The sequence below is a fragment of the Carex rostrata genome, chromosome 19 (assembly GCF_964058835.1).
Source record: "Carex rostrata chromosome 19, lpCarRost1.2, whole genome shotgun sequence".
Taxonomy (NCBI): Eukaryota; Viridiplantae; Streptophyta; class Magnoliopsida; order Poales; family Cyperaceae; genus Carex; species Carex rostrata.
Window position 1 is genome coordinate 4,712,957 of NC_135936.1, and position 67,894 is coordinate 4,780,850.

The 67,894-nt window shown below is 34.9% G+C and overlaps 5 protein-coding genes and 2 long non-coding RNA genes across 12 annotated transcripts in view; 2 read left to right on the forward strand and 5 right to left on the reverse strand.

Moving 5' to 3' along the window:
* Positions 1 to 3,091, forward strand: part of LOC144571561 (O-fucosyltransferase family protein) — a 5,921-nt gene extending 2,830 nt beyond the window's left edge. For all 5 annotated transcript variants that reach the window (XM_078320899.1, XM_078320898.1, XM_078320897.1 and 2 more), the window contains 4 exons: positions 1 to 100; positions 829 to 1,163; positions 1,694 to 1,934; positions 2,741 to 3,091. The exon at positions 1 to 100 is cut by the window's left edge and continues 44 nt beyond it. In XM_078320899.1, coding sequence (XP_078177025.1) covers positions 1 to 100; positions 829 to 1,163; positions 1,694 to 1,934; positions 2,741 to 3,049 — 985 coding nt within the window. In that variant the 3' untranslated portion in view covers positions 3,050 to 3,091. The remainder of the gene's footprint in view (positions 101 to 828; positions 1,164 to 1,693; positions 1,935 to 2,740) is intronic.
* LOC144571564 (uncharacterized) lies at positions 1,348 to 1,782 on the reverse strand. The gene is made up of 2 exons (XR_013517532.1): positions 1,654 to 1,782; positions 1,348 to 1,602 (listed from the first exon to the last, which is right to left on the reverse strand). It is a non-coding gene; the product is annotated as an uncharacterized LOC144571564 (long non-coding RNA).
* On the reverse strand, positions 3,078 to 3,436 carry LOC144571563 (uncharacterized). Its single transcript, XR_013517531.1, has 2 exons — positions 3,219 to 3,436; positions 3,078 to 3,188 (listed from the first exon to the last, which is right to left on the reverse strand). It is a non-coding gene; the product is annotated as an uncharacterized LOC144571563 (long non-coding RNA).
* Positions 3,437 to 15,397: 11,961 nt separating this feature from the next.
* LOC144571779 (Mitochondrial substrate carrier family protein) lies at positions 15,398 to 19,786 on the forward strand. Its single transcript, XM_078321156.1, has 6 exons — positions 15,398 to 15,773; positions 15,891 to 15,974; positions 16,476 to 16,537; positions 17,589 to 17,950; positions 18,383 to 18,597; positions 19,424 to 19,786. The coding sequence occupies exons 1-6, from the start codon at positions 15,645 to 15,647 to the stop codon at positions 19,478 to 19,480; spliced, it is 909 nt and encodes a 302-aa protein (XP_078177282.1). The 5' UTR covers positions 15,398 to 15,644; the 3' UTR covers positions 19,481 to 19,786.
* A 9,553-nt stretch (positions 19,787 to 29,339) lies between these two features.
* MEE62 (Leucine-rich repeat protein kinase family protein) lies at positions 29,340 to 32,971 on the reverse strand. Its single transcript, XM_078321025.1, has 2 exons — positions 31,636 to 32,971; positions 29,340 to 30,482 (listed from the first exon to the last, which is right to left on the reverse strand). Exons 1-2 carry the CDS (start codon positions 32,849 to 32,851, stop codon positions 29,863 to 29,865), a joined length of 1,836 nt encoding a protein of 611 aa, XP_078177151.1. The 5' UTR covers positions 32,852 to 32,971; the 3' UTR covers positions 29,340 to 29,862.
* A 6,296-nt stretch (positions 32,972 to 39,267) lies between these two features.
* LOC144571823 (CBL-interacting serine/threonine-protein kinase 12-like) lies at positions 39,268 to 41,855 on the reverse strand. 2 transcript variants are annotated; one of them, XM_078321205.1, is made up of 3 exons: positions 41,327 to 41,855; positions 40,091 to 40,478; positions 39,268 to 39,823 (listed from the first exon to the last, which is right to left on the reverse strand). In XM_078321205.1, exons 1-3 carry the CDS (start codon positions 41,780 to 41,782, stop codon positions 39,477 to 39,479), a joined length of 1,191 nt encoding a protein of 396 aa, XP_078177331.1. In that variant the 5' UTR covers positions 41,783 to 41,855; the 3' UTR covers positions 39,268 to 39,476. The 2 variants fall into 2 exon arrangements, with proteins under 2 accessions (XP_078177331.1, XP_078177330.1); XM_078321204.1 differs by having other exon boundaries at positions 39,268 to 40,478.
* Positions 41,856 to 42,497: 642 nt separating this feature from the next.
* On the reverse strand, positions 42,498 to 58,472 carry LOC144571954 (uncharacterized). Its single transcript, XM_078321349.1, has 6 exons — positions 58,411 to 58,472; positions 51,892 to 53,168; positions 51,310 to 51,468; positions 50,570 to 50,907; positions 49,924 to 50,359; positions 42,498 to 42,568 (listed from the first exon to the last, which is right to left on the reverse strand). Exons 1-6 carry the CDS (start codon positions 58,470 to 58,472, stop codon positions 42,498 to 42,500), a joined length of 2,343 nt encoding a protein of 780 aa, XP_078177475.1.
* Positions 58,473 to 67,894: the final 9,422 nt, after the last annotated feature.

Here is a 67,894-nt window from a genome sequence, read left to right on the forward strand (position 1 = left end):
CATAGATTTTATACTTCCCATACTTCAAAAAAATGGCATAGTTCATTTTCTTGGATTTGGCAATCGACTGGGCTTTGACCCTTTACCTCCTCATCTTCAGGTGAGAATCCAATGGCTTTTACTTGTGTGCAACATACCTAATCTTTATTGTTGTATTTCTATACTATGTTTGTGTATAATTTTCATTGGAGGGCTTGTTATAAGTACTATTATAAAATACTAACCTTTAGTTTGGCCATAATTTAGGACTAATAAATGTCTTTAAGTGGAAGTAGCTGTAACCAAAAAGGATGCTGCCAACCCCTTCCTACCTATCCACCTCCCTTAATGGTGTATTTTTTTAATTGTATAATAAACTAAACGTGTTTCCTATCTGCTTTAAAATAATGAGCAGCTTGTTTTATGATTTACTAAAAGTTGCTTTAAAATGGTTGGGCAGAGTTTTATATGAAGAAGAGAACAACCAAAAAGTAGCTCATTTGTGTAATTATACCACAACACTCCTCAATTGGTTTAAAGCACTATATCTAACAAACAGAAACAACTATGCCAAATAACATCCTAGTACTGGTTTTTACCTGTCATAAAACTAACCTATTTCATACCAAGCTGGCCCATTTGAAGCTTTTATGCTGTATGCTGATGTTTAAACCTGAACTACTCAAAATAAATGCAAACCAAAAAAAAAAAAAGTGAAAGATGATGAATCAAATGGTAAGATATTGGGATTATAGACCAAAATGCCAAATTGCTTCTTTATTTATTGTAGTAGAAGACATCATATATTCAATTTTGGAAAGTTATACTTCTCTCCTTTTCTAATAACAGAGACTAAGGTGCAAGTGTAATTTTCATGCATTGAAATTTGTGCCAAAAATCCAAAAACTTGGCTCATTGTTGGTGCAACGCATCCGCAAGTACGAGTCAAAGTTAACAGAAATTGACAAACAATTATTTGGGAAATACATGCCAACTTATGAACCTGCAATTAGAAATAGGAGTTCAACAAGGCCGGTTAAGTATCTAGTTCTGCACATGCGGTTTGAGGTGGATATGGTGGCATATTCTCTTTGCAATTTTGGAGGTGGACAGAGAGAGAAGCGGGAGTTGCAAATGTACCGGGAAGAGCACTTTCCAACTCTTATTGCGCGAACTCAGAACATGTAAGTCAAATTGCAATTATGTGTTGTTTGCTTGAAGGGCCATGGCATGGAATCAATTGAAGATCTCTTTGGTGTTTATTTTGGTTAGAAACTTATTTTGTGGCTCAATTAAGCATTTACAAAAGATAGTAGTAATAAACATGGCCCTACAACTGTTGAATACAAGGAAAGCCCATTGCATTCCTTGGTAATTTACATCAGCAATAACTACAGCATTTCTAATGTTTATCAACCATATTTTGAACATATTATGGAAATTGTTAAATTTTAATGTGTTTATAATGGCATTAAAGGATAATAACCAAGGGATAATTGTCAAATTTCACCAATCATGCAACCTACTTGGCAAATGTTGGTAATGTAGGGGAGCAAGCATCCAATTTATAAAGGTTTTTTGTAAAATTTTAAACAAAGAAGAAAAGGAACTATATCCTGTTATCTTCTTGTTCTGTTTCTCTGATTTCTCACTTTCCGGTTTCTCTTTTTTTACTTCTTCCTTTTCCCTTTTCTTTTGGCTGGAAATACCACAGCTCTATTTCCTCAGAAGAGCTACGCATTTCCGGGAAGTGCCCCCTAACACCTGAAGAGGCTGCACTGATGCTGTCGTCTTTAGGATATAAAAGTGAGACGTACATCTACCTAGCCGGTTCCCATATTTATGGTGGCTTATCTAGGTTGCAACCTTTCATGCAATTGTTCCCAAATGTAGTCACTAAAGAAGATCTTCTCTCTCCTGAAGAACTCGAGCCTTTCAAAAATTTCTCCTCACAGGTACTGAAGTAATCAGATTTCTGTGTGTTTGTGTCGGTAGATGGGTTCATGTACAGTATCAGGTTCAGGGGCACATTTTGGGGGGGGGGGGGGGGGGGGGGGGGGGCTGGTTGGGGCCACAGCCGTTCTATTGAGTTTGACACTGAAAGGTTAAAAAATAAGTGTTTCTTAGTAGATATAAAAATTTAATAATTTATAGAGTAGAACTAGGGTGCTCTTAAGCTCACCAAAGTTTTGGTGAGCTTAACTCTAAAACTCATCAAATCGATTTCAAATGACAAATCCGAACCGTTGAAACTCGCCTACCTTACGTGTGATGCATCTACATGTGAAATTTTTAAACATTCAAATTAATTTAGTATAAAGTCAAGCGGTCAAAATTAGAAGGTTAATAAATTAATTTTAGTGCATTCATTTTTTGAACGTTTTTTGACCGCTTGACTTTATACTAAATTAATTCGAATGTTTAAAAATTTCACATGTAGATGCATCACATGTAAGGTAGGCGTGTTTCAACGGTTCGGTTTTGTCATTTGAAATCGATTTGATGAGTTTTAGAGTTAAGCTCACCAAAACTTTGGTAAGCTTAAGAGCACCCTAGTTCTACTCTAATTTATATATTTTTGTGTTCATAATGACCATTGGTCTACAGCTGTAGGCATATGCACAATTATTGTCATTTTACAGAGGTTTAAATGATACTATGACATTTTATTGGTAATATACTAATATGCCTAATAAACTATAAAACAAATGAATGAACTATTTCAATTGATCTTTAATTGGTCGGTGGGCACTTATTTCAGCTAGCAGCTCTAGACTTCATTGCATGTGCATCTTCTGATGTGTTTGCTATGACCGACTCTGGAAGTCAGTTGTCATCTCTGGTAACGGGCTACAGGATTTATCATGGCCAGGGTCAAGCCCCAACCCTTAGACCCAATAAGAAGAGATTTGCAAGGATTCTGACAGATCATGCTGCCATTGATTGGGGTGAATTCCAGAGAAGAGTAAGAAATATGATTGAAGAGAACCAACGGGTGACCCCACGTGGCAGAGGCAGAAGTGTGTATAGGTTGCCTAGAACACCTGGTTGCATGTGCAAGGGTAGTTAGCACTTTAGCATACATCTTTGTTTATATAAAAAAAAAAAAATACTTATAGGGTCCATTTTCTTTTTATAGGAAATCAGGTTACTATGTAGATTCATTGGGGTAAATTATAGCAAAGGACGAGAATTATAGTATTATACTGCTACTGCCAAATTGATTGTTGCATTCAAACAAAAAAAAAAATTGATTGTTGCAATTTGCAAGGTTTTATAATTTTCTTAATAGGAAATGTTGCAACTTAAGGTAAATCATAACATTTTATCACATGTACAATATATATATATTCTTTTTTTTTTCTTTTTCTTTCGCCTTGAAATATGATATTTAAATGGTTGAAACCGGAAAACAGTTTGTTTTGAAAAGAATGAGAATTAGTATATCAGAACCAAAATTACAAAATCGAAAAATAAGTTTGACTAAATTTTTTAGTCATACTCCCAGTCCCTGGTGTTTTTACGTACTTTTTAGTTATATATCCATTTTGACTTGAAATGCCTCACTTTGAAAGACCAGTGGAAAATTTAAGACCGATTATCGAACTTCCAATCTTCGAATTTTGTCGATATTCAAATTTCATCAATATTTTCTTCTCAACTAATTCTGAAATAGTCTCTTTCCAGACAAAAAAAAATTCTTTTAGGAACGTTTTGTTAGAGTTGAAACAAATTTCGTGATCATCAAATGTTATCACCTCCGGCACAAGAAACTTCTAGCGTAAATCTGAACTATCCTGTACTTGATATAGATCAGAGTTGTAAATAACGATATGCACTTATCAACAGACAGAATACTGTTAAACAATTAGTTAGAAATAATTGAAAATAATTGACTGATTAGTTAAAGAACTTTGTGACGGTTTGATCGCCGCTGTCAATGACTAATCAGCCAGATCTAAACGGACGTTTTTACACCACTGATCAAGATACATGTTGCACTTTTCTTAAAAAAATCTATAAAAATCATCGCATGTGAGAGAATAATTTGGTAATCGGGTGGGTTGTAGACTTTTAGTAGTGTTCGTCTCCAATCGTCTCCCTTTGATACTAGATCATTTTACTTTTGTTTACTGAAATATTCAACTGTTCGATAACGAAATTCATAAATAAATTACTTCTGTTGTTCAAAAACGTCTGGAAATCGTTGACGACTACTTGATTTGACTTTGATTTCAACATTTTTCTAAACTGCTTGTCTTGTCTTGTCTTGTCTTTTTCTCGTGAGGTACGCATAAGACTATGTAATTTTGTTTTTGTTTTTTAGAATCATTGGTACCAATTGTTAGAAATTTTATTTTAGAAAACTCAAAATTAATATAAATAAAAATTTATTTTAATACTAATGTTTTAACTGAATGTACATTTTTTATAACAATTTGGAATTGGATGGCTGAGTGTAACAACTTTACGTTTGATATTATGACTATCGAAGAATTGTAGTTTATTGATGCTTTAATTCATTTTAAAGATTGGTATTTGATCGAACTTGTGAGAGGGTAATACTTGGGGTCATGTGGTTAACAAGGAATAAGCTTTGTTTTTAGGGAATTCATACTTCTCTTAGATCTATAGGATGTGCAAGTTATTTCTTTAGCACAATTTTAGGTGAAATCCGAAGGAAGGGGTACTCTTCTTATATTATAATTAGTTTTACCTACTGATGTGTTGCAATTACCTGTTCTCCTTGATAATTTTCTATTGCAGGAGGAGAGAGTAGCTGGAACAAGTGGTTTAGAACGTCAGTTTAATGACGATAATTTTCAATAGGAGAACATAGTAGAAATAAGTGGGTTAGAGCCAAGAAGTTCAGTAGCTGCTAATAGGCTAGTTGTTAGTGGTGTTTAGGTTGTTTCTTTTGAAGGTTGTTTGATGTTATGTAGTTTTTTGATAGATATTCATAGGAAAACGAGATGGTTGTTCATATGCTTGTATACTGTTGGGTTTTACTGGTATCAGTTTGGTACCAAATTTTCTAACTTTGTAGGTTTTGTTCGAGTACTGAAATCGGTTTTGTTAAGTCACTTTTATCCAAAAAAAAATGTTTTAACTGAATTATGGAACTAATTAATAATTATGAGTTAGATATCAAGCTGTCCGTGGTCTCATTGATGCAATTTTTAAATCTGTGTCATTTACTCATTTTAATCAATTGAATTAATTAACAATAATTTGCACCAGCTTGTGGAAGCAATGAAATTCAATTTTCGTTTTGCGTTTTTATACGTGCATGTGATTACCATCCATTCATATATGTGACCGTTTCATTTTCATTCAAAATTTTACCGTTCAATTTCTTCCAATAATAAAAGAAACGGTAATACAATGAATATTATTTTAAATAGTCATGAATGTATAAAGTGTTTGATATCTATATTATTTGCTTATAAATAGCACATGATATTTGAAGAAAATCATTCAACAATTCACATGCTCTCTTGCTATTTCTCTTAGCTCTATAATTCAAAAAAATCAACTTTTATCAAATATTTTTTTATAGCAAAAATATTATTTCACTATCATTGTTAAAAAAAGTTACATCAATCTCTATCACGGTTGTGCCCGCAGGCAGAGAAATATAAGCATAAGTTGTGTCACACCCCGAGACAACCCGTCACGTAATGACACGTAAGGCGTGTGCACATCACATACATTATCAATAATAAATACTCATGCAATATTTAAAAGTCAAACAAAGTCTTCTAACACCACAAATAGTTCAAGTACATGAAACACATTCAACATGAGATCAAGACAAATATGGCCAGCAAACCGATAATTTCCATGTTAGTCAATGTATCAACTTCTAAAGAGAGAATTTAAAGTTTAACTAAAGAAATTAAAAAGATACTTGAGCCGTCAGGTCGTTGACTTCTTGATCAGTGTATCTCCTATTCGTACTCCTCGTCGGCTTCATAATTTTCTGGAACCCACATAAAAGTGGAACGGGTGAGAGATCGAACAGTCTCTCAGTACGGGATTTAGTTCAAGTCTCGGAGTTTGTCAAATTTACTTATTATTATAAATAGGATATAAATATTATATCCTCACATGTTATGCAATATTTAAAACACACACACACTTCTTTAAATATCTTTCAAGTTTTCTGTTAATCCATTTATTTGCCAATCCAGTGGGAAATTCATCCAACACTGAAAGACCGCCACTCCGCTAGGAAATCCATCCAACAACGGAAGACTTCTCACTAGACGGGGAATCCACCCTACGCTAGGTCTTGACCCGTGACGGGAAATCCAACCAACGCCACGTTGACGAGGGGTCTAGTCGAACCCAGACCCAATGTATACATTCCAACATGCATTCAACACATGTTGGCCCCTTTCCTATAGCATATCCGTTACCTTTTACGTTCGTCATTTAACACTACACGATATCATGCTCAACACACCCTACTTACAAGTCTTATGATCGATATGAAATAATCCTATTGTAATTCTAAACAAGCCAAAGGGATCGTTCGATTCAACATGCACAATTCCAAACAATTAAATAAATAATATGCATACAAAACGGTATGTATAATTTGACAAGGTCCAGAAAACCCGTACCTGCTATTGTGATGTAGTTCGCTACCACTTCTTCGTCACTCTTTACTTCAGAACTTAAACCTAGACCATATAACACGGTTCCCAAATTAATATTTATACGTTTTATTTTATTTTCATTTGTCTGTCACTAAACCGACAGTTGAGTACATCTGTCCGATTATACAACTAGGTATAAGCAGTATAATTTTTACCCTAAGATCATATATATTAAAATTGATTCTGACCAGAACGTTTGTACCTATATTTGAATTTATTTCTCATGATATATTAAAGAATATATAATGGAGTTTATGACCAGAACGTATGTACATATATCAAAGTTGATATCGATTAAGATTATACATGAAATGGAATTTATTTATCAAGATAAAAAGTATATATTATTTATAAGTTTTAGACTATAGTTCTTTGTAAATAAATAAAATAATTTCTAGGGTTATCGGCGAAAAATTACAATCCAATAAAATAATTTCATAAAGTTTGATGTAACTCGGTGTGGTTTAAGAAAATCTAAACAATCAACTTCTGACCATCTTTAACTATTCATATACTATAATTAATTATCATTTAAAGGCAAATTAAAATTTGACACATCATGAAACTTTAAGAACTCATAATTATTGAAATCCTTAACAATTTCCACCGGTTACAAAGAACAAAGATAATTTTATCAAATAAGATAATATTTCCTAATAAATAAATAATTGTTAAAACTTATATAACTCTCAAAATTCTTATCAAATAAATCAGTGTCGTATAAATATTATATAACAAGTATAAAGCAGAAGAAGCAAATCGGTAGAGATAAAAGAAAAGAATTATCAAACCACAAACCAGTTTAAGCAATTAATTGCACAATAAGAATATGCATATTTAAAAAAAAACGAAATTATTTACGACAGAAAGAAAGTAATCAAATATCTAACCTTCTTCACTTTTTAAATTTCTGTGGTTGATTTGGCGGAGAAGGATACAGAGATATGCAAAGGGTTTAATTAATCATATATATATATAGCGAAAAGTTCTCAAATTGGATCAGGAGACGGTTATTTTGGAGAGGTTATCTATTTTAAATTAGAGTTGTACTGGCCGATATCTAATTGAATTATGAGGAGGGTTCAAATGCCTCCATTTTTTGTGCCTTCATCATGCCTCCATTTTTAAAAACTTTAATAACTCAAAATTTAAATCTTAAAAGTCAAAAATAAAACCATTGGATATGAACTATATCATTTTATCTATGCATGTGTAAAAATTTATGGCATTTCAACTTTATTTTTGTTGTCATCTTGAGCTTGTAAAAATGTATACTAATGTGGATAATTTCTAGACGTTTATTTTTTAACTTATTGATTCACATAAAAGAAAAATCAAAATGTGATAATTTTTTATGGGCACATAGAGAAAATAACATAGATCACATCTAACGGCTTTATTTTGATGTTTAAGTTTTAGATTTTGAGTTATTTAAGTTTTTAAAAATGGAGGCATGATGGAGGCACAAAAAATGGAGGCATTTGAACCCTCCTCTTGAATTATATTGGGCTTTTTAGGATTTGGCAACGATATTTATATGGACTATATAATTTCATAGATCTATATTGAAATCATTTGTTTCTTGTCACAGTAGTTTAATTTGGATAATTTATGAAGTTATTAAATTAAATAAATGAAAGAAGAAAGTTGACATAGAAGAATAAATAACTATATTTACTATTTATGTTGTACCTTAATTTAATATTTTGATTTACGTGGCGTTACAAGTTGGGACAGTCTTAATCAATTATTCCTATCATAGGACAGGAAGTTGCCTTAGATTTGTATTTTGCAAGTCCAAGTAACAAGTTTTATTATTCTTATATTCTTGATTAATTTTGAATATAGTTTTTATTGATAAAAAATTAGATTGAAAAGTAGTGGGTTAGTTTAATTTTTTCATCAATCGAAGGCAATAATTCGTAATCTGATTTGATTAAATTAAAATTTGATTTTAATTAGTTTATAAATTATAGAATTAATTAGTTAATGGGAAAAAAAATATAATTAATTGATTTCGATTTTTTTATAAATTTAATTTATTAATTGCTGCAATTGATTAATTAAATTAGTGGCTCTATTGAATTTATTTTGCAGCATATATCTCTCAACTTTTCTCTTCTAAATTTTCATCAGTAGAATAAATATAAAAAAAAAAATGAGTTATGACTTATGAGTTAGGGGTGCTCAAACGGTCGGTTCGGTTGAAACCGAACTAAAATAACCAAACCAAATTTTTCTTCAGTTTTCTAATATAGAACTGAACCGAACCAATTAAACTTATAAACCGATTAAAAATCAAACAGAACAAACCGAAGTAAATTTCGGTTTGTTCAATTCAAACCGAAGTAAACCTATTGGTGTCATTATTAACAAAAATTACACATGTTCATACACAAGTTATTCAATTTCATACAAAATATGTAGATGTTTTAAAATATTTAAACTAAAATGAAAGAAAGGAAGCAATGATTGAATAAAGCAAAATATAAATCATACTTGAACCAATATAATTCGGTTGGTTCGGTTTAATCGGTTCTAAAAAGTATAAACCAAACTGATCCATTTAAACCCAAAAACCGAACCATTTAAACCGAAATTTTTCAATTCGGTTGAAAACCGAACAAATCGAACCGTTTGAACACCCCTAGTTATGACGATGCATCTAGTCTCAAACCGGAGAAGTTTAGTGATTTATAATTTTGCTAGCTGGCAAGAACAATTACAAGCTTGACTTGTCACGTTAGGTCATATAATAGCTGTAGGTTTACCTATGCCATATAAAATTGCTACAAATTATGATACCATAGTTGATGATACTGGTAAATTAAAACTAAATAAAAATACAAATCTGAGAAATCTTTCGAAGAAATAGAATATCATGTAAGTTTAGATTTTTAAGTTGTTTAACAAATAATTTATATCAAACATTTAGCAAAGGCAAAACTGCCAAGGAAATTTGAGATGCATTTTCCTGTCTCTGATTTTCATAATTTTAAAATTGTTGATAATTTACCTCTAAATGACCAAATTCATCTTTTTTGTAAATCTAATCCAAGAAATTCATGGAGAAGGTTCTAAGTTAGATGAAACGCATGTTTTATAGATAAGTTACCACTGTCTTGATTTAATTTTGCACGTGATCTTAAAAAAAACACACACAAAAATTAAATTTAAAAACTATGCTTGAATATGTGAGAATTGAACATCAATATTGTCTTAGAGATTTAAAAGAAAATGAAAACAAAAGTTCATCTAACCGAATGCAAGATAAAAATCAAAATCAAAATAATGAAAAAAAATTATAACAAAAACTTTAGGTAAAAAAATAACAATTTCAAATCTAGGGGTAAATGTTTTAAGGGGAAATATAATAATAATAATAATAATAATAATAATAATAATTTAAAATATAAATTAAATAATCAATCTAATGAGAATAAGAAGAGGAATGATGGGAGATTTTATCTGAACGTGGAAGAGACAACCATCTTGTTTCAAAATGCTTTTTATCAGAAAGAAGCACACAAGGTACGTTGAATACAAAAATGATCAAAAGAAGAACAAATCTTAAGTGAACATAGTTGAAGGCTACAAATCAAATTTAGAAAAATCTGAAACATCGCTTAGGTCTGTATCTTGTATTTCTTCAATAAATCTTACACATCATGATTCAGAATGGTGGTTAGATTCAGGTGCTAATTGTTGTCCAAGTACTAGGAAAAGGAACAATAAATTTAAAGCTTACTTTAGGAAAAAATAATTAAATTATATGAAGTTCAATACGTACTTGAGATTAGAAGAAATCTAATTAGTGGGTCTTTATTCAACCATTTACATACTCTCTTACTCTTTTTCTTAACTCTATAATTCATAAAAGTCAACATCTATTCTCCCGCAATAAACATATATTTTCTTTATACTAAAAATATTATTTTGCTACTATTGTTGAAATAAGCTACATCAATCTCTACCATGGTTGAGTTCACGAGTAGAGAAATACCGGCGTAACTTAGAGCAGTCTTAACCGATTATTTCTGCGCATAGGACGAGAAGTTATCTTAGGTCCATATTTTGCAACTCCGGATAACAAAGTTGTGCTATTCTTATATTCTTGATTAATTTTTAATATAGTTTTTATTTATTTTATTGATCAAAATTCAGATTGAAAACTAGTTGGTTAGTTTAATTTTTCCAATAACTTTGTAGAAGCTGACTATGTAAATTCTAAAATAGCCAAGTTTCACATAAAAAAAATCATAATATTCAATATTTTCATAAAAATTTAACAATTTATTCAATATCTCATTTTCTTTATGAGAAGGATTTAAATGTTTTTCATGCCTCATTGTACTTCATATTTTATATTTTTTTTGTTTTCAAAATTCAAACTGTTGATCCTTACTGCTCAGCATGATATCCCTATTGAAATATGCTTGGAGAGCAAAATCACTATTTTTGGACCATCTAATTGTTTAAAAACAGTCATTTTGTATCTATCTAAACAAATATTAAACAATTTTCAAGTGAAAGTATGAGAACGAAGGAAAAAGGAGTCTAGTTGATTGTTTGATTATGCGTCTTAAGTGTTATCAGGGCTATTAATAAATTCTATCTATTCAGTCTGGAAACAATAACTTAGCTGAGATAGAATAAATTGAGACTGAAACTTTAATCATAGTGAGAATTGAATCCCTTAGCTTACGAAAATATAAAATTTGATTTAAAAACATATTTAATATGAATATCATGTTGAGCGGTTTGAATTAACAGTTTGAATTTGGAAAAACTTAAACATAATAGATAAGACATGATAAAGTATGAAAGATATGAGTCATTTGAACCCTCCTCTTTATTTAAATAACTTTTTACTTCAAACTCTGATCTCTTCTTTAAAATTGAATGACAAATATATATTTTTTAGGGAGCATCTAGCTATCCCTCGTAACAATCCCCCATTTCATCCCCCAGTCATTAACTACTTCAATAACTACTAACTACCTAGGGGAACCACTTACTATTTGGGGACCACATAATATTTGAAAGATTTTACAACTGACGCGCGCAAGTATTCATCTATAATGCATCAAGTATTCATCTATAACGCATCAAGTATTCATACCTAATATATCAAGTATTTTAAAAAAAAACTGGACACGTTTTTAGAGGTGGGATTTTTTTTTCTTCATTCAATCTAATCAATATTTCTGACGATCGGTGATGAATTTTGCAAATCTAAAACCACGAATGTTTTTGACATAATTTTATCTTTAAAATGAGATCCATGATGATATACTTTCGAGTTGTCCGTTGTACAAGTATTCATCTTTATCGAGAAAGTATTCATCCTCGTCGTGCAAGTTCAAATATAGAAACTGGACACATCACTCATCCATCTTTTACACGTTTTTAGAGGTGGTTTTTTTTCTCCGTTCAATATAACCAATATTTCTGACGATCTACGAGGAATTTTGCAAATCTAAAACCACGAACGTTTCTACACAATTTTATCTTTCAAATGAGATCCATGATGACATATTTTCGAGTTGTCCGTTGCACAAGTATTTATCTCTTATCGAGAAAGTATTAATCATCATCGTGTAAGTGTAAATATAAAAACTGGACACATCACTCATCCATTTTTTACATGTTTTTAGAGGTGAGTTTTTTTTCTCCGTTCAATCTAACCAATATTTCTGACGATCTGGGAAGAATTTTACAAATCTAAAACCACGAACATTTTCTACACAATTTTATCTTTCAAATGAGATCCATGATGACATACTTTCGAGTTGTCTGTTGCACAAGTATTAATATCTTGTCACGCAAGTATTCATTTATATATATTGAAGTATTCATATCTAAGACATAAAGTATTCATTCATATATCTCTATTTTTTTTCAAAATTTGTTTTTATGTCATTTATTTAATACGCAGTGGCCTAATTCACCATTAATAAAGTTTTGTTCTTTGCAAAACTCGCTACTTCATGAGGAAGGGGAACATAAACATGAAAAAGATTAATTGCATATACATATACAAAATTATTTTGATACGATCGACAGTGACAGATCTGACTCGGTAGAGACGTGCTCTAATATTCATTCAAACACATTGAAGTATTCATTCATACACGTTGAAGTATTCATTCCTGGCAGAGGCGTGCTTGATTGGGATGGAGTGATGGATGATCTCCGGCAGAACGTTCGCTAGAGCAGGAGCAGCAGGCATAGAGGGAAAAAATCGAGGCGAAAGTGTAAGAGGGAGGGAGCTTATTGTATTTATCATTTCGAGGTGGGAGAGGGAGGGGAGCTTATCAATGGAAAAACGGAGGTGGAGGAGGAGGTGGGATGCGGAGGTGGGAGAGGGAGGTAGAGGCGAAGGTGAGGTGAGGTGAAGGTGAGAGAGGGAGGTGGGAGGCGGAGGTGGGAGAAGAAGATGGAGGTGAAAGAGGAAAATAGATGTGGAAGAGAAAGGGAGAAAGAGGAAAGAAATAAAGGTTGTTAGAAATAGTAGTTATAGTTAAAATAGAAAGTTAGTTGAAGGATGAAATGGAGGATGGATAGGTGGGGGATATTATAATTACCCTATTTTTTTATTTCAAACTCTCATCTCCTCTTTGCTTCATTGACTTTCTCCATTGAAAGAAAAGAGAAAATTCATTGAATGAAATGAGAAGAAAAAAAAAGTTGAGCATTGGGTAATATTAAAAAAAAAAAGGGAAAAAAGTCAAGATCTGTGGGCAGGCGTGGATAGTTTAAATTCAATATCAACATCAACGTCAACATCTCCATTCATTACAAATTTATGCAGTTAATATTAATATATTTGACAAATTCAACATCAACATTCTAAATTTCTAATCTTGTTTTGACTCCTCGTTTCTTTCTCAAAAATTAAAATAAATTATAATCTTGTGGATTGTTTATTTTATAGGATTAATGTGCTGGAAACATGAATTATTTTGGTGTTTTTCAATTATTTTTGGCATTTTAATTATATTCAAAAAATATTTAAAAAAATTAAATATAATTGCTTGACTTTTGAATCACAAACATAGCAGTCTCTTCAGAGAGAGACTATGTTCAATTTGTGTAGCTGATATTTATAAGAAATGGATGCCAAGGTTTATGAGAGCTTTTATTTGTTAAAAAAACAAAACATTTGCTTGGCTCCCTGAATAGATTAAGATCAACCATTTAAAATTTTATTTTAAACTGATTCAATCAATTTTGATGTTAAATTCACGTTGATAAGTTTACATTCATACAAGTTTTATAAATTGAATTAGAAAATAATAGATCTACTACTTTGGTATTGTCGGAGGAGGATGTGATCAATTTCAAAACCGCCTGGTGTTGACGCACAGTTGAAAGATGAGTATTTGAATAACAACAAATTGATTTTGAATATGAACAAATCAGACTGTGATTGGACCTCTAACCGTTTATACGATGGTGATATTATTGAGCTACAACCAAAAATTCAAGGATAATTCCTTAAAAAACCCCTGACCGTTTCATTGCTTGGTCCTGTGTTGTTCTTCAAGGCTTGAATATTTTCTCCCCTCAAGAAAGAAGTTGAATTATATTGGCTGTGTGGTTTTCATTTTTCTGGCAAATTTTTTTATGAGCGTTATTTTCAATTTAAGCAAAGGTTGTGATTTGTGAACCCCCATCTACAATTAAGGCGGAATCACCAACAATTGCTCTCTTGACCAAAGTTGTCACTGCTTTCAATTTAGTATTTGCCACCTTTGAATAGTTGACTAAAACACGTTGTACCATCAGCACTACTAGATCGGACCGAAATTCACACCACCTAAGGTATCTCAAATTTTAATATTAGATCTGGACCATCCGATCTCATTTAGCACGAATATTAATGACCCATATTATGATTGAACGGTTCAGCTCTAAACTCTAAATTTGAGTTACTTCAGAGGATTCTGCAAGGGACAATCAGGTGTAAGATCGGATCGGCTGGGCACTATTTCCGCATTAGTTATATACACCGTAATTTTGGCATGTGAGACTACAATAGTGTTCCCCCACTTGTCAGTATTACTGGTGTAAACGTTGTTCGTCTACCTAACAAAATTCTCAGGACGACCAAACACCAAACAGCCAGACCAATTGGGTCAGAGATTTTGATGTCATGTGCCGCTTCATTTGTAGCATTTTGTATAACTTGAAATATGTTGTTTAACGAGATCCTCTTAAGCCGTATTTTTTACCTCTTAGAATAAAATTGTGTTGATTTCCCCCTCTCTATACTAGTTTAATTTCAAATGTAATTCCACTTGATATTTTTTTATAAATATTTGATCTTCTAATTCTGAAATTGATTTATGTTGCTTAAATTTAACTTTTATTTGTTAATGGCCTGACTGATGCCGGGCATAATGACAAATGAATTATTTGGTTTTGATTCGATGAGGTCAAAAATTCGTGATTCGGAAATAATTCGGATATAATTCGGGAATGATTAGGAATTATCCGAATCAGAGATCTGAGTCCTACAAGAGAGCAAAAAAAAATGTCATGGAAAAAGTTCGGGGAAAAATTGCGAATAATTCATAAAATTAGGGAAAAGTTCATAAAATTCGTGAATCATTCGGGTTTAATTTGGTCAAAGTTCAGTCAACTGAATAATTCGGCGTTCGGTTCGACATTACTAAAAAAACGAATTATTCGGTTTTAATTCGCGAGGCTCTAGAAGCTACTAGCTCGCCACATGATGGTCACAGAATGATTGGCACGGTGAATCAGAACTTCAAAGAGATCGTCGCCAAACGCCAATCGCTTTGTTTGGGGCTTTGGGTGATGTGACCAGCGTGGCGGAGCTAACCAAACCCTTTCCTGGACTATATTACCACCACATATAGATCCATCGAAGATCCTTCTTGCAGTCCCTCTCTCGCCCGCCTCTCTTTCTCTCTCTCTCTCTCAAACCTAGACCTAAAGCAAAACTTAGGAAAGAGAAAAAGGAGAGAAGAAATGGCGGATGCGAAGCAACAACAATTGAAAAGCCCAGTCGGCGTGTGGCCCACCGTCAAGCCCTTCGTCAATGGCGGAGCCTCTGGGATGCTCGCCACTTGCGTCATTCAGCCAATTGATATGATCAAGGTACCTATCGTTTTCTCGATAATCAAAGATCTATCGTCCTTTGGTTGGTTGGATCGATTGGATCTGTTGGATCGTGGTTTGATTTGTTTGAAATTTGTTTGGTTTCTGGTTTGGTAGGTGAGGATCCAATTAGGTCAGGGATCTGCCGTTCAAGTCTCGAAGAACATGCTTGCTAATGAGGGTATCGGAGCTTTCTACAAGGTATCGTGTCCTTCTATTGTTAGATTGTCGTTGAATTGAACTTGTCTTTTGATACAAATTGCATTTATATCTTCAATGATTTGGATGGTAGTAGACACTTTTACGTGTTCTCCAATTGGCAATGTTTGTGTATTTGTTTACAACTGTTGCATGCTAGATTGAAGTAACATTTCAATTGTGTATGAGATCTTGACATGACATCATTTGATATGAAAATTTCCACTCGTGAGCCCTATTTCTTCATTTAATCAAAAAATGAAGTTTCAAGTCTACTTTCTGTCATAGTTTCTTTATAACTAGCTTAATTAAACTGCTAGAGATTTGAAAATTAATTTAATGCTTCTGTTTTTTGTGATAAAATCAACCTAGTGAATAAGTTGTATGCCAGTTGAAATGTTCAACATTTTCCACAGATGGTCTTTATTAAATTTCATGTTGGCATTCTTAAATAGTTGTCATTTTATTTCTTATTATGTTACATATATTTGAAACATGGTGCAGGGTCTATCGGCTGGTTTGTTAAGGCAAGCCACCTATACCACTGCTAGACTGGGATCTTTCAGGTATTTATCTTCCTTCTTTGGAAGTTCTCTAGATTGCCTGTAGAAAAAATAGATTCTGTGATCAAGCATGTATGTTTACTAGACTCACCTCCTCAACTCTCAAGCAATCACTCTACCGCCCAAAAGAGACATTCATGATCACCTAATGAACTGGACAAGCCTTTTCTTTTCCTTTATTAGGTGTAGACACAGATGACAAGGAAAATTGGGTTGATTGGAATTGTGTTTGTATGATGTGGTCTTTTAATCCAACATGATTTAGGTTCATACTTGATTTAAGTTCCTTTTACTTTGACATTCATGGTCCTTGCACGTTTACAAATCAATTTGGTCCTTAAACTTTCATCTGCACCAATTGGCTTTTGTACTTTTCTTTGCATAAAGTTGGTCCTTGAACATCGAAAAAGAAAATGCAGTCATTTCTGGAAGGAATAGAACAAAATGGGTCCCTGAACTTTATTTGCACCAAATTGGTCCTTGCAGAAACAAATTAGTTCTCATAATTCTCTTAAAATTTAAGGACCGACTCTTTTCTCTGGAAAAAGTCCCAAGGACCAATTCGGCACAGATGAGATTTAAGGGGACCAAAGTTCAAGAACTTGGTTCTTTTTCAAAATTTAAAAGGACTGATTTCTGCAAATGAATGTCTATGGACTGTTGATTTTCTTCTTTTAATGAGTTTGGAGAAACCTGATTATTCCCTCTTTTGGGAAGCAACTAGTTGGTTAATGTGTTATGAGAGGATGATTCTACAAGTAACCATCACAAGAAGGGTGTGTTAACAATTGAAAGCTAGAAATGTGGCCATTTCTCTAGTTTATTTTTGTATGATTGGTTGGTCAAGAGATTTTTTTTTTAATAAGCAGCATAGCTGCCAGTTTCTATCAACAAAAACTTCTTGTTACAGAACATTAGATCAGAATAAATGATGAACAACCCAGTAAATTCAGAAATAAAGATGGATGCCCAATGCCCTTTGAACTGTTGATCTCAGCAAGAGGGAGGATAATTGGTTTTTTAAAGCTGATTAATGGCTTGCTCTTTTTCTTAGGGTTTTGACAAACAAGGCAGTAGAGGCCAATGACGGCAAGCCACTTCCGCTACTCCAAAAGGCTGCAATTGGGCTAACAGCTGGCGCTATTGGTGCCTCTATAGGCAGCCCAGCTGATCTGGCACTGATCAGGATGCAGGCTGATGCAACTCTTCCTGCTGCCCAGCGACGTCATTACAAGAATGCCTTCCATGCATTATTTCGTATTACTGCTGATGAAGGTGTCTTGGCCCTTTGGAAGGGTGCAGGCCCCACTGTTGTCAGGGCCATGGCACTTAACATGGGTATGCTCGCATCGTATGATCAGAGTGTTGAACTGTTCAGAGATTCTCTTGGATTTGGAGAAATCCCCACTGTAATTGGTAAGCATATCAGTCTAATTAGTTAATAGAACAGATATCATGTTATAAAACAACAGTGAATTTCCAGCATTGTTACTTTCCGAAAATTATACAAAACCATAAGTTCATGTGGAGTCGTTGCTATAGTAATTTTGTGCACAGGAAGTAACTTGTGGCATGCAAAAAAGAATGTCCGCATACTTAATATGAAGCTGCTTCCAATCTGCTAAGTATGACTTAATGTAGCAGAATAATATTTTATCAGAAGATTTAATTGAAAGCTGACTTGTGTAAATAATTTTCCTATATATTATGTTTTTACCACGAGTTTATTTCCAGTCTTCCAGATTGCTGAACCACAAAAGGAAGATAAAATACTGGATGTGGGTTTCCATTTAGGCCCATAACTTGTGTACCAGAGACATGCCTTTGAAAGTATCTTTATACTTGTAGGTGCCAGTGCTGTGTCGGGTTTCTTTGCATCAGCATGCAGTTTGCCATTCGACTACGTCAAGACCCAGATCCAGAAGATGCAGCCTGATGCCAATGGTAAATACCCATACACTGGGTCTCTAGACTGTGCCATGAAGACCTTGAAAAGCGGTGGTCCATTTAAGTTCTACACTGGTTTCCCTGTGTACTGCGTCAGGATTGCTCCTCATGTCATGGTAATTCCACGCTGTGTTGAATTTGGATTTCCAATATAGTTATAAAGCAAGGATAGTTTGTTGCTTGGTAATATTTAGGACCCAAAATAAGACGGGCAAGAGCCACCCTTGGCTTGGTAGGGCACTTGCTCCGCCTCTGGAATGAAGCATCAGTTAGGCAATTCGATGCTCGTCTTACTGAAACTGACTGGTATGAAATGATGTATAGTTACGTAATCTTGGATTGCTGGTGCTGAAACTGACTGGTATGAAATGATGTACATTACCCATGAGATGGTACTTGTATAACACCGGTTTTGTTATTGTTGCAAAAAGTTCAAAATTGTTTAGTTTGTGAAAGATAAGGCTTTTTTTATTTCAATTTTGGTCCAGCAAGCAATTTCTCCACCTTATTTAGACATACCATGGACTTTAGATAAACTATTATTTATTTAACCAGTTGGTATTTGATAGATGACTAGTAATATATCATACATTATTTTATTTAATATGTTACTCGGGAAAAGAAAAATCATTGTGTATAATTGCTGTTTTGAATTAGTTTTTGAGTGGGACAATTATGGGAGGGTAACATTTACAGTTACAAAATTTATTGTGTGGACAAACTAAGACATTGCACAACTCATTTATGTTAGGTGTTTTGTGTGAATAACCTATTTTCTTGTCATTTCATTCTAAGAAGAAAATTCCTCTTATGTCCTAATAGAATATTTGGTTTGTATCCAGCTAGATGTTCACATTTGCAAAATCATGTGTGGATTGCTGTTTTCCGATCTTCTCTTTTGAAGGCACTTAATTGATTTTTTTTTTCTTTTTCACTTTGCAGATGACTTGGATATTTTTGAACCAGCTTCAGAAGTTTGAGAAGACAATTGGGTTGTAAGAACAGATTCAATCAAGAACCAAATACTGAGATGATTTTGGCTATTCGGCTTTTCTAAACTAGTAGGCTGTTTTGTTTTAGATTATTACAATGCATAAATATAGGCATATAAAATTGTTGTGCGTCATAATAATCAAGGAATCTCATCTTTTCATTTTGTGGGAGCAAATTCCCATGCAATTCTTTTTCTGGAAAGTAGCATGTCATTCGATTAGCTGGTGCGTATTATGCAACCGGGATTTTAATATCTTTTGTTGTTTCTGGAGAACTTGCCAAATGGATTTTTCATAAAGAATCGTTTTGAACGGCGCTTAGTTCTTTTTTTTTTTAATCTTGGATGGGAAATGTTGATTTCCCTATTTTTTTGGTCTAATATCTACTATAGTAGTTAACCAATTGCGTGCTTGGTTCTTACTCCTGGTTATTCAAGCGCGGATTAGGTAATATTTCCTTGTTGAAGAAAAAACTCTTGGACCGATATTTTGTTCGTTAGCAAAGAAACTAAATCGATACAGAACCTTGTATTATCAAAATCAAAATATAGATAACTTGGTTGATCGAAACTGAAATTTTCCGTTAAATGTTAAAATAAACTTTGGGCCGACTTACTTTACAGCAAGGGCCCAATCGGAATACCCGACCCATTTTGTAAACATAATTATTTTTTCATTTTTTGCATTTTGTCTCTACTAAATTTCTTTGAAGCTGACGATGTTTCCTTTTATTTTAGTGAAATTATTATTTTTGACTTTCCTGAAACATGAGGGATCGGTGGTCCATCCTCGTTGTCTGTGGATGTTTGATATTATTGCTTTCGTACAATATAATATGTTATTTTTCTTTACAAAAATCATGGGGAGAGGTTTGGAGCAGCTTTATTTGCTACATTTGTTTTGTTTTTCCCTACTGCTTTTATTCTGAATCGGCTGGGCTCTGGGCGCGTGGGGCAAACGCTTCGCAGCTGTATTTTTCAGTTTAAAGCGGTGTCCATTTTATTTGTTTTAAGTCTCTGATACCCCATTTTAGAGACATCCTAATATCTAGTTCTGTATACAGTAGACTCCTTTAGATAATCGCAATATTTATTTTTTTTAAAACCTTCGCAAAAGTGCGAAGTCGTGAGGAGGAATCGAAATCTTGACCTTTGGATACAACAACTCTAGGATTTTTTTTCTAGCCAATTGTGCTATCTCCCCTTTCTAGATAATCACAATATAATAAGCAGAAATGGAACTAGAGTATTCTTAATCAAGTTTCTCGGTAAAGTTAACTTAAAAAAAATTCAAATTGATTTCAAAAGATAAATTGAAAATATTGAAATTGACTTATTTTATGAGTGATGTATTTACACATAAATATTTTAAAATTTTGAATTAATTTAGTACAAAATTAAGTAATAAAAAAATATTGAAGAATAAATGCAGCAAAATTAATTTATACGTTTTATTTTTTACTAAATTAATTAAAAAATTTACAACTTTTGCATATAAATATTTCAATTGAGAAGTAAATTGATTTGAATTTATTATTTAAAATCAATCGGATATATTTTTAAAATTAAGCTCACTGTAATAGCGATGTATACTAATAATCAAGTCCCATTGGTGTTGGAAAAAGTTTGAATAATAATTTCTTGTTGAAGACATAGCAATGGCATGGAACTTGTGTGTGGCAATAATCGATTCTTAGACCAGAGCAGGACTAATACAAACTGCCAAAACTGACTCCTTCGAGTCAGTCAATAGCCAGCCACTGTCATATGTAAAACTACACCGGTTTGAGTTGACCGTATTGGATAGGATTGGATAACAATCGGATCCTGATCCGAACTGGTGCTAACTGCTAGCATTCTCAGCAAAACTTGATATATGATTTTTTTTTTTTTTTTAAACGGAGTTAATAAAAAGAAGAGCTATCAATCTTTTGTAAGACTATCTACATTCTAACAACTCAAGAGTTTTTAAATAATTATTAACTACATTTTAAAAATTAAGATCTCTAAAGTTTTTAACTCTTACATTTTTAAAATTAATTTGAGAGTTTTTATTAAACCACGTTAGCAACAGACTAAAAAGAGAATTAATTTAAGTCAATTATTTAGCTGGCATGGAGTTTATAGCATAGTTTCTAAATAAGAAACTCTGTAACATCCCTAAAAACTGAATTATAAACTGTAACATCAGGTTAGAAACTCTAATAATACTAAAGATGTATGCTCTAATCATTGACAAACATAATTCAACTTTTAACCGTCGAATATCAATGTTTAAATCGTTTAAGCTTTTAAAGTATTGATAATTAATTAGCAGTTACCAATTCTTAATTTGTAAAATTTATCAATCATATAACAAATGTCTGTAAAATATTTTTATAAGGTGCAAATAATTTTAAGGTGATGTAAAGTTAGTGATTGTGGTGTTTGGAGTTTTAATGAGTATGCATTAATTTTAAGGTGATGTAAAGTTACGTGTAAATTTTGATTTAATAAGTAAGCATTAATTTGTTTTTCTGAAAATTAATTTTGTTCTTTTTGTCGTTTTTGTTGTTTTTAATATGTAAAAAAAATATTATTTTGTTATTTTTATTATGTAAAAGACTATTTTTTATTATTTTTTTATAGTATTCAATTAGTCAATAAATATGAATTCAATTAGTTAATGAGTTTGAATCGGATAAACTATTTGAATCTAATTCCTGCTGCATCTTGACATAAATCATGGATCCGCCTTGACCAGCCGTTTAATATAGTTGAGGATTATAAGATGGAGGAACATATATAAAATGAAATGGATTCAATGTTAAGTGATTAGGGTTTAGGGTTTAGGGTTTAGAGTTTAGAATTAAGAGTCTGTTTGACTGTCAGGCGAAAACGAAAATGAACTTGAGTTCGAATTCAATTTAAATAGTCAAAATACTGTGCGCGTGGGAGCCTAAAAGATTATACTGTTGAATAAAGTACACGTAATTATTTACACAGTTATTAATTTATTATCATACAATGCAAAAACATTGGACGAACAAATAAAAGCCATTAATGCATATCTCCAGGATGGATCAGTAACAACAGGAAGAAAAGTACCAAAAAAGGGTCACGGAGCCGAAAAAAATTAAATGAAACAGCAAATGGAACCAATAACAAAGTTGCAAACTTGCAATATACTGAGCTCAATGGATAGGGACCTGTTGGAAGATTCCTACGAACAATTCACAAAATGACAGAAACCAGCTCAAGACAAATACAGAAATTAATTGAGTGATTGGAGCCGTAGACAAAATCGTTTACTGATATCATATCAGTTTCGTCTCGGAACTGAGAGCGAGAGCAGCATGTGTTAGCATATGGATGGCTGCTTCTTATTTTGTTCTTCTCTTGCGTGCTTGACCAGGTACAGTCTGTCTGGGTCTCTCACTGGGACTGGGCTCCACAACCCAAAAGTTAAAGCTGGGGCCCGTCAACCGATGTCGACTTACTATTGTTGGTCGTAGAAGATAAGCAATTATGATTGCATGAAAATTCAAATTTCCGTGTTTTTTGAAATAATAATTCAATACACGGCTAATGAATTAATGCAGGTAGACTTAGTACGAAATTAATTTAATGTAATTCTTGGTTACTGAGTTGCATCGACATACTACAATTAGTTCCGGGTCAGGTGCCGGACAGTCTGTTTGCTCCTAATTAGTCTTCAAGACAAAAAAATTGATATCAATGGATCCGTATCCTCCCAGGTACCTGACTCAAAACAATTGAAACGGACGGCTCAGATTTACTCTCAACCGGTCGGGATTCAGAATGACAGCGGAGGTAGGATTATTTGTGCTTTGAGATGCATGCCAATTCATTTTCAGACCATCCAATTCAATTCTACTCAGTCAAGTAACTTGAGGGGATACAAATTCGACATCAATGAGGGTGAAAACGGATGGGATACAGATCAGATAGTGCCATAGTGGGATACGGACTGGATATTATACGGATACGAATATGGATCGGATATTAAATTAGTTACGGATTAAATATTTGTTTTTAATACTATTATTTATTAAAAACATATTAATATAATTAAAAATTACAAAGTTCATAATATTTATTTAATTATAATGATGAATAACATAATTTTTTTATAATATATATTAAATTATTTAGTTTAAATAACTACTATTTGGAAGATAATTAAAATTTTCAATTATATGTGTGTCGATATCCGTTCGAATTTTCAAATACGGATCCGAATTAGGTCAGATAATATCCGATTCGTTTTCACCCCTAGATACGCCTCATCTTTATCGAAAGAAGAAATAAAAGGAAAATAATTATACTCAAAGAGGGACCCAAAAAAATCATGGAATTATTTTATGACTACGAACAAGTATAACTTTTATTTGTTTTTAAAGTATTCAAGACATGATAATAGGTAGCTAGGCAGCCGAGAAGTGCACACTGTTTGAATGCTCCGTGAGCTAACTAAACAGTATAAATGTTATTTGAGTTAATCTAAACATATGCACATTTTGTAAGAATATAATTCAAATAAGTATGTTTCATAATCGCAAAAAATCAGTATGTTTCTCACACTATTCGTATTAGAATAATCTGTGTTATATTCTTCATCCACACTAATCCAAATAAATACATAGCGCTATTCTCAATTTGTACACGCTATTTTGCATCAAAATATACTCTTAGGCTGTGCTCCACAGACGCTGAGCTCAGAAAAAGAGGTAGGAAGAGGAAGGAAGAGCTACAGCACTGTTTTTCTCACTACAGTAAATTCTATATTCCAAATCGGGAGTTACGAATTTCGGAGCTACAGCGGTTTACCCTCGCTACAGTAACGTATTCCTCTCCTTTCCTCTTTGATTACCTTCCTCTGAAGCAGGATCACGACGTGGACAGCCCGCTATCTTCTTCTCTTTCTCTTCGTTCCCATTCCTTCTCTTTAATGAAGAAATTTTTCTACCCCGTCTGAAGCACAGCCTTAAGATCAAGATACTTATTTCTATATTTTTAGAAGCATCAGATAATGATTGAAGGTCTCACCTCTAGTGCCAATAGAGAGATTGGATTTCAATCCTACGAGAATAATAAATTTTGCAATAGACATAATTAATTTAAAATTATTGATTAGATATAAAACAAGAGAATATTAATAAAAATATGATAACAAGAGATTGCCTAACATATGTCATTATCAATAGTCAATGTCTGCTATTATTCTTACCCTCAATCATATTATTCTTCAGACTAGTACAAAATAATATTAATTACACGAATTTATTTCGCCTTTCAGATAATCATAAATATCACAGTACCAACAGCTGTTATTTTTAGCATTTTCCAAAAGAAAATTCTGCACAACTAATCTATATTTCACGGTGGAAGGAAGCTACCCCATATTTTCGTTTTAAGCAGTGTTTTAATATTCGGTTTATATACGGTATGCAGAAAGTCACCGCATACCGCATATGCAATATGCGACCGTATATGCATATTTTTATACAGACTTATATATGCGGATTTTAAATGAGAATTCATATATATACAGTAATATGTGGTATAAATTACGTACTGTTAATATACTTTAAACCGGTATTTTTGTCACTATTATTATACTATAAACTGATAATATACTCTAAACCGATAATATGTAGTATAAAGTATAAACCACTGTTATTATACTCTAAGCCAGTATTTTTATCACTAGTAATATAATCTAAACCGGTAATATGCTCTCACTCGCATATTCGAACTATATAGATTTTCTATTTGAATTGCAACCGAATAAACCGAATACTACTACACTTGTTTTAAGTATAAGGCAAAACCGTGAAAGAGAAAACAAAGATATAGAGCGGAGTGAATGAAAAAAAAAATTAGAAAATGATTTATGTCAGGATGCGTTGCACAAAATATGTAGCTTACTTTAATAAAAAAAAAAATATAAAATAACATGTTATCTATTTCCCAAAAAAAAAAAAATTTTGTCACGGATTGCAAATATTTTTTCTTCTTTTTTTTGGTTAATATTTCATTAATCAAGACAAAAACTGAGTACATCCATCTGTTTGTACCAGACTACCAGTACATAAGTATCCAGCTCGTGTACCTGGCTCGCTATGATTCAACAACAACACTATATGGGTTAGTGATAAGAAATTATAGTGGCTCGCTATTTATTAATCTGAGCACGAGTATTGAAAATCATACAAGCTTGCTATCTAATTATGGCTCATCTTTTTGTAATCAGAGCAAGGTTTTATATTTTTTTTGTTTTTTCTTATTAATTTTAAAGAAGAAGGTTTTGTTTGTAATATTTTAAGTACTATTTTGTGTTGGGGAATATCAAGTACACGAGCTGGATACTAACTTGTATATTTTTTATAAATCAAAGGTGAATAATTTTATTCGCAATTTGTTTTCGTATAGGACTGAATCGTAAAACGCATTTACATGACTAATAGCGGCAACTTGACCAGAAAGTAATGGAAAAACAACTGTACACGTATCTCATTGATTTCACCTGAGTATTCAGAAATTGACAACATTGTTGGGTCCCACTCCACATAGCTTTATCCAGTAAGGTGGTATAAATGATGAATTCATTCACGTTCAAACCTTGATGTGATAGATTTTTCCAAGCAATTCACGTTACAAATTTAAGTAGATTCCGCGGTGATCCAAACCACAGTTATTATTTGGATTCGGTTGGACCAGGTTAAAAGTTTGTGATTTAGAAATAATTCATGTATAATTCGAAAATAATTTAAAATTATTCGGATCAGAGAGAGAGAGAGTGACTAATGTGCATTTGAATGTATATGGGTCGTAATACATACAGTTCAAATTTGACTTTTCAAAATCCAAGCGGTCGATCCGAACCGTTCATCTTGTTCTACATATTAATATGTGCTTGGAGACCAAATTTTATATTTTTCTGAATTTTTTTACTATTTATTAAATATTTTACAAAATTATTAATCCAACGATAGCTTAACAAAACAGTAAAATCAGCAGCACCTTTGAATAGTTGTCACTGCTTTCTTGACCAAAGTTGTCACTGCTTTCAATTTAGTATTTGCCACCTTTGAATAGTTGACTAAAACACGTTGTACCATCAGCACTACTAAATCATAAAAAATTGCATACCACCAGCCTTCCAATTCAAAATTCATGTCAGCATCATAACAAGTTGCTAAGATATTACTTGTTACAAAAGCAAAACATGACACAAATAAAAGTTAGAGAAAAGCACAATAGCATAAATTTCCTGTACTATATGTAATCTGTTAACATATTATATAAACAAAGAACAACATATAAGAAAATATGTAATAAAAAAATGTGTAAAAACTTTAATAGCCAAACTGCCTGAGTTATTTATTTACTTGGCATTGATATATAGTAGCCATGAAAGAAAATTATCGTCAATTTCTTTCAATTTATTTATTTAAAATCAGCTTTTTAATTGCGGGTGAAAACGGAGCGAATATAGAGTGGATAGTGGTAAAATTATATTCATATCGCTTTTTCGTTTTTCAGATACAGATACGAAGCGAATATTAGACGGATCTTGATACAAATAAGAATCACATCGGATATTTATTAAAATAATATAAAAATTATTAAAAAAATACTAAAGTTTATAATATTTATCTAATTATAATGGTGAAACATTTTTATAATATATATATTAAAATTTATGTTACATATCTATTATTTGGATACAGATAATTCAAAATTTAAACCATCTTAGTATCTATATCTACACGATATTCAGATATCATATATCCACATCTAATTTTTCGAATAATAATCAAATATAAATCAGATATTATCTATACCGTTCTCATCCCTACGTCCATGTCATCTTTTCTTATAAAAAACATAATAATAAAAGACCAAAAAGTTGTATAAAAAATAAAACTTTTTCGTGTGATCAATAGCATTCTTAACTGCACGATAGTGACACTTTGACAATAAATAGCATCTCTGAAAGAACAAGACACCATAAATTTATATACATTAGTAAATAATTCAAACAATTAATTTTTAGTCTAGTAATAAAGACAGCTTTCTTCAAATGATAAGATCTAAGTTTAAAATCAGGATAGAATTGTTGTGGACAAAAGATCTCACACGTCACAAACTAAAGTTAAATTGAATTTATATTAATATAAGAATTATTTTTTTGGGGTTTGCTTTGATAAATTTTTTTTACTAATGATAAAACTTAAATCCTTAAAACAAGACATGTTTTATAGAAAAAGAATTGCATATAGAAAACTTGTAGCCACGACCAGATGTTAAAAAAAAATGAAACATCTATAATGACAAACAATATGATTTATCACGCTGTAATTTATACAATGGAATATATAAAAGAGTAATATTTTTTAATTATATTATATTTGAAACACATCAAACATATTTATTTTTAAATGTGAAGAGAGAATTAAGATGTATGAATTGTCCCATCAAAATAAATTAAAAAATCAAAAGGATGAAAATAGGAATAACATGACATAATTAAGAATTCAAAGGCAGATTTATCACGTATATACGTATCAATTTGATCTATGAAGTCTCTACGATAAATGACTACGGTTCTGTAAATGGACCGAAATTTTAAAAATACCCTCATAAAAAAAAAGATTACAATTATCACGCCCGCCATTTGTCGTTGTGGACTTCAAAAATAGATCCTCCATTTATCATTAGGACACCAAGAATGGATCCATTATGGGGTCTGTAATGACAAATGGTAGATCCATTCTTGGAGTCTGCAACGACAAATGACAAACGTGCTAAATTTAGAATTCTTAGAATTTTGTGGTCTTTTAGTGTATTTTTTTATGAGGATATTTTTAAAAATTAGAATTCCTAGAATTTAGTGGTATTTTGGTGTATTTATTTTATGATGATATTTTTAAAAATTTGGAATAAACGGAGCACTACGAGTCTACGACAAAAAAAACGAAATATTGTCATTTTTTAGATGCACGTGAAAGTGATATTAGATCGCACTTAAATTGTATTTTATTATTAAAATTTTGATTTTTCTCCCTCGAGTTTACAAAAAGGCTAATACTATTAAATTTATCTTGAATCATGGCAGTCTTTCGCCATCAAAAATTTGTTTTTGTGTGGTTCTTTTTATCTTGTTTCTTTTGTTTTGCTCTTGTATTCCTTTCGCTCATGTAGGTCTGGTTCAAACTTCGGACAGCCGAAAGTAACAATGCGATTTGAAAAAGGCAAATCAAACAAAGCCTAAATGAGAATGAAATATATACATGAAACAAATCCAACCAAGATAGAAAAAAACAAAGACGGAGCAGATGAGGGGAGATGCTGGTAATCACCAAGTTGCTTCCAACAAAAATACAAAATCTTTCTCATTCCTTTGCATCTACCTCTCAAATCTCAACCTCTCCCACTACTTTCTACACCCCTTAAAAAACCCAAAACCCCCTTTTTGACTTCCGAACTACTCAAATTTCACACCCAAAAGTTCAATTTGTAAAAAAGGTGATTAGCGACTGAGATTCTCTGACCCACTTCATCCTCCAAATACGGAAATAAATATGCTACTATCCTAAATGGATTGTAGGTCCTAAAATTCTAAATGTAACCTTTTATTTTTTGGGTCGCACAAATCTCTATAGAACTTGTTTTTTATGCACGCATCTCAAAATCAATGAAAGGTTGGATTTGAAATTTTAGGATCCTACAATCCTCTTAGGATCGTAGCAGATACAAATACAGACCAAAACTGCTCCTTTCTGCACCACTATGTTTTGTCACCTTCCTTTTGTAGAAATGGTTGCAAACAAGGGTGTTTCTTACAAAATTTACTGAAAATTGAATTTAATGCTTTTGCAAGTTGCAAAGGCGGAATATACATTCAATTCAAAATTAACAATGTTTACTTCCCTACCGCACTAACAACTTTTACAAGATCATAGTTGCAAAAAAGTATCATTGCTCCAAAGGTGAATATAGAGTCCGGCTAGTATAACATCGGTGTCATATGATATTAACTTCAAAATTGATTGAATAGATTTCAAATGACTAATTCAAACCGTTCAAATCAATTTACTTTATCAGTGATGCGTTTACATACAAAATTTTTATATTTTCGAGTTATTTTAATATCAAATCAAGTGGTAAAAATGTTAAAAAATGAATGTATTAAAATTAACTTAAAAAAATCACACTTTGACCGCTTGACTTGATACTAAATAAATTTGAAAAATTATAAATTTTGTATCGAAACACACAACTAATGAAATAGATCGGTTTAAACGGTTTGAATTTACTGTTTGAAATTGATTCAATAGGTTTGAAGTTGGTGTTATATAGACTGAAATAACACTAGCCAAACTCATGATGCAGCAGATGACGTGGCGATAGAAACGGGTCGAATGTCCTTAACAAGACCAACGACTTGCTGCATTGTAGGTCTCTTCTCTGGTGATTGTGCCGTGCATAGGTAACCCACATGCAGACAGCCGACCATCTGTCGCTGCCAATCGGGTTCTACCCCGTCGATCAAAAGCCGGTCATCCAACAAATCCAATTCCTTGCCTTCCTTGAACAACCCACGAACCCGATTCACCGATGCTTCATCCCAACTGGTTCGACCCGTCATTAGCTCGAACAGCAGCACCCCAAATTGATACACATCTCCCTCCGGTGTACCGGCATTGTCCAAAGGACCAATGTCGGCGATACGCGGCTCCAAATCATCCCCAATGAGAATGTTAGAGAGGACTAAATGGCCGTGAGTAACAGGTCGGCCTGACCCAGCCCAACCCTGGTGGAGAAATGCCAATCCACGTGCAATTCCTAGTGCAATGTGATGCCGGGTGGGCCAGTCCCCCGCGACTTCCCATGTGTCATCGTCCCATTCCTCGGGATTGGGTGTGCCGGCTGGTAGCTCGTGTAGCCACTGATGGAGGTCTCCTCTCTCCATGTACTCATATATCAGTAGTTTCTCCCTTCCTATAATAATGAAATCAAATTTTGTAAAATGTAATTTTCTGACCTTCTCTTTTGCTTTGCCTCGATAGTCAACACATTTTAGCTTACCTAATGTATGTACAAAATTTGCCAGAAAAGAAGAACAAAAGGAAAACCAAGTAACCCTTTACTGCAAATTTTTATTAGCATTCCCATTTATTGGCCTGGGTTGGTTATTTGGTTATTGACATGGCACAAAACAAAACATTAAATTTTGGCCATTTAAAACTGAGTTGCATTAGAAGTTATTGAATGCAACTTTTGGCCAAAATTCAATAAATGGGAATATTATTGACATGGCACAAAATTGCATTCAATTTCTTATTTGCAAATTTTGGCCATTTATTTGCATTCAATTTCTTATCTGGTGCCAGGTGGGAACAAGGGCTCTGCCGAGAAGATATTGAATTCGTATCCTCTGAGATATCTCAAACTTTGCGTGACTTTATGGAAAATCCCAACCGTTTAAATACGTTATGCATGAATCTCAAAGCACAGATAATACTGACCCCCTACATCACCCCGAACAGACACCGGACTCGTCGGTCACGCAAAAGTTGAGATATCTCAGAGGATACGCACTCGAAGATATTGCCCTTCCACATTTGCACAGTGCAAATCATTTATTTCACCTCTGTACTTTCTCGTTTTATATTAACGAGGCAATTTTGAAATATATCGGACAGTAAAGCATGGACTTGCATTCAATTTGAATTGGCCATCGAAGGCGGGGCAGAGCTAAATTAACTTTATAAAAAGACTCATCAAGTATAATTTGTTTAAAATTTGTAGCTCTTTCCAAAGTTTCCTTTTCTTAAAAGCAACCCCCTCTTATTTCCCATGTTCACACATGCCATGATATGCGCATGTTCCGTACTATAGTCTAGCAGTATTATCAAGTAAACAAAGCTACTGATAGCACAATAATACTATATTACTAATTTTAGTAGTACTATCATAGCCTATCAGACTACTGTAACCACTAACCACCATCAAATGCATTTGTAATTGATAATTTAAATTAGCATAAGCCATTCTTTTTAAATTTTCTTAAACCAAATAGCAAGTTATCAATTACTGGCAAGACAAACAGAATAGGTTTTTTAAAAATTAAGAAAAAAGATGAATCACATACCTGAGATGCAATAGCCAAGAAGAGGCAATATGTTAGGATGCCTTAACTCGCCGAGGTTGCGAAAAACCGTAACCGCCTCCGGGTCAGACATGTCACGTGCACTCTCTACCACACGTATCACCACGTGCAAATCGCCGGGCAAAACTGCCCGGTACGCCGGCCCGCTCTGACCCCCTCGTTCGGCCAATTGAGACTCCCGACCAAAACCCGAGGCTGCCACAGCCAGATCAGCAAATGTCAGCTGCATGAGTGGTTTCTCTATCATCACAACTGGAGCCGTCCATTTTGCCTCAGCCACCCAGCCTGTTTCCGAGTCTTCTATTGCTAATGCAATGGCATCTTTGGCTTTTTTCTCGGTTGTTTCAAGCCGTTGTTTCTTGATCCTTTTTGTAGTGAACTTGCATAGTGTGCAAAGGAATAAGGATAATATAATTGCAGATATGGGTATAAGAATTGCTAGCAGAAGTGTTCTTTTGTTCTTCTTCGGGTGTCGACTGGTAGTATTTGTTGAAGAAGAGTTGAGAAATTTTATATTTCCAGCTTTTATAAAAGCCGATTTGCCGAATTTCTTCAAAATCGATGCATTGACCTCGCCGGAGAAGTTGTTGTAAGATATATTCAAAAATCTGAGCGCCATAAGAGGCGGTAAGTCTCGCGGTACACGTCCATGCATAGAATTGTGAGACAAATCCAAATGTTTTAATTTCGTCAGGTTCTTCAACCCAACTGGTACCAAACTTATTTTGTTGTGAGATACATCGAGCAATTCGAGAGCGTCGAGATAGGAGATGTTGGCCGCATTGGTGAACCTGTTTTGAGAGAGATTTAAGTACATGAGAAACGATCTACCTCTCCGTACCGGACCAAGCCGAAGCGCTCCACCTAGTTTATTTCTGGCAAGGTTGATATGCTCAAGGGATGGCATAGACCAGAATTGAGTCGGTATAGAACCTTGCAAGGAGTTGTTCGACAAGTCGACATAGCGTAGAGAAGAGAGGTTACCAAGCATCGCCCATGAAACCGAACCTGTCAGGTTTCTGGAAGGAAGGTTTATGTTATGGATTTGCTCACATCTGCCATCCTGAATTGGCTTGAAACCTGAGACTTGTTGAAAGGCGAGAGAAAGGATAATATAGTCGGAGCTGTTGCATATAGAGAGAGAGATGGGGAAGAAGGAGAAGCAGAGGAGAGAAAAGAGAGCCAAGAGATTTCTCATTTAGGTGTTGGGTTTTTTCTTTTTTCTTTTTATTTTGAGGGTTTTAGATTGAGTTCGAAAGTTTGGAGGGAGAGGGAGGCATTAATGAAGGGGGAAGAGAGAGAGATAGAGGAGCTGAGAGGAATAGAATGGAGTAGGTTTTAATCCGTGGAAACTTGAGAATTGATAAGTAGAGTCGTCAAGGTGACGGCACATGGGTAAGAGGCAGTGTATTGAAAAACCCGGGATCAAGATCCGAATCGGCCGAACCGTGGACCGGATCCGAATCGATCCGCCTTGTTAGACTCCTGGACTAGATCGGACTAATATAAAAGACGGATCTAGTAAGGGTTTGGACCGGGTTTTTTTTACTAAATCTGTCCAAATCTGTCCCGCACTAATTCGAGACCCGTCTAGATTCGGACCGGACTAACCTGAGACCCGTCTAGACCCGAACCGGATCAAATTTGTACTAGATCAGACTAAACAGAAACAATCCACTGTTTTAAAAAAAAATATATATTCGAACCGAATCCGGACTCAACAGGACCATGGGCCGAACTAGACTGACCTGTGTGAATTTGGACCATGGATCTAGCACGAGTTTGGACCAACTCCTCCAAATTTGATCCACCGGACCCGACCCATGCGACCCCCGGACCGGACCAACCCGACCCGTTTTCAATTACTAAGAGGAGCTGTTAACTAACGGCGCATGATTTTAATGGCACGAGGGGTTTACTGTTTATGGGTCCTACACAGTTCATTGGACAAAAAGTATTTATAATTGTTAACGGCGTCATGAGGGAGACTGGGAGTAGTTGATTGGTAATAAATGAATAATGCATGAGGAACTGATGAGAGAACAACTCCTTTGCGAGAGCTGAAAGACAAATGATGTTTGTTCTTTTTATTTCTCCCTTGAATTTTGTATGATCATGACTCGTGATGGTGAACACACGATGTTAATTATTGCGAAGATTTTTTAAAGAGCCCACCAACTAAATATCATTCTAAAATAATACTATATTGGTATGCCCCACAATAAAATTCATCCATCTACTACATGACTACATCAAGATTGTTGTCTGATACGGACTGGGCCAGTGTTTACTGGTACGGACCAGCAGTTCGGTACCAGTGTTTTCCAGGACAAATCAGATCGGTGTTTCTAGATAGAAATGATACATCCTAAATTCAACTGGTAACTGTTATAAAGCCGATACCAAGGCCTTCTTATCCTGGTGGTAGGAATGTAAAATTATCTTGTTTTACTTTATTTTTTATTTTATTTAAACTTTAGCATTTAGCTTTCTTATTTTAAGTTATAGTTTATATTTATATTTATTTTATTTTATAGTTTCATTTTATTTTGTATTATAATTTTATTGTTTTTCTTTTTTAAGACTTTATGTAAATAATGACACTACTTATGTCTCGTATAAATGAAAAAGAAATTTGAGAGCTTGACGACATCGTTCATTCAAAAAAAGACTGTTGCCTGAAGTTCGACAATTGTAAAAAATAAAAATATTATATTTAAAGAAGTATTTTTCTCATGTAGTAATTAATATAAGAGTAAGGCTTGGGTGCTATGGATAGCATAGAGGGCTACGGTGCTACGGCTCAATATTCGAGTTTTCAAAATTCTAACGGTTGATCCGAACCATTCATCTTGTTCTCCATATTAATATGTGTTTGGAGACCAAATTTTACATTTTTTGAAAATTTTTTTACTATTTTTTTAGATAGGTAGAAAATCAAATATCTGAATGGTGCAGAATTTTTTAGATCAAGTGATTTTCTACTTAGCTAAAAAAATAGTAAAAAAATTTCAAAAAATGTAAAATTTGGTCTCCAAACACATATTAATATGAAGAACAAAATGAACGGCTCGGATTGACCATTATAATTTTAAAAAGTCAAATATTGAGCCGTAGCACTGTAGTCCTCTATGCTATCCATAGCACCCAAGCCTTACTCTTAATATAATATATTAATTCATAACAATTTTCCTCGAATATATTTCGACTTCTTTATCTTTTTTTAGAGATGCACTTGCTTTTAAATTCCAAACAAATTTTGTGACAACAATAACACAAAAATTGTAAAAACTTATTTACGGGCCAGAATCACAATTAAAACCAATTGATCCCTTAAAACCTATTAAAACCGATTGATCCCTTAGAAATGTTGGAGATAAAATGATGGACATTGATGGCCCAATAACCCGTTGAAGGGAAACGATCAGTACCTAATCCATTGTTGCCCATTAAGAATAGAAAAATTCAACTCAATTTTGCAAATGCTAAAAAGAAATTAATATGCTCACCAGTGTTTCAGAAAATAGCAGCAAGCCAATTGTGAAATGAATTTGGAGAAATTAATAGAATTAAATAGCCAGCTGAGACTAATTTTATTAACTGCTCAAATAATTTTTCTCAAGCCCGTTGTGTGGGAGAAATAGGTTTAATTAGGTACAAAAATTTATAACCTATGAAGAGGATCAAGTTTTAAGACTTTCACCTATGATGCATCATTAACAGTACCATCCATTAGATTATATATCTCTATTATCATGATCATATAACTAAGAGACAATTTAGCTAAGAGAGGATGGCAAGGTGATGTCACCTGTCATTTCTGTAAATCTGTTGAAATAATTGATCATTTGTTTGTCACTTGCTCTATTGGATAAACTATTTGGTATTGAATTGCAAATCATAATAATTTTGTCTTTAATTGTGAAACTGTCTCAGATTTATGGCTTCTAGATGCTTGGATACCTTTTATAGATATGTTTTTAATTGAACAAATTAGGACAACCACTATTTGGATTATTTGGCTTACAAAGTTGCAAGAAGTAAGGTTTGCTTTAATGATTCTGCTATTCCCACTTGTACATCATTAGCTTCTCAAATAATAGCTTTGACTTTTTATTGATGTAAATCAAATTTAGATGAATGTTTTTTAAAAATTAATTTTGGTTTTGCCTATGAATATTTCTACTTTGTCCCAGGCAGACAATATTAGAATTCTGTCGAATACTAATGCCCTACTTGGGACTCAGATGAAGACCATGTCTTGAGTTAGAGAGTCCAGACCTCTCTGATTACCTTAGAGATCGTGCTGCATGTGATGCCATTGATGCAGCTCTTCTTCCTTCTAATCCGACTATAGCAGATACTGGTTCCTCCTTTCACAGCAATTCTGCAGCTGCTTAGCACAATTATCTTGTTCTAATAAAACAGTTCTATTTAGCCTATTATGTAATTTGTATTATGACTCTTAACTACCTTTTGTTCCTACTATTTTACTGTTTTAGTTTTCTCATGGTTGCTTCACAACTAGTGAGATCCTTTATGTTTTAGATATTATTTTGTAGTACAGTGACTTTATGTTACTGATTGTAGGTACTACTGTATGAACTATTTTGTTTTTAATGAAATAGGTGACGAATTGTCACTATTATAAAAAAAAAAAATTATGATCATATAACTCATATTTTGTTACGATTTATTTTCGTATATAAGACGGTTTGTAATTATTAAAAAGAAACTTTCATACGGTTATTGTGTTGTTGTTTATTATATAGATTTTAAGTGTTTTGGAAGAAAATATATTAAAAATTTACTTAACTGTAAGATTTCTCTTATAAAATATATTATTGATAAAATCAACTTACTCTGAAATAAACATTATTTTCTTCTCTTTGATGGATAATTCTAGTATTAATGAAAATATAGATAATTTTGGGACACCTTTGCAAGACTAATTAATGTGCTGAGGGTGGAGGATAGTGTGGTGATGAGGATTTGTTGGATGACTATTTCCTAGTATATTTCTGGTTTTAATGTTTTGGTTGTTTTTGCTGTTTATTTAAATATGTTGATGTATTTGGTTCTAAACTAGTGTTGGAATTTTATAAATAGATTGTTAACAGAGAGTAGGGATAGTTGTTGGAGTAATTTTTATTTTATTTTTTCTTCTGTTTGTAGGCATTTGTATTCATTCAAATGTTCACTTTTTTCTTTCAGTCTTCAACATGTAATAAACTTTAATTTATTAATTGAACTTGACTTAATTTATAACATGAATTAAATATTACTTGAACTTTTAACTCTATAGTTATACAATTAATTTTCTGTAGGCATTTGCAATCAACCAAATCACTTCATCAATATACTTGACCTAATCAACTACGTACTAACTAGTATGATATATATATATATATATATATATATATATATATAGAGTTAGGCTGGGGTGCTATGGATAGCATAGTGGCTTCTATGCTACGGCTCAATATTCGAGTTTTCAAAATCCAAACGGTCGATCCGAACCGTTCATCTTATTCTCCATATTAATATCTGCTTGGAGACCAAATTTTACATTTTTCTGAATTGTTTTACTATTTATTAAGTATTTTACAAAATTGTTGATCCAACGGTGGCTGCACAAAACAGTAAAACCGTTGGATTAGCGATTTTCAAAGTGGCTTAATAAATAGTAAAAAAATTCAGAAAATTATAAAATTTGGTCTCCAAGCAGATATTAATATGGAGAATAAGATGAACGGTTCGGATCGACCGTTTGGATTTTGAAAACTCGAATATTGAGCTGTAGCATAGAGGCCACTATGCTATCCATAGCACCCCAGCCTAACTCTCTCTCTCTCTCTCTCTCTATATATATATATATGCCCCTTAAATATATCAGTACTTGTTTCCAACTACTTTTATGGCGGTACAACAGATATACACTGTAGTTGTAGACACACAATCACACACACACACACACATTTCAACTTCATGTGCATATTCTAGTAAAACATAATTTAATGAGCGAAAAATGTTATGAATGCAATTTGTACTTTTTTTTATTTTGTACAATTGTTGCATCTATAATTAGTAAGAATAATATGCATTTAATTTGCCAGTGTTTCAATGCAACATTTTGTACTATGTATTAATAAAATTTGAGTTTTGTTACATTACTTGATGCAAAATATAATTTGTACTTCACATATATCATTTTTTTTTAAGTATAAACTGTTATGTAGAATTGTTTCAAGTAGCCACCCGAGAATAATTAATTCGAGAATAGCTACTATTCAAAATAACTATGGACATTCACACAACCTCTTTTGCTATTTAGAAGACATGCAAATCTGTTATTCCTTGTAAATGTTGGAATAATTACTATTTTGTATCTAATAGAGAAAAAAGAAAGATTTTTTCTCGGATTTCTGCCAATACGGTTCTAATTTGATAAAATTGACGTCACTTCTGTCATCTCTACGCAGGCCTGGCCCTGACCCAGGATAACCAACACGATGGCCCCGGACCCCAAAATCCAAAAGGGCCGAAATAGAAATTAGTTGTATACAGTAAAAAACAGGAAAAAAAAAAAAAAAAAATTTGATATGCCGCCTACACACGGGCCCAACTTGAAAGAAGTCTAATCGTTGCAAGTAAATAAGGTTGACTTGTACACGTAGTACCCCCACCTCCCCCCCCCCCCCCCCCCCCCCCCCCCCCCCCCCCCCGCCCAAATCCATTAATGTTTGGATCCTGCTGGTTCGCATGCTTATGTTGTGAATTCTCTCTCACTTCTTAAAAATATTGGAGGACACGTCAATGAATCTTTAGCTTACTTTATTGAAGGAAAATATAATGATTTAATGGACGAAATAAAATTTTAGGAACTCAGAAGAAACATATAAAACAGAAGCAACTTCTGATTGGAGAATTTTATCTTGAAATTTTTTTTTTTTTTTTTTTCTGAAAGATATAAAATTTGGAGGGAAGATTTATGGATTGTTAATTAGTTCACATGGGGCCACTAAAGATTTTATGAATTTAGTGCATTTCGGCCATAGTATTTGCTCTTAGCCCATATTATTCTTCAACGGGACTATACTCTTTAGGGCTCAACTGGGCTCAATTTAAAGGATCAAAATTCAGACCATTGCCTCTAATAATGATTTGGATTTTCTCGTAAAGAGGAGAAAAAGCAAAAAAAAATGCATTGGGTACTTTTGGATGAAATATGGAATAGAGCAAAAATAGAGCTAATATTAAGTTTGAGAATAGTAGGTAATTCGAAAGAATAGTGAATTATTGTTGTTTTTGCTCCATCCAAACATCGAATAGCTCAAAAAAATAGTACTATTCTCGGGTTACTGTTATTCTTGCTCTGTCCAAACGCACTCGTAGAAAATAGTGCAGAGTTAGCTACTCTAGAATAGTATTAAATCTGAAGGTACAACACATCTCAATAGTAGCTATTCTTGTTCTATTCCTTATTTAATAAATTCTTTGACAGTCACTGTTGAGTTTTCAAAAAAAAAAATTGAGCAATTAAAATCACGCAAATATATACATACAATACTTTTCTTTATTTTATATTTATTCAATACATACATCAAATTATAATCAAACTGGTTAGTCAATCTATTACATTGGCTAGATTCCTTCAAATTTGTACAAACAACCAAATTCCTAGCTTATATATTTCAATTTAATTTTCTCCTACCAAAGCCAATATCTGCGAGGATTAAACGAAAACAATTACTATATACAAAAACAAAATGACCAAACTTCTGACCTTTAAAAAAAAAAAGTTCTATCAAATTGTGCACACTCTAATCTGTTTCTGATCCACTATTCTCTTGATAATTACCGTTGAAAATGAGACAACTTAGGCGAGGCTTCAGCTCTTTGTTACAGAAATTCACATAATCGTCAGCATTTCCAGATTTTTTCTTCACTTCAACTAGAACCAACTTTGGTGTAAGTTCAGATATCTCAGCCGAGATGCTAAGCGGTCCCTTATCACCTCCTCCGGTGGTTGCATCAAGGCTAACCTGCCAATCCTTTATTCTAACTGTAAAATTCACGGCATTTCCGGTTTTCTCAAGTTTGGATATGATTTTTGACACTGGTGCACATGATATGAACCGGGTCTCCACTCCTTGCTCCTCGAAAAGCCCTGATAGGTTGAAACCTGATGAAAGCGCGATGATGTCAAATGCATTTAGACTCGGCGGCCGTTTCATGCCTGGTCCGTATTTAAAAGTCTCTATCAGACATGGAGAAGAAGACGATGCATGTAAACCATTTTTGAATCTTTTAAGCGGTGTGGTTGGCATGGACCCACGCGCAAAATAAATCGGAGATTCATTATCTGAGTCCGATTCTGATTGCAGTGATTCGGGTGCAGACTCATCAGCCGTATCATAACTATAAAATTTGTTACCTTCAACATAGAAACTGATTTGTCTGAAATCTATCTTGAACCAATGGTTTTGCATGATTTCCTGTATTGTGATCCTCTTGTTGGGGTTGGGTTCTAGAATCGCACGGATCAGATGTATCAAGTCGGGCGAAAACCAACGGGGGCACCTATACTCAGCTCGATAGATCTTGCGGACCAGGCCAATCATGTGATGGTCACGGAATGGGGGGTAACCGGCCATCAAGACAAACAGCACAACACCACATGACCATAAGTCTGCCCGACCGGCATCGTACCCTCTACGGGCAAGCACGTCAGGTGCTACGTATGCTGGTGTACCACACAGAGTGTAGAACAGGCCGTCTTGCTGTATTTGCTCAGCAACTGCACTTAGACCAAAGTCTGCTACCTGATTTATTTGAATAATTCTTATTAGTCATAACTCCGAGAAGATTTTTGAAAAATCAAATGCAATAATTAACTAATTTACAGTATTTGATCTAGTACTGTTCTGAATAATATTTCAGAAGCATTTATCAGTCGAATAGTTCTTTGCATGCATCCAAGTTCTTTTTAAGTTTGAGCGTACATTACTACATTTAAAATAATAACTTTCTTTTTATCAAATAGGGAGATGTAATTATTGCTCTTGTAAATAACTTTCTTTTTATCAAATATATCTGTTGATCGGCAATTGCCAACAAAAGACCATTACAACAATAAAATAAGAAGACATATCGTAAGCTTAAATTTTAGCAACTTCTTTAAAGAATTATCACATAATTGTTGGTTGAAAAACACGCAAGTATGTGACCATGTTCATATTTTTATACAGGGTCATATTATGTCTCTATCAAAGGAAGGATGAGGTTAATCTGCAATGAATATGACTATATCGACCGATAGAAATGAGAAGAAATTAAATAAACATTGACTTTTATCTCTCGTCTCTCTGTTTATTCCCTCTTATGATGATCAGTTTCTAACAAAGAAAAACTGCGCAAAGAAAAGGTCTTTAAGTAATTATTTAGATAACAATATGATCAATATTAGTTGTCAATTAACTATGATTTGCATACATTTCTTCATTAATATATATAATGAAGGATTCGAATCAAATTATTTCAATGGTAGAGCACAAAAAGTACCTTGAAAATAACTTTTGGATACAAGTATGAAATTTTAACAGGCATTTATAAAAAAAAAAAAAAGAACAATAATATTAGCCTAATTAAGGATTGAGCAATGAAACCAAACCTTAAGGTCTCCATTTTCATCCACGAGCAAGTTCTCCGGCTTAATGTCGCGGTGGTATACACCCCGCACATGACAAAATGCAACGGCGGATATCAACTGCTGAAAGTACTTCCTAGCAACATCCTCCGGAAGCCGCCCCTTTGCGACCTTATTAAACAACTCGCCTCCTTTGACGAACTCCATGACGATATATATCTTTGACTTGGTCGCCATGACCTCGTGCAGTTGCACGATGTACGGGTGGCGTACGCGCCTGAGGACCTCGATTTCTCGCTTTAGTTGAGGTGCAAGGCCTCTCTTGAAAATTTTCTCCTTGTCCAACACTTTGATGGCAACATCTTCGTTCGTTTTTGAGTTCTTTGCTTGATAGACCTTTGCGAAGTTGCCCTCGCCTAGCAGCCGGCCGATTTCATACCGGCCAAGGAGGAGCGGTTTCTGTTTGACAGTTCCACGCATTGTTTTGGATGAGCGAGCGAGAGAGATTGAGAGAGAGAGAGAGAGAGAGGGAAGAGAGATGGTTGCCGAATGAAGGGAGCTTGGTTTACTTTAACAAATTAAGCAGCTGTAGTGAAGTTATTGGTTGCTCTTGGAGCACAGCCCCAATGTGGACCAAAGGTCTCTATGGCACCATATAATTAATAGGGACGCTAACTACAACTTTTTTTTATTAAAATAAAAAATTACGATGATTAATTTTGTGTACTCTGATTACATTCGTCTTCAAAAATTAACAATACCCATAATTTTACATAAGATATTTTTTTATTCTTTCTTTTTTATGTTTCGAATAATGATAAAAACTAGTAGAATAAATACTTTATATATTTTAATCAAACAATATTTATATTTATATTAAGAAGTATTGATAATACTTTTTTTTTAAAAGTACGGGTAAAATTTTAAATATATATATATTTTTAATTTTGTCGCTAACTATTTTACTGGTTATAGTAATAATTAGTGGTTGTGTTACATTTCATAAATGAAAAAAAAATGTCAATTTTTTTTTCCTGACGTACAGAACGATACGCCTTCACATGTGCCCTTGCTCGGTGCTCGTTTATGTTCATGAACGTTTGTACTTACATAATAAAATGCTTGTATACATAATAATAGATGTTTATATAAAAACTGTTAGTTTTTTAATTACTCTTGTGTCATGTACCTAAACTTAGGGAAGATTCAATGCTAGTCGTTTAGTAATTGTTCCTCCGGCCAGGACCAAAGATGGTCCTGATGCAGCTAATCCCAAATTTATTGTAGATACATTAGGTACAATGTACCTCATTGTATCATATATAGATATAGCTGCCTCTGCTCCTCCACCGCGAGAGTTTATATATATGCTGATATCCTCATCATTGTCAGTATCTCTTTATTAATTAAAACTTTAAATTTTGGTCTTAAGAATTAATATATGCTATATTTTTTTTCTACATTGATATTTTGGTGTTGAGAGTGAATGTTTAAAATTAATTGTTCTTATAAATAAATATCTAAATGTTTAGGTGTCAGAATGCGGGTCTTTAGTATTAAAATAATAAACTCGTAATTATATACGAATTCAGCAAGTGTTTATACTATATGCTCGAGTGTTCTCTTGTATTCATAATTGTAATTTTTATCTAATGGCTCACTTAATTCTGAAACTATGAATGTTAAGAATGAATGTATTAACTATTTATAATCTATGAATGTTAAGAATGAATGTATTAACTATTTATAAACTATGAATATTAAGAACCAGTCTTTGGTGTAGTGGCAAAGACACATGGTCTCTATGTGAGAGGTCATAGGTTCGAAATCCGATTGAGGAAATCCTTTGTTGTAATAAGTATTAAATAGTTGAATGGCTTGACCTCCAACCTTTACTTAAAAAAACTATTTATATTTGCACTCTTTAGTTTTTTTGAAGAAAAATAAGAATCTGAGTCCTTATATGTATATCAATCGGTACAGTGAATACTTTTATGTTTTGAACTAAATTCGGACACTCTCTAGATTATAGAATTAAAATTTCTTTTTAGATGAGCATATTAGTGGGAAAAATTCTGGCAAAAGAAAAAAAGAAGAAGAAGAGTGAAAGCAATCATCAATTACAAAAATGTGAAAACATATATATTAAAAAAAAAAAAAGCAAATGATGGAAAGTCATAGTTAAAGCATGTGATATATGGCATATTAAGGGAATTCATATCCTCTGAATTAACTCAAATTTTGAGTTAAGATGTGGACCGTCCGATTGAGATTTGTACTAATATTAAAGGGCCCCGTGTGTTATAGGCTTGGGCTGGATTGACTCGAATTCTGATCGTACGGTTCATAAATTAACTCAAACGGTACGTTAATGCAGAGGATACGTGTCCCATATTAAGGGATACATCGATTTCCTCAAATTAAAATCAGCTACATAACATTGCAATTTATTTAATTTGTTGTCTTTATGTTTTAAGATTTAGTTTCTCATTTATTTAGTAAGTTAAAATATATATTTTTTTAATTCTAACAATTACATACTTAACATGTTGGCACAATGAATATTTTCTATTTCTCTCTGTCAATTAGGACTTTATGTTTTTTTTTTACAATGCAATTAATATATCGTAATGGCTTTCTGGGTGGCTACAACGAAAGCTGTAAATCTGCTCCCAAGAATCAAAGCTAACCGAAGTGGTGCACCGGGTGCAGGAAGAAAAAAAATGAAAACGATTTGGTCAATGACAATGAGCCGTGGGGTCACATGATCAAAGTGACACGGTGTCACCGTCGAGTCATTTTCGTTTCAGATGAAGTAAAAACTTTACGAAATTATTGTGTGGCGATTAAGTAGTTAACGTGTGTCTCGTATGGAGTTCAATTGTGTTTTTTTTTTTTAATGATTCAGGGGCCAGAATAAATGAATAATGCGTTTTCTTTTTCTATTGATTTCCATTTGAAGTATTGACAGCAAAAGAGATTTTGACAGCTGATTTAATATTTATGCATGTGAAGAAATGACATTTGTTGCTTCCCTTTATGGTATTGGTGAAAAATTCAATAATCGAAAAAATATGAACCACATATATATGATATGATAGACGATTGGCATTGATAGTGAGTAGGGTTAAAAATTTGTCACCATTATATCTCATATATTTTTTATATATTTTTTTTAAGTTTAACAATTGATTCAATATGATTTTTATATTAAAATATATTTAGAGATTAAACTTTGTATGTCTTAGAAGATTCTGGACTATTAATAATAATGATTTTTTACATATATAGAAAATAGTAAATTAGAAAAAAAAGTTGGTCTCCAAATACATTTTAATATAAAAATAATATTAAGTGATTCAGATTGTCTGTTTGAAAAAAAAAAAAAAAATTTGAATTGTGAGTATTCTTCATCATTCAAAAGAACCGCAACAAAAAGAGGAAATTTGAACCAGTTTGTACTATATTGCCTGTGTTACTTTTCTTTTGCAGTTTTTCTTTGTTTAGGCTACTTATATTAGTGTAATATACTAAAATTCTTGTAGTATATGCTTCAAAGCAATTGCTTGAAATCATACTAGAAAAAAAAATATAGAAAATTGAGTTCCAATTTACAACCAACTTGAACGAGCACACATCCTCTCAGGCCAGCAGCTTAGTCTTTTGATTGATTTATACGAGTAACGTTGTAATCAGGGGCGAATCCAGCTTAGGTCAGGAGGGAGGAGCAATTGTTTTTCTTTGGATTTTGAAATTTCATAAGAATTTATAGATTCAGACCGATTTTGTCCCATTTTTCTCTGAAATTTTCACTACAGCAAAATGGTTTTTCTGCGACCGGTATCAGCGACCGGTACTGACGCCGGTCGCAGATAGTTAATTTTTCTAAAAAAAAATAGAAAAACAAAAAATCAGCGGCGACCATTACTTTTAGCGACCGTATCTGCGACCGGCGCCTTCACCAGTCGCTGAAAGTTTTGGTGAAAAAAATAAAGTGCGCCCGCCCGCGCCGGAACGCAACCCTAACCCGCCCTTTTCTCTCTCTCTCACGCTCATCTCTGCGTCGCCACCTGTCACACCCCGCGGCCACGGGTCGTAACAGTCTCCCGCCGTAAGCATACAACGCCGTGTATACTTACAAGGCTATTCAAATCTTACTCAACAATTAAGCATTCAATATGATAAACTAAGTTTATAGATACACAAATCAGAGTACACAGTCTGGTCAGAATATCATACAACAAAAGTATCTCATCCGGATACCAACCACGAGGCCTACCCTAAATATATACAACAAAACATATCTAGGGTCATATACTGGTAAGCTACTAAGGCCTACTACTCTCGTGCCTCTCCGAAATCAGTCGCACAAGTACCTGTAAAATAACCGGAAGGATGGGGGTGAGAATAAATTCTCAGTGCGAAAGTTGCCACAGTTTAGATTATTGGACTTGCAATCAAACTCTATATTCAAAAATGAAACCCAAACAATAACAGTTCAAACAGATATATATATAATCATAAATAACAGAATGCCAATGCTCGACAACAGTTTAATCAACCTGAAACACAGTTTACGGAATTTCCAAGATGAATTTCAAACACAACATATATTTTGGCTTAACTCAATTCAATAACTCAATTCAATAAGGCTTGTAGCAATTACAGATGTTCTTTCGAGCTGAACCATTATCAAACCCACATCTGTAGGGTTACTGACACCTACAGATGGCCAACCGCTGGACCCTTTATCTGACACCCATCTGCAATCGCTTGGCTTAACAGTTTATTAAGGTCTGGTTCGAATCATATAAAGAAAATCCTTTTTTTTAGAATCGTTTCCAATATTCGTCATATTCAATCGACCTTTCAAATGCATTAACACGTAGGAGAATGCCACCGAGCCATAGACGTTACACATGTCACCCACGATTTCCAATCACATCTCATAACATAATCACCCTCCCTCGTCCCAACCGGTACTGGGAATATCGAGGGCCGTTCACCTAAGGCCATTTAGGATCCTGGGAATCCAAGTCAGCATACAGCCCGACTTGGCAAATTAATTGGATCCAAGTGCTTAACTTCGTAAATCCATTCACACACATATCAATTCCACTCGTGGTGACTTTAAATCAAAATCAGATCACAATAGATCAACATAACCTATAACCATACCAGCATGCAAATCATTCAATTCAGATCAATTCGAGTTTAATTTAATTGGGCTATGCAAATGCACTACGCAATTCAGTGATGCAATCAATGATATTCAACATGACAAACGAAAACACAGTTTAATTCCTGAAAATAAAGTATCAAACAAGTCCAAGAATCCCGCACCTGTTTAAGACGAGCGTACCGCTTAGTTATGGATCAGGCGTCTCGAATTGCCTCGTTAAGTCTTGCTCGACCGAGCCTACACCTATATTATACGTATACTTGGTTTAATTCGGGTTCAGTGGTCTATACATTCACTTTTAGTTTACCAATGGTTCATACAATCCTAATTCAATTCTTATGCTTTGGTATCGGTTCTTTTCGGTTCCTTCTTTCTTACTCAAAAACCTTTAAAACTCACACAACTTACTTCTGGGTCCCTCAAACCCTACACAATTCCACTTAGGTTACCATTCATTCACCGTTTCACTACTTTGGTTCTCGGTTCAATTCAATTTACCTTTGGGTTAACCCTAATTTGGTCAAAACCTCAATTTAACCGTTAAACGTTCTAAAAATTCACGATCAAGAGGCAACCCTACCGATTACAAGTCTAATTGGTCGGGTTAAACAAATCAAATCACGATTATGCCAACTTTCATTTCTGGCACGAAACCCTAGAAATCAGATTTCACAAATCGGAGGAAATCGGGAAAAAGATTGACAAATAAACAACCAAGGAGTGTAGAGGAACTAGTCCTCGAGCAATTCGAACACAAATCTCGAGTTTAAAACGAAAACCAGAGAAATCGAGAAATCGTAGATTTTAGAGAGAAACAAAAAGAGAAAAGAATACCGAATAGGAGAGTTAGAAGAGATCCACGGGCGTTTACTTGGTTCCGGTTTCGATTTCTCGCAACAATCGGGGGTTTGAGAGGAACGGGAAACTCTCTCGCTCTTTTTCTTCTCTCTTGGCAGAAATTTCACTTAAAATGGTAAATGAATGAAGTGGGAGAGAGAGAGAGAGAGCAGGAATTATGCAAATAAGCCCTTGGAATCACCCAGTGCGGATCACTCACCCGCACTGGATCTGAGTGCGGACGCACTCGACAGTTTGTAGGTCCTTCCAGCACTTTCCAGTGCAAAAATCGGTGTCGGTGCGGGTCCTCCACCCGCAGTGCGGGTCACTTCACCCGCACTCAGCACTTAGTCAGTTTTCAGCATGAATTTTAACACAGAAATCACCCGCAGTGCGGGTGGCTTCACCCGCAGTCAGAACTTAGTAGATTTTTGGAATAAATTTTAACACAGAAATCACCCGCAGTGCGGGTGGCTTCACCCGCAGTCAGAACTTAGTAGATTTTTGGAATGAATTTTAACACAGAAATCACCCGTAGTGCGGGTGGCTTCACCCGCAGTCAGAACTTAGTAGATTTTTGGAATGAATTTTAACACAGAAATCACCCGCAGTGCGGGTCATTTGACCCGCACTCAGAACTTAGTAGATTTTTGGCAGAATTTCAGAAAAAGTCCGAGCGTAATGCGGACGCACTGACCCGCAGTGCGGGTGGCCTCACCCGCACTCAGTACTTAGCCAATTTCAGTTCAACACAGAAAATCATGAGTGCGGCCGCACCCACCCGCAGTGCGGGTGGCGTCACCCGCACTCACAGAAATTTCAAAGGCAATTTAAGGAAAACAGAAGTCAGTGCGGGTCAGTCACCCGCAGTCACCTACCAGTGCGGACGCAGTGAGCCTGTAAAGTCTCAAATTCTCGAAATTTCGACGCGGTTTCGATTCACACTTAACTTACTTAATTAGAGGAACCTAAATTAAGGTTTTAACTTTCATTTTGTTAGCACAATTAACTTGATTCTTGCTTTTAATTCATTTGAATTTAATTGTAAAAATTTCGTAACGTAACATTTCTCCCCCCCCTTAGAATAAAGTTCAGTCCTCTGAACTAAATTCCGTACCTGAGTCGTTGAATAGTTCCGGATACTTCTCACGTATGCTTTCCTCATGTTCCCACGTCGCTTCCTTAGTCGAATGGCGTCCCCATTTGACCAGAACAAGTTTGATCGCCTTGCTCCGAAGTTGCTGTTCTTTTCGGTCCAATATCTGCATTGGCTCTTCTTGATAGGACAAGTCATCTTGGACATGCAAGTCGGAGTGATCAATGCAATGAGATGGATCTCGTACGTACCGGCGTAATTGTGACACATGAAACACCGGATGAACCCGGTCCAATGCTGGTGGCAATGCAAGCTCATATGCTACCGGTCCCATTCGTCTCATAATTTGAAACGGTCCGATATATCTAGGACTCAACTTGCCTGATACGCCAAATCGGTGTACACCCCTGACAGGTGAAACTCGAAGCCACACGTGATCCCCTTCTTGAAATTCCAACGGTCTTCGATGCACATCCGCATATTTCTTTTGTCGCTCTTGGGCCGACTTAAGCCGACTCAAAACGACTTTCGTCTTTTCGGCAATCTCTTCTAACATTTGAGGCCCGGTAGGTGAGTACGTACCTGCGGGTCCCCACCACAGCGGTGTGCGACACTGCTGTCCTGTAAGAGCTTCTTGTGTTGACATTCCGATACTCGAATGGTAGCTATTGTTGTACGCGAACTCTACCAAGTACAAATGGTTGATCCAGGATTCTCGGAAACTTAAAGCACAGGATCGAAGCATGTCCTCCAATGTTTGGATTGTTCGTTCGGATTGACCATCGGTTTGCGGATGATGGGCTGTACTGAATCTCAATTTCGTGCCCATAGCTTCTTGAAAGCTTTCCCAAAAGTGAGAGGTGAATCGAGTGTCTCGGTCGGAGACGATGTGCCGCGAACATCCGTGGTATTTAAACTGGTATTGCAAGAACAGATCGGCTAGCTCTCTTCCGGATGTCTCGATCCGGAGTGGAATGAAGTGTGCAATCTTCGTCAGCCGATCCACTATCACCCATATGGCATCATATCGTCCAACGGTTCTCGGAAATCCAGTCACGAAGTCCATAGTGATCGACTCAAATTTCCGCATGGGTATCTCCAGAGGTCTTAGTAATCCCGCCCTCTTCCGTCTATCTGCTTTGACTTGCTGACAGACCTGACATTTCTCCACATAGTTTTGCACGTTTCTTTTCATCTTTGGCCACCAGAAGTGTCGCTTTAGATCTTGGTACATCTTGACTTCACCAGGGTGAATGGTATACCCCGAGTCATGTGCTTCTGACAGAATTAGATTCTTCAGACCGGAGTCATTCGGAACGCATATGCGGTCATGGAACCGCAGAATACCATCTTCGTGGAGTTGGAATGGCGAGTCTGCATTTGACTCAAAATGTTGCCGAAACTGCTGGCACTTTGGGTCCTCTTGTTGTGCTGCTCGAATCTGCTCATGTAACTCTGGTCGAACCTCGACCGCGGCCAAGATAATCGAGGCAACTGTTGATGTACCTGCACCATTGCTATCTCCAATCAATCGAGATGAGGTTTCCAATGCAAACTCACGGGATGCACCTACATGCAGACTCATTCTTCGCATTTCTTCGAGAAGATGTGCCTCACTAGTGATAATCGATGCCAGATTTATCTGACTCTTCCTACTTAGTGCATCTGCTACCACATTAGCCTTCCCCGCGTGATACTGGATATCCAGATCATAGTCCTTCATCAATTCCAACCATCTCCTCTGCCTCAAATTTAGCTCCCGTTGAGTGAAGATATACTTCAAGTTTTGGTGATCCGTGAAGATACGGCACCTTACTCCATACAAGTAATGCCGCCAAATCTTTAAGGCAAAAATCACTGCAGCTAGCTCCAAATCATGGGTCGGGTAATTCTGTTCGTGCGATCGCAACTGCCGAGAGGCATACGCTATAACATGGTCCTTCTGCATCAACACACATCCCAAACCAGATCCGGATGCATCAGTGTAGACCGTATACTCCTCGTCAGTAATAGGCATGGCAAGAACCGGTGCAGATACCAACCGATTCTTCAACTCCTCAAAGCTTTGATCTTGAGTGGCACCCCACTCGAACTTCACACCTTTATGAAACAGCTTCGTAAGGGGAGCAGCTAACTGTGAGAATCCAAGTACGAACCTTCTATAATAACCTGCTAGCCCCAGAAAGTTGCGAATCTCCGTAACTGTCTCTGGTCTCTTCCAATCAGTCACCGCCCGAATCTTTTCTGAGTCTACTGCCAACCCTTCTCCTGATATCACGTGACCTAGAAATGCTACCTTCTCAAGCCAGAACTCACACTTCGAAAATTTCGCGAATAGTTGATGATCTCTCAACCTCTGCAACACTATCCGCAGATGTACCTCGTGCTCTTCTCGTGACCTTGAGTATACCAGGATGTCATCGATAAACACCACCACAGTTGAATCCAACAGATCATGAAACACTCGCTGCATCATATCCATAAATGCAGCTGGAGCGTTCGTTAGCCCAAACGGCAAAACCAGATATTCGTAGTGCCCGTAGCGTGTTCGGAAGGCTGTTTTTTCTTAATCAGTCGGACGTATTCTCAGCTGGTGGTACCCAGTTCTCAGGTCTATCTTGGAGTAGATCGAAGATCCTTGCAGCTGATCAAACAAGTCGTCGATTCGGGGTAACGGGTATCTATTCTTGACGGTCACCTTGTTCAATTCGCGGTAGTCGATACATAACCGCAAGGTACCATCCTTCTTCCTCACAAACAACACCGGAGCACCCCATGGAGATGTGCTTGGTCTAATAAACCCGCTTTCCAGCATCTCTTCTAATTGGGCCTTGAGTTCTTTCAATTCTGCAGGAGCCATCCGATACGGACTCTTTGAAATTGGCGTCATACCTGGTACCACTTCAATGCCAAACTCCACTTCTCGTTCCGGTGGTACCCCTACTATTTCCTCCGGAAACACGTCCACGAATTCCGACACCACTGGAATCGTACTCATCTCAGGAACTTCTGCAGTAGTGTACACTATTGCCGCCAAATATGCAGTGCATCCTGAATCGATCAGATGCCTAACTTCCACAGCCGAAATGCATGGTATTACCCCTCCAACCTTTCTGCAGTTCATCATGCACGGCATACTACCTTTTGCGGTCACAAAACAAATCCTGCGGTGCGGACAGTCGATCGTCGCGGCATGTCTTGTTAACCAATCCATCCCCAATAGAACGTCGTAACCCGTGATCTCCATAACCAACAGGTCTATCTCGAGATCCCTTCCATCAACCCTGACTTTTCGGTTTCGGCATATGGTTATTTTTTGGTCAGTCGAACCGAAAGGGGTTTGAACACTCAGGACTTGGTTATTGGTTTCAGTTGACCAGTTATACTTTTCTACCCAAGCCTTCGATACAATGGAATGGCTACACCCAGTATCTATCAAACAATATGCACTCTCATTGGAGATAGAAAGTATACCTGTCATCACCTCAGCTCGAGAATCAGCCGGTTTCGAGCCTTCACCTTCCTCCAGAGCCCTCGTTGTGTCATATGCCACCTCTGCTATACCAAGCGCGTGGGCAGCCACTCGACCTCCAATCCTGCCTCCGCTGGTCTGAGAAGCACCTCGACCACGAAATGGTGGTCTACCGGATCCACGTCCCATGGGCCCTCTACCACCGCTGTCTCTGGGAAACCCTAGTGCCGCATTCGGGCACTCTCTCGCCCAATGCTCCATACTGCCGCAGGTGTAGCATGCTTGGTTGCGGCGTCTGCAATCTATCTCAGAGTGTGCCTGGTTGCACGAACGGCACCACACTGAAACAAAACCCGGCCGGAGTACCGGTCCTGCTATCTGTCTAGGAGGGGGTCTAGATGCCATAAACTGTCTCGGGGGTGGTCTAGCTGTCGACGGTCCTCCCCTTGACCTAAACCGTCGGTTTTGGTCCTCCCTCTGTTTCACATTCCTCTCCGTCATCTCCAACCTTCTTCTCTTGCTGTGCAACTCCACTTGCTCAGCGTGATCCATCATGGCCTGCAGCTCAGTAGCCATAGGGGTATCCACAATCATCGATATCCCCCCATCCAACCCGTCCAGGTACTGCCTATGGTACCTCACCACATCTGTCTGCACATCTATTGCGTACCTGGACAAGGCGAGAAACTCGTTGTTATAATCTGCCACTGCTCGCCCACTCTGCCTTAAGTCCAGAAATTTCCTCCGCAGCGCCTCTCGCTGGATATTACTCAGAAACCGTCGGGTGAATTGTTGCTCAAACCACTCCCATGGAATCTTCACTTCCTCCCCGACATAACTACGTCGGGCCCCATCCCACCAATACCTCGCACCACTCTCCAACTGCTGCTCTGCCAGCTCCACCATATCCTGTTCTGGTGCTCGACATAGCACCAGCTTTGCATTCATGCTTGCGAGCCATTCTTCAGCAGCGGCATACTCACCGGTGCCGTCAAAACGAGGCGGATGAAGGCGCATGAAGGAGTCATACAACCTTCTGAACTCCTCAGGAGCACCTCTTTGAACCTCCGGCACCACCTCACGCCTCTCTGCCTGGCGGCCTCTCTCGTAAGCCGCAATCAACCTATCATCTAGGTCTCGATCCCGGTTCTGCGCACCTCCAGGTCCAAGATCAACTCTCTGGACCTCAGGCCCAGCAGATCCAGCCTCACTCGCTTGAACGACTGGCTCGTTGGGTGGATCCAGGATAGGATCATGATTCCTGATTCTAGGTCGTCCCCTACTGCGACGTCCTTCCATAACTCTTAAATAATAAGAAAATATTCATTCAATTTGCATATACTCATTTCATAGAACGAACAAGTCGTTAACCGTGACAACCCCAAGTATAACGTACCCCACTCACGTATCCTATCAGTCTGGTTAGGGCTTAAAACCTTGAGCTCTGATACCACCGAAGAGAGCTGTCACACCCCGCGGCCACGGGTCGTAACAGTCTCCCGCCGTAAGCATACAACGCCGTGTATACTTACAAGGCTATTCAAATCTTACAAGGCTATTAAAATATATTTAGAGATTAAACTTTGTATGTCTTAGAAGATTCTGGACTATTAATAATAATGATTTTTTACATATATAGAAAATAGTAAATTAGAAAAAAAAGTTGGTCTCCAAATACATTTTAATATAAAAATAATATTAAGTGATTCAGATTGTCTGTTTGAAAAAAAAAAAAAAATTTGAATTGTGAGTATTCTTCATCATTCAAAAGAACCGCAACAAAAAGAGGAAATTTGAACCAGTTTGTACTATATTGCCTGTGTTACTTTTCTTTTGCAGTTTTTCTTTGTTTAGGCTACTTATATTAGTGTAATATACTAAAATTCTTGTAGTATATGCTTCAAAGCAATTGCTTGAAATCATACTAGAAAAAAAAATATAGAAAATTGAGTTCCAATTTACAACCAACTTGAACGAGCACACATCCTCTCAGGCCAGCAGCTTAGTCTTTTGATTGATTTATACGAGTAACGTTGTAATCAGGGACGAATCCAGCTTAGGTCAGGAGGGAGGAGCAATTGTTTTTCTTTGGATTTTGAAATTTCATAAGAATTTATAGATTCAGACCGATTTTGTCCCATTTTTCTCTGAAATTTTCACTACAGCAAAATGGTTTTTCTGCGACCGGTATCAGCGACCGGTACTGACGCCGGTCGCAGATAGTTAATTTTTCTAAAAAAAAATAGAAAAACAAAAAATCAGCGGCGACCATTACTTTTAGCGACCGTATCTGCGACCGGCGCCTTCACCAGTCGCTGAAAGTTTTGGTGAAAAAAATAAAGTGCGCCCGCCCGCGCCGGAACGCAACCCTAACCCGCCCTTTTCTCTCTCTCTCACGCTCATCTCTGCGTCGCCACCTGTCACACCCCGCGGCCACGGGTCGTAACAGTCTCCCGCCGTAAGCATACAACGCCGTGTATACTTACAAGGCTATTCAAATCTTACTCAACAATTAAGCATTCAATATGATAAACTAAGTTTATAGATACACAAATCAGAGTACACAGTCTGGTCAGAATATCATACAACAAAAGTATCTCATCCGGATACCAACCACGAGACCTACCCTAAATATATACAACAAAACATATCTAGGGTCATATACTGGTAAGCTACTAAGGCCTACTACTCTCGTGCCTCTCCGAAATCAGTCGCACAAGTACCTGTAAAATAACCGGAAGGGTGGGGGTGAGAATAAATTCTCAGTGCGAAAGTTGCCACAGTTTAGATTATTGGACTTGCAATCAAACTCTATATTCAAAAATGAAACCCAAACAATAACAGTTCAAACAGATATATATATAATCATAAATAACAGAATGCCAATGCTCGACAACAGTTTAATCAACCTGAAACACAGTTTACGGAATTTCCAAGATGAATTTCAAACACAACATATATTTTGGCTTAACTCAATTCAATAACTCAATTCAATAAGGCTTGTAGCAATTACAGATGTTCTTTCGAGCTGAACCATTATCAAACCCACATCTGTAGGGTTACTGACACCTACAGATGGCCAACCGCTGGACCCTTTATCTGACACCCATCTGCAATCGCTTGGCTTAACAGTTTATTAAGGTCTGGTTCGAATCATATAAAGAAAATCCTTTTTTTTAGAATCGTTTCCAATATTCGTCATATTCAATCGACCTTTCAAATGCATTAACACGTAGGAGAATGCCACCGAGCCATAGACGTTACACATGTCACCCACGATTTCCAATCACATCTCATAACATAATCACCCTCCCTCGTCCCAACCGGTACTGGGAATATCGAGGGCCGTTCACCTAAGGCCATTTAGGATCCTGGGAATCCAAGTCAGCATACAGCCCGACTTGGCAAATTAATTGGATCCAAGTGCTTAACTTCGTAAATCCATTCACACACATATCAATTCCACTCGTGGTGACTTTAAATCAAAATCAGATCACAATAGATCAACATAACCTATAACCATACCAGCATGCAAATCATTCAATTCAGATCAATTCGAGTTTAATTTAATTGGGCTATGCAAATGCACTACGCAATTCAGTGATGCAATCAATGATATTCAACATGACAAACGAAAACACAGTTTAATTCCTGAAAATAAAGTATCAAACAAGTCCAAGAATCCCGCACCTGTTTAAGACGAGCGTACCGCTTAGTTATGGATCAGGCGTCTCGAATTGCCTCGTTAAGTCTTGCTCGACCGAGCCTACACCTATATTATACGTATACTTGGTTTAATTCGGGTTCAGTGGTCTATACATTCACTTTTAGTTTACCAATGGTTCATACAATCCTAATTCAATTCTTATGCTTTGGTATCGGTTCTTTTCGGTTCCTTCTTTCTTACTCAAAAACCTTTAAAACTCACACAACTTACTTCTGGGTCCCTCAAACCCTACACAATTCCACTTAGGTTACCATTCATTCACCGTTTCACTACTTTGGTTCTCGGTTCAATTCAATTTACCTTTGGGTTAACCCTAATTTGGTCAAAACCTCAATTTAACCGTTAAACGTTCTAAAAATTCACGATCAAGAGGCAACCCTACCGATTACAAGTCTAATTGGTCGGGTTAAACAAATCAAATCACGATTATGCCAACTTTCATTTCTGGCACGAAACCCTAGAAATCAGATTTCACAAATCGGAGGAAATCGGGAAAAAGATTGACAAATAAACAACCAAGGAGTGTAGAGGAACTAGTCCTCGAGCAATTCGAACACAAATCTCGAGTTTAAAACGAAAACCAGAGAAATCGAGAAATCGTAGATTTTAGAGAGAAACAAAAAGAGAAAAGAATACCGAATAGGAGAGTTAGAAGAGATCCACGGGCGTTTACTTGGTTCCGGTTTCGATTTCTCGCAACAATCGGGGGTTTGAGAGGAACGGGAAACTCTCTCGCTCTTTTTCTTCTCTCTTGGCAGAAATTTCACTTAAAATGGTAAAGGAATGAAGTGGGAGAGAGAGAGAGAGAGCAGGAATTATGCAAATAAGCCCTTGGAATCACCCAGTGCGAATCACTCACCCGCACTGGATCTGAGTGCGGACGCACTCGACAGTTTGTAGGTCCTTCCAGCACTTTCCAGTGCAAAAATCGGTGTCGGTGCGGGTCCTCCACCCGCAGTGCGGGTCACTTCACCCGCACTCAGCACTTAGTCAGTTTTCAGCATGAATTTTAACACAGAAATCACCCGCAGTGCGGGTGGCTTCACCCGCAGTCAGAACTTAGTAGATTTTTGGAATAAATTTTAACACAGAAATCACCCGCAGTGCGGGTGGCTTCACCCGCAGTCAGAACTTAGTAGATTTTTGGAATGAATTTTAACACAGAAATCACCCGTAGTGCGGGTGGCTTCACCCGCAGTCAGAACTTAGTAGATTTTTGGAATGAATTTTAACACAGAAATCACCCGCAGTGCGGGTGGCTTCACCCGCAGTGCGGGTCACTTCACCCGCACTCAGAACTTAGTAGATTTTTGGCAGAATTTCAGAAAAAGTCCGAGCGTAATGCGGACGCACTGACCCGCAGTGCGGGTGGCCTCACCCGCACTCAGTACTTAGCCAATTTCAGTTCAACACAGAAAATCATGAGTGCGGCCGCACCCACCCGCAGTGCGGGTGGCGTCACCCGCACTCACAGAAATTTCAAAGGCAATTTAAGGAAAACAGAAGTCAGTGCGGGTCAGTCACCCGCAGTCACCTACCAGTGCGGACGCAGTGAGCCTGTAAAGTCTCAAATTCTCGAAATTTCGACGCGGTTTCGATTCACACTTAACTTACTTAATTAGAGGAACCTAAATTAAGGTTTTAACTTTCATTTTGTTAACACAATTAACTTGATTCTTGCTTTTAATTCATTTGAATTTAATTGTAAAAATTTCGTAACGTAACACCACCACTCATCTCTGCGCGCACCGGAACCCCCGAATCCCGCCACCTTCCATTCTGCTCCCTCTCTCAAAGCCTATCTCGTTGATTCCTCCTCTCTCTCCACTGTGCGACTATCGCTTCAGACTCTCTGTCTCTCGTGCTCTCGACCTCGCGTAACTCGAAATCGGCTGCACTTTAACGGAGTATTCAATTGCTGGTATTATAGTCTTGCAAAATCTCAGATTCTAATTGTATTATATTTTGGAAAGTCATAAGTTTTAGGAATTTTTTTTTTTGGCTGAATTTCATTGAATTTATTTTATTTGAATTTAGATTTATATTGCTCTCTTATTACCAGAAAAGGTACAAATCTGTGCTTGTTAATTGTAGTTTAGACAATCTGTGCTTGTTAATTGTTGTAGAATTGTCAATTAAATATATTTATTCGCAGAATTGAAGGGGGGAATTAGGTTAATCTGTGGTACTGCAGAATTGAAGGGGGAGAACTCTGATTGGATTGATAATATCCATCTGGTCAAGGCTTATAGCAATGATACTGGTCATGCAAACTCTTCCAATGAACTCACTGCACAGGTAATTAAACCATCTTATACTGAATTATTAATATGCATAAATTATTAATATGCATAAACCATCTTATACTGTAATCAAACCATCTTATACTATTTTTATTGTGTTATTTCATTGCTGTTAATTAATTATGTTTGGTATGGTACAATGACTTATTGCATTTTCTTTATCATTTCTCACAAAAAAGCAAACAGAACCCTAAAAACATAAAAAAATTCTAAAATTATAAAAAAAGACCCTAAAAACTCTAAAATTATAAAAAAAGGTTAAAAAGTCCATGAAGGAAGACTCGGATCGCGAATCTGAGCCCGCATGCATGAAAAGACCCTAAAAACTCTGAAATTGTAAAGAAAATTCGAAAAATCTATATCCGACGGTCGGATCGGGCTGAAAAGTAAGTTAGCTTGGATTTGGGGCTGTGGAGGTCATGTCAAAATTTCAGCCCGATCCGACGGACGGATCAAAAGTTACGCCCCTTTTCGTGAAGCATGCGTAGGACCATATTGCATCAATCGGCTTATCGTTTGAAGCTGAAATTTCTCGCAATAAGTCATTCTTCATTGGTACCCTTTATTAATTGGTGTTACTATCATTTGCATTTGTTAGATTCATAGCCGATCATCATGCTCGGAGAGAACTCAATGTGTGTATATGTATGTCATGATTTTTTATTTATGTTATATGATATCATGTTGTATGTCAATATTGAATTGTTGTACGATATTTGATATTAAATTCAAATCAAGCTATTATGTATGTTATGATTATTTGATATTATATTCGAATTGAGCTATTATTTGATATTATCAGCGACCGGATGACGTCATTCAGAGACCGGTGACGTCATCAGGAGGGTATCTGCGACAATGCTTTCAGCGACCGGGGTATTAGCGACCGTTTTTCATTTTCTGCGACCGGATTGATTTTCTGCAACCGGCGCCTATACTTTCTGCGACCGGAAAACCGGTCGCAGAAAGTGGGATTTGCTGTAGTGTTTATTTGCTCTCTTTTGGACTTTTGATTTGTAATTAATGTTACTTTTATGGTTAAAACTATGATAAACTTTTTGAATTATGATTGATAATTAGAAATAAGAGCATTTGTTTTTATCTAGTATTTGATTAGCTAATAAGTTTGAACCCGATTATCTGCTTTATAGCACCCCGCCCATCTGACGGAAATTCTGAATTCACTCCTAACCGTAACATTAATGAACTTATCAGGCAACTTCAAATTGTGATTTGTTTTGAGTACTGCGAGAGAGATGTAATCACAATTTTAAACATCGTAAAGAGAGATACTATATTTGAATTTTTATTCAAAAAATATTTGAATCTACGAAAATCAAACTTTAATATAATAGCTAAAGTTAATGTTCTCTGAGAAATTACACATTCAAAATTTGAATAAAATATTTAATAGTAGAAGACTTATTTTTCATCTTTATTTTAAAAATTAATTGAATAATAATACACGAATCTATATTTCTGAAATAAAATCTCGACCTCCAACTTTCCCCAAAAAAGAAAAAGAAATTGAGTCTACATTTTGATGTGTAACTTTTAAAAAAAAAAAATCGGATCAAATCCGAATCCAGAATTTACGTTGAATAGTAGACCCTCGGTTCTAGTACTTCCATCTGGATAGAAAAATATTTATAACTTATTTATCAATTATGGAGTTTTAGACGAATCTAGCTAGATTGAATATTTAATAAATATATTTGTTTCGTAAAATAAAATATTACAATTCTTAACTTTCTTTCCTAAATATCTTGCATTAAATAATTTATTATAATATAAATTGAAATATTATTGTAAATCAAAGTTATGTTGTTAATCATAACTCATAAGTCTTAAATTCCGAACTACTTTTACCAAACAAAAAAAAATGTCTAAAAAAACTAATAATAAACTTTGTAGGTTAAAATGTCTCGTTTTTGTGTATCCCAATCACGTCTCACATTTTTATATTAATTTTTAAAGTTCAAACAATTGATTTTCATATTAAAATATGTTTAAAGATCAAAATTTATATATATTTTTTTATTTTTTTTTACTTTGTCTAGTTAGATAAAAAATTATTGTTTTTAAATGACTCATAATTTTATAAAAAACAATAATTTGTATTTATCTAAAAAATAGAAATTTGTTCTTAAAAAAATATAAAATTTGATCTCCAAAATTATATTGAATGGTTCAGATCAAATATTTGAACATTTTAATACTTCATATTTTTAAAATATGAAGAATGATTGAAGGATGAAAACAACATTATTTCGAGCTCCTTTATCTAGTGTTTCATTGTGAGTAAGGGTGGCAAAAAAGCTCGTAGCTCGTGGCTCGATTGTGACTTACACCTTACTCGCTCGCTAACAGCTTGTTCATTACTGGACCAAACTGTTAACGAGCCAGCTTGCCACTAGCTCGGTTCAGAATTAATGAGTTCAAGCTGGGGCCTAGCTTGCTCGCCAGCTCGGTTAGGCATCAATTTGTGTTTGTAAGAATTTGTGTACATTTTATACTGTTGAGCTCAGTCCAATTTGGTTCATCTCGATTAAAAAAAATGTAGAATTCATTTTATTCTTAAAATAAGATCAAATCAGACTCAAAAGCCTGCTCAGACTGAATTGTCACGATTTCAAACTGAGAAAAATGTTAGTGTTTTAACTCTGATGCTTAGATTCAGTTCGCTCGGCTGTAACTCGGTCCATAATTAACAAGCTGAGTTCAAATCGAGCCAGCTTGTTGCCACCCCTAACTGACAGGGGTAAACGCAAGATTTTTGCCTGGGAGGGGCAGAAATTGGATTCAAATACCTTATCTGTTCAAACCCATTAGCTTATCAGGTCGATTCAATGCCTTAATATCTATTTTTTTTTCAATTCACAAAAATGAGATTTGGTTTTATTAAAAATAAAATCCATAATAATGTTCTATGCATTAAACCGAGAATTTCAATATGAAGAACGGGGAAAACCTGCAAACAGTTAATTTTATATGAATTTTACAAGATTTAACGCACATTTGGGTGCAATTTGAATGTGTTAGGTGACAACCCGACCAGTGGAGCCCACTGTTATAGAGCCACCATTTGAATTAATTTGAACTCCTAATTTAATGTGACACATTCATTTTGGGTACACCCATACCATATAGACCAAAACATGAAAAAAATCATGAGCTCACCATAAACCAAGCATATCCAAAAATTAAAATAAAACAAGAAGCATTCTATTGGGTCAATGACATGTGGAACCCTTTTGTAAGATTCTTATCCCTCCTTTGTTATCTGAAAATTGATCTAAAAAAGGTGATTTTTAGAACTACAAAAAAAAAAAAAAAATAGCTTATCCTCACCAGCAATTAGAGGATTAACAATACCCTTAACGGGTATACCCTACCCTACCCGCCCGTGCCCGCCGCCCGGGGTACCCGTACCCGAGCCCGGGTATGGGTCGGGTACGCGGGTACGCGGGTAAGGGCAAAAACCGGACCGGACTCACATTTTTGGACCCATACCCGACCTTACCCTACCCGACTAAACCCGTACCCGACTATACCCGTACCCGAGTACCCGTATCCGTATACCCGAGTACCCGTACCCGTATACCCGACCACTGTTCATTGCCCCTTCAAAATTCAAATTTGTGTTTCCCCCCCCCCCCGGCCCCCCCCCCCACCCGGTGCCATCCAGACCCGACCCACCCGGACAGGACCGGACCGGACCTAGACCCGCTAGGCGAACCCAATTGCTGAGGCGGACCCGCTAGGAGGACCTTCAGCGCTAAAACAAATTTGCTTGAGCTGGGATTCGAACCCCTGTCCTCTAGGATCAAGGCTTAGCATCAAACCACTACACCACTTTAACTTTTGTTACCATTCTTTTATTTTATATATATAATATATATCAATATATCATCTCTTATCTCTTCACTACATCACTTTAACTTTTGTTTCCATTCTTTTATTTTATATATATAATATATCAACATATCATCTCTTATCTCTTCAATATTATAATTAATATTTTTATCTTAGAAGTTAATATATCTTAATTATCCGACCATTATTCGTTTTATATCCGTATTTGAATCCGTATCCGTGGACTATCCGTATCCGTATCCGTGGACTATCCGTTCCGTTTATTAGATATTTAGATTTGTTAGATTTATTGAAAATGTTAGATTTATTTAGTTTATGTTAGATTTGTTAGATGTAAAGTAATTAAATTTGTTTTGATGCTAGATTTTATTTTTGAAAATGTTAGATTTTTTTTTGAAAATGTTAGATTTATTTTGAATAGGTTAGATTTAATTTCTGTTTTTTAATTTCTGTTTTTTTGTTTCTGTTTTTTAATTTCTGTTTTTTAATTTCTGTTTTTTTGTTTCTGTTTTTTTATTTCTGTTTTTTAGATTTATTTTTGTAAATGTTAGATTTATTTTGAATAGGTTAGATTTATTTTTGAAAATGTTAGATTTATTTTGAATAGGTTAGATTTAATTTTTGTTTTTTAGATTTATTTTGAATAGGTTATATTTATTTTCTGTTTTTTAATTTCTGTTTTTTAATTTCTGTTTTTTTGTTTCTGTTTTTTAATTTCTGTTATTTTATTTCTGTTTTTTATTTCTGTTTTTTAATTTCTGTTTTGTAGATTTATTTTTGTAAATGTTAGATTTATTTTGAATAGGTTAGATTTATTTTTGAAAATGTTAGATTTATTTTGAATATGTTAGATTTATTTTTGTAAAGAGAACAGAGCGTTTTAAGCTTTATGCAATTTACTACTCATATGGAAGCTCTTGTAATTAAATAGGATGAGCGCTGCTTGCAGTTAAAACCACTCTGTAAATAAAATTCAGCTCAATTATAACTCTGTGGGGTGGGGCCGTGGGGGATGAGAGGGAATTGAAATTAATTTTCTTAATGCATACAAAATTACTTTATTATTGTTTAATTTAGATATTTAGAAATGAAAATTCTGCCGTAGTTACTATTCATAAGTGATTAAATTTTAGTTTTTTATTTGTTTAGTTTGAACTTCTACATGTGATAGGTATTTTATTCTTGCAATTCATATTTAAATGGGATTGAAATTATATATAGTATATAGTTTAGAAAATTAATTTAGACAAAAAATTGCAAATGAAATTTGCACGAAAATTAATGGAAAAAACATGTTTATGAATTGCTAAATAGTTTGAACCAAAAAATTATACAACATAACATTCTTGTTGCATCAAGAACTCATATCTATCATTGTTGAACATAGCACGTGAACTCTTGCCGCATGAGTTAATGAAGACCTACAAGTATACGTCATCTAATGATTGATCGGAACCGTTAAAATCGAAGAGTATCACATTAATATCATTACAGTGAAATTTGTTGAAATTTGATGTTCATCTACCTATCCATCAAGCTTACGGAATATACACACATCATAGGGTCACAAACAGATCGCGTTGGATCAAAACCTCGACACAAAGAAAGTTTATTTTTTTTTTTGCTAATACAGTTCAATATTTTCCCATGATCATTTAAAAAGTAATTTGGAAGTAATTCACTGCAGATCGATCGTCGATCGCTCATATAAAAATGAACGGTTTGTAATTGTTGACTCAATTTTAAGAAGAAAATAAAGATGAAATTATATAAAATTGATAATTACAAGTATTATTTGATCACATGGTACGTAAAAAAGTAGAAAATATTTTTTTCGAAATTTATTCGTATTATTTACTATACAAAATTCACCAATTTCATCATTTTTTGATATAAGTCGTCCGATGGGTGATTAAGAGTCAGGATTATCAATGGATGTGTCCATTACAGAGGCTACTAGCAGGAGGTCCATTTCACTGAGGTGATATAAAATTTATGTTTAGATCTGCACTAGATGCAATCATCTGACTCCTTTAATAATCGTGCTATCCCTGATCATTTGCCCCGATCTAAACATAAATATCATGTTACCTCAGGGGATATGAATTCATGGATAGGTGTATTGTAAATGAGATACAGAAAAAAAAAAAAAAAAAACCCAACAAAAAAACCAGCTAAAAAAAAACAGCAACAAAAAAAAAAAAAAAACAGCAACAAAAAAAAAAAAAAAAAAAAATACCCGTACCCGCCCTACCCGTACCCGTACCCGCCTTACCCGTCAAGGGTACACGGGTAAGGGTATAGGACGGGTAGGGTATGGGTTTTGAAAATTATACCCGCCATACCCGTACCCGAATACCCTTGTACCCGAGTATACCCGTACCCGAGACGTACCCGTACCCGAGACGGGTATACCCGGGGTACCCGTACCCGCCCGAGTTGCAAACCACTACCAGCAATCAAGAGAAAGATTTGACCCGCTTTTTTTCACAGAGGGACAATCTAATTTTTAGGAAGAACAAAATAAAATTCAACCTATTTTTTTTATTACTTTAAAAAATTCAACCTATCTTCATGTGGAACCCTCCTGTACTACACTGGATTCGCTCCTGCTAATTGAGTATCTCGATTCTCGAAAGATACGCAGAGCAGCAGCTACATACGCGGCAAATCGAACACCCCCTCTGAGTGTCTCGATTTAATTAACAGGAAGATACGCAGAGCAGCAGCTACATATGCGGTTTCTCAAGACCGGTAGAGCCACATGGCACGCGGCACACGACATCATGTACATGTCATTATTTATTTATTTTTTTCTTCTATTAGTTGTTTATAATTGTATTAAAATTGCATTGCATAAAATAAGTCCAGCTAGATTTTATGAACGCTTAGCTGGCCCGTGGGTCCACTCTCAGGTCGTACAATAACAAGTGCAATTTTGTTTCTTTTTGTTTTTTCTTTTGGGGACACACGACTCACGAGTATTATTAACACATCTCTTTCGACTTTCGTCACTTGCACTAATTGCGACCTTGGAGGCGAAGGTTCCGAAATCTCTCGTCAAATCCACACCTAGGCATGCCAAGTCTTGGTTCTTCATAACAATATTCTATAAATATAAATTCACCTAAATATTTTAAGTAAGCTGAAATATCAATTGAAATCCACTAAAATCATCAAATTTGATGTCGAAGTGTGAGTTGGGCGCCACGTTAATATTATTCATTTTTTTTTGTTAATTTTGGAATTGTTTGGCTTTAATCCTACCTTTTTAATTTGAATTATTTTTTTTAAGAAAAACTTTGGCCTAAATTTTGTTTTTGGTATGCTTAATTGCCTATATATCATACTAAATTCATATGCATAATAACATAATTAAAAATATTCAAAGTTCATATACTATAACAAAGTAGACACTTTTTGCGAGGGAAAAAACACATTTATGACGGTCGTCCGTCGCAAAAAGAAAAAACTGAACAATGATGGTAGTCCGTCGCAAAAAGTCACTTTTTTATTCTCGCGAAAAGTGTCTCATTCTTGTTGTTATATATCTATATATATTTTTTAATAGAAAAGACAATAAAATTGCACGAAACCAATTGAATAAATCGAATATCCAGGTACCGACAAAAAGACTAATGCATACTACAAATAGGAGTAAAACTAAAGGTGTTCTTAAGCTTACCAAGTCTTTTTTTTTAGTTTAATTCAAAAACCTATTGAATTGACTTCAAATTATATCTAAATCGTTAAAACCGATCTACTTCACGAGTGATGCGTTTACATATCAAATTTATAAATTTTCAAACTAATTTAGTATAAAGTCAAGTGGTAAAAAAAAAAGTTTATAAGTTAATTTTAATGTGTTCATTTTTTTATCATATTTTTACTTCTTGACTTTATACTAAATTAGTTTGAAAATTTATAAATTTGATATGCAAGCTCATTATTTGTGAAGTAGATCGGTTTCAACGGTTTGGATGCATTGCTTGAAATCAATCTGATGGATTTTTGAGTTAAGCCCGCAAAGAAACTTGATGAGCTTAAGAACACCCTAGTTCTACTCCTACAAATAGGGAAATTCACTATAAAAAAAAAACTCTCTACCCTACATATACATTTTTATTTGATAAATTCGTTGCTACATTGAAAAAAATATAATGGTTGAGATGTTTTCATTGCAAATTTGCATGAAATTTAATTAATTAGAAAATTAAATTGCTCTTTATTAAATGATTTGTTTTTTCAACAATTAAATTTAACGATTTTTGATAGATGAGCAAACCTAAAATCGACAAAATTGAAATAAATTATTTTTAAAATAATGAACAATAGGATAGTACATTTTTCAATTTGAATATTTTGATGATGGCAATTATCAGAAGAGTAAGGCTTGGGTTATGGATAGCATAGAGGGCTACGGTGCTACGGCTCAATATTTGAATTTTTTAAATCCTAACGGTTGATCCGAACGGTTCATCTTGTTCTCCATATTAATATGTGTTTGCAGACCAAATTTTACATTTTTTGAAAATTTTTTACTATTTTTTTAGCTAGGTAGAAAATCACTCGATCTAAAAAATTCTACACCATTCAGATATTTGATTTTCTACCTATCTAAAAAAATTCCAAAAAATGTAAAATTTGATCTCCAAACACTTATTAATATAGAGAACAAGATGAACGGTTTGGATTGACCGTTAGGATTTTGAAAACTCGAATATTAAGCCGTAGTACCATAGGTCTCTATGCTATCCATAGCACCCAAGCCTTACTCTTATCAGAAATATTGGACTTGTAGGCTGAGTGATGATGCACTAGGATAATTTCAAAAGTTCATGAATTTAAATATTTTCGGATTAACAACAAAAAATGTTACACACATTACAAGCTCTTATTTCAGGGGTTAAATGGAAAAATAATGGAAATACAGAACCAGTCTTTAGTCTAGAAGCAAGGGTTACACCGTTAGTGTAGGAGTCATGGATTCTAAATCTATATGACTATGAGACGTTTTTTTTTATGGACAAATAATTGAAAATTACTAAATCTCCATCTTTCTATCTTGAAAAACAAAGTGAAATATCATAAACTTAAAAAAGTGATAATTTCATGTATATCATTAAAAAAAAAAAATCTTGAAATTACATATTTTCCGTTAAAAAAAAAATTCATAATATAATTTTTCCTCTTTTAAATTTCAAAAACTCAAGAACCAACCTTTGATGTAGTGACAAAGATAATGTTCTTTGTGTGAGAGGTTGCAAGTTTAATATTCAGATGAAAAAATTACTTGTGGATATTAAATAATTGGATGACTTGACCTCCAACGTTTACTCAGAACAAATTTCAAAACCTCACAAAATTTCTCAATTTATTGTCTTTTCTATTACAACTCATTTTAAATTTATAAGCTTCAAATTTTGTTCTTTATTAAAAAAATAAAAAAAATATGTAGCTTCATTATGAAATATTTATTTTTCGAATTGGCTTTTTTGTAAGGATAATGATTTATTTTTTTAAATGTGATGCATTAAACGTAAAGAAATTAACTATTTGTCTCACAAACTGGCTAATTAACTAGGTCCTCTATTTTTATAGCTTTCTTTCCATAACTAGGTCCTCTATTTATGCATTTCCATATTTTTTTTATTTTTTTTTAATAAAAGAGAAAATAAAAAAAATATAATTTTAAAATGAGTTTTTTTAAAAAGACAATAAATTGGATAATTTTGTGAGTTTTTAAAATTTAGAAGGATAAAATATAATTCAACGTTTTGAGTGATATACATGAAAAAATTCCCTCAAAGAAAAAAAAAATCAGGAGATATGAGACAAAAATCAACTTGAATTGACTCTTGGAGATTCAGTAGGCCAGATTATGCTTCCGTGTTTTATGTTTTTTCTTCCAAATAAAACGGATAAATGAAAGATAACTCTTGACATTTTCTTATTTTATTTTGCTTGTTCTTTCATCTTTCCTGTGATGATGCAAGTTCTAAGGAAAACTCTGTTATTAAAATAATATTGATATTTGTTACCTCGAGAAGAAAAAGGTATTTTATTTCAATTTTTTAAAGAAACAGAAGGAAAACAGTA

Bases quoted from the DNA above. Each gene is read 5' to 3' on its own strand.
- LOC144571779 (XM_078321156.1), top strand. From the start codon at position 15,645: ATGGCGGATGCGAAGCAACAACAATTGAAAAGCCCAGTCGGCGTGTGG. The intron at 16,538-17,588 runs GTATTTATCTTC...TCTTTTTCTTAG, and splicing joins GCTAGACTGGGATCTTTCAG to GGTTTTGACAAACAAGGCAG. The intron at 17,951-18,382 runs GTAAGCATATCA...TTATACTTGTAG, and splicing joins AGAAATCCCCACTGTAATTG to GTGCCAGTGCTGTGTCGGGT.
- MEE62 (XM_078321025.1), bottom strand. From the start codon at position 32,851: ATGAGAAATCTCTTGGCTCTCTTTTCTCTCCTCTGCTTCTCCTTCTTC. The intron at 30,483-31,635 runs GTATGTGATTCA...TCATTATTATAG, and splicing joins TCTTGGCTATTGCATCTCAG to GAAGGGAGAAACTACTGATA.
- LOC144571823 (XM_078321204.1), bottom strand. From the start codon at position 41,782: ATGCGTGGAACTGTCAAACAGAAACCGCTCCTCCTTGGCCGGTATGAA. The intron at 40,479-41,326 runs GTTTGGTTTCAT...CAAATAAATCAG, and splicing joins ATGAAAATGGAGACCTTAAG to GTAGCAGACTTTGGTCTAAG.
- LOC144571954 (XM_078321349.1), bottom strand. From the start codon at position 58,472: ATGAAGAATGACTTATTGCGAGAAATTTCAGCTTCAAACGATAAGCCG. The intron at 50,908-51,309 runs GTATGACGCCAA...CGAACGCTCCAG, and splicing joins TGGCATTGAAGTGGTACCAG to CTGCATTTATGGATATGATG. The intron at 42,569-49,923 runs GTACATCAACAG...ATTTGGGATTAG, and splicing joins TGGAGATAGCAATGGTGCAG to CTGCATCAGGACCATCTTTG.